This window comes from Dipodomys spectabilis, unplaced genomic scaffold, assembly GCF_019054845.1.
Source record: "Dipodomys spectabilis isolate Male_0828 unplaced genomic scaffold, ASM1905484v1 ptg000029l, whole genome shotgun sequence".
Taxonomy (NCBI): Eukaryota; Metazoa; Chordata; class Mammalia; order Rodentia; family Heteromyidae; genus Dipodomys; species Dipodomys spectabilis.
Genome location: NW_024870706.1, coordinates 2,375,593 through 2,447,681, shown reverse-complemented (window position 1 = coordinate 2,447,681; position 72,089 = coordinate 2,375,593). Strand labels below are relative to the sequence as shown.

At 37.7% G+C, this 72,089-nt stretch overlaps 1 non-coding gene across 1 annotated transcript; it reads left to right on the top strand.

The window, feature by feature from the left end:
- Positions 1 to 23,713: 23,713 nt before the first annotated feature.
- Positions 23,714 to 23,820, top strand: LOC122104653. The gene has a single exon (XR_006146976.1). It is a non-coding gene; the product is annotated as a U6 spliceosomal RNA (small nuclear RNA).
- Positions 23,821 to 72,089: the final 48,269 nt, after the last annotated feature.

Sequence of the window (72,089 nt, the reverse complement as noted above, 5' to 3'; positions counted from 1 at the left end):
GACTTATGTAATTGTAACCCTTCTGTACATCATGTTTACAAATTAAAAATCGACCTCATAAATAGGCTAGAGTAGCTATACTAATATTAGATAAAATTGGCTTTAAAATATAGGTGGTATGAAAGTAAAAAGAGACAAAGAAGGACATTTAATATTGACAAAGAAAACTCTCCATCAGTGGGATATAACAATTCTAAATATCAATGTCCTGAATCCTAGAGCTCACAAATTCATCAAAGAAATGCTACTTACCCTAAAAACATGCATACATCCAAATAAATTTTTGGTTGCTTGAACAAATCATTCTTACGTCTGGACAGGCCACCCAGGTAAAAACTTAGCAAAAATCTTTAGAGCTAAATAACTGTATTGACAAGCTATACCTAACAGATATCTACAGAGTATTTCACCTACCAATGTCACAATATATATTCCACTCAACAGCACATGGAATGTTCTCCAAAGTAGAACATATCTTAGGTCACAAGGAAAATCTTTCAAAATTCAAAAATAAAAATTAAATTTCTCTTTGTATCCTGTCAGACCTTGATGAAACTAAATAAGATCTAGACATCAAAAGGCATCACATAACATTCTGAAACTCACAGAGACTGAATAACACATTGCTAAATCATCAGTGAGTCACTGAAGAGATATGCAGGGAAGTTCCAACGTTTATGGAAGTCAGTGGAAGTGAACACACAAAATAGTACCTCCTCTGGGACACAGCAGCAGCACAGACAATACTCAGAGGAATATTTATAGCTTTGAGTATGTACATCAACAAATTAGAACAATATTAAATCAGCACTAATGATGCACCACTAAGTCTTTGACAAATCAGGAAAAACAAAACCAAAAACCAGTAGACAGAAATAATACAAATTAGATTAAAGAAATAAATGAATCAGTCTCAAAAAGCATACAATCATAATTGACTTTTATGTACTAGTAGCTCAAAAATTCGCCCAATGAATGTCAATGTAGCTATTTTCAGAGATAGACTCAACCAGCTCAAACCAGTGAACAAAACAAATTTCTAGGATTCTAAGAAACAACATTTTGTTTGCCTTTTTTAACAGAAATTTACTCTGTTTTTCTTATTAAGGTCATTTACAGATGGATTACAGTTACAAGGGTCAGGTAATGAGAACATTTCCTTTTGTGAAATGTCTTCAGTTCCCTCACTTGTTCCCAGTCCCACCCTCCTGTCCCCACCCATGTGTTAAATAGTTCACTTTCATCAATGTTCAATGAACTCAAATGCTGCAATTTTTCACTCTTTTCCCTAAAGCTCTTTGCCCACCCCTCACCTTCCTGAAGACATACAATGAATATACCAGGCATAAGGTAAATAAGACAGAATTTTCACAAACTATAAACAACAACAAAAACAAAACAAAAAAGAAGCTTTCTGTTCCGTATTTCATAGTTCGTTTGAGTATATATATCTTGTTATATAAATGTAATTGTTTTTTATCATGAAGTCAATTCAGAGATTAAGGTGTGATAACATAATTTTGCTTTCTATTTAATGGTGCTTTTTATTTTAATATTAAATTTGTAAGTAACACAATTCAAGTCCTAGTGAAATTTGAAAGTTCAGATTTAAATGTTCCAAATGTCTAATAATTCCATTTTGGCAGCCAAAATGAAAAGCAGGCACGTTTTATCCTCAAGAATGTCATTATTTCATGTGTAAAAAATTAAAATAAATGTAATGTTAATTCAGTTGAGATAAGGAATCAAATACTTATGCAATGCATCAGTACCATAGATTATGGCATCTATTAACAAAATTAATAAAAATTGTTTTAAATAGATTACTTAAGACATGAAGCAAGCGATAATTTTCTAAGTGAAGTCATATAGAAATCACAGTCGAAAGATTCCAGAATTCTGTGTGCTTTATCCATGTCAATTTACACATATGCTAGGCTCATCTCAACGTTATTTGAAGATAACTGAAAACAGGATTAGAATAAAAAAAATCACGCAAATGGTTAGCTGTATTTTGTGACTAAATAGGTCTCTTTTATATCTCTTTATTTTATTTGAAAAATCTGGAAAATTTAAGTCACATCAAAAATAATGAGAAATAAACACCATTAGCTCCTTAAAAGACAATCAATAAAAAAAGAAATCAACATAGAAAAAATTGAACCTCATTTTGCACGTGGTCTTTGTATATTTTGGTGCTTTGTTATTGTGGATTATGTGACTATCCCATGAATCTGGGCTCAAATCACAAGGGCTACAGGAAGAAAATTTCAAAATCTAGAGCAGCTAATACACATATGCAGTTGTTTGTAGGTTTCACTAAAGTAGCCGCTGGACATCAACTGTACAAAGGAAATAATTCTACTGCTTTGCAGGCAAGAATGTTAAGAAAAGCATACTGTTATCTTCTTAGATGAAATAAGAAGTCCACACTTTAAAAGCTGACTAAATGATCAGCCCTTTGAATAACAGTGCCATTTTTAATGCACTCTAGATAATTCAAATCCTTCATCCCACCACAACTATTAATGACATTCACAAATCATTGCTGGGGGGAATTTCCAGTTCTATTTGATATTTCATTTGGATTAGGAGTAACATAAACAATAATTCCAGTTGTTGAGAATATTTAATTTAGAATAAGCAAACAAATCAGATTCAACTCCATAGCATAACCTTTAGGAAAAATGAATTAAGATATATGGCATGTCCTTTGTAATTTAATTATAGACATTAGGGCAACATGCCAGAAACACTCTGCAAGAAGGAAACAGAAGTCTTTGATAAAATATATTATACATTACAAGTAATTTTACCTACAATTTCCATTATATGATAGCATATTTTTTCTGCTAATCAGAGACAGAAATATTTTGATGATATGAAAATGCATCATCATGAATAAAAGAAATCAGGGAGTAGATGGCACAAGTGCTGGTTGGTTCTGTTAAATATTCTCATTATTTTGAATGATCTGGTGTTTTTGTCTGTGTGAAATTATGAATGTATTTTATGTCTGGGCAGGAAAATTTGATTATTAGATAATTGCTGACACCCAATGTCAGGAATCTAACCTGAGTCAAAGTGGTAAAATATATATGAATGCATTTGTGATTGTGTGTGTGCCTGCAAATCTGTATTTAGAAGGAAGTATCTTATTTCCCTCAGAGTATATACTTAATTCTATTAGTTATACTTCATTAATGACTACAGATAAAAGTAATTAACATTTTGAGAAGTATGTTTATGTTCCTATGTTTGCATGAACAAACTAAAAAGTTATATTTTGGGTATGAGTTTTGTCGAAGGTCAGCTGAAAGTATAAATATCTCGAGAAAGATGTCAATGGCAATCATTTCAGTGTAGATCAATTTTAGACAACACTTGGAAGGATATGTAATCATATATGAAAATGCAACATTTATTGACTTTCAAAAGCTACACTATTCGAGAAATATTTAGGAAAACAAGTTAAATTATGGAAACATAAAAGTAATGTGATTATTTATTGCATACAGTTTTATATTTTAGTTTGTCAAGTAAAAATGCTATTTATTTCTACTGTATAGGAAGGAAAACCCTAAATATTATAGTTTGTGCCATATTTCACATTGAGAAGCTTTGTCTATATCAATAAGTTTATTTCTTTTGTTTCTGCTTTCCTATTCATAATTCTGCTTCTTATAGTATTCTTCTAAGGACTTTTTCTTTCTGCCAGTTTGGGGCTTGAACATACTTTATGCTCTCAGTTTTTTTTTTTTTTGTTTTTTTTTTTTTTGCTAACAGTAGTAAGTCTACTATTTGAACCATGCCCCTGCCAGAAATTTTTGTAGTTAATTGGAGATAGAACCTCATGAACTTTCCTACCAGCCTGAAAACCATTATCCCCCAAGTCTCGTACTTCTTAATCACTAGGATTATAGAGATGAGTCTTGGATCAGAAGAGTCAATGACTTTTCGTGTCTTATAGCTTCCACATGTTTGCTAATAATTGCAATAATAAACTACCACAAATTGGGTAGCATTAACATTGTAAATACATTGTCTCTGAGTTGGTGGCATTAGAACTCCAAGATTAGAGTTGGCTTCTGATTCCTCTTTCCTTAGCATATTCAAGGCATTCTGCTTCTCTTGGAGTAGACTTCAACTTAAATGCTACCTTTGAGATTCTGTTTCCATATACAGTCACTTTGTAAGACAATGGGTTTTTTTCTTTAGTCTGATTTCAGTGGGACATAACATATTACTTAATAGATAGAAGAAAATCTCTAATATGAAATTATTTGTTTGGGGCAGGGAAGTTATGGTTATAATTTTAAAAAATAGCAAAAGAGGTAAAGGTTTTATTAGAGCTTGTAAGACAAGTATGAAATCTTGACCTTAGACATTCCACATTTAAATTCCCAGCACTACTGGAGATTGAACTCAAAACCTATACTTGTGAAAAGGCATCTCTACTACCACCATACCTGCAGATTATAATTTGATTGCTTATTTTGAGGTAGTACCACCATGCCTGGGTCTGCTTGGACTGAGCTCCTCCTAACACAAGCATAAAACATTTTGCCTGGAACTGGAACTCTCTAAGCTCTGTTTTCCAAGTAGATAATATTATAGATTTGAGCCACTTTATCCAGTAAAGGTATTCAATTTCAAAATATCTTGACATTGCCTATATTTGTGCTTAACATATATAGCTAACCTTAATTTTCTCCCTCTTTTGTTTAGTACTCTGAGTTGAAAATATAGGCTTTCTTGATATACATGGCTTTGTTTGGGATGGAATACCATCACAATCAAAAAAGTCTCACAAAAGTTTATGTCAAAAATCATGGAAAAGAAGGCTTCAGGTTAGAAAAAACACTGATCTTTAAGTTATGATTGCAGTATTATTAATAGTGTTAGTCAATGATTGCTTAAGTATCAGGAGGAAGGCAAAAATGTGAAAGATGTCAGGTCTCTGTAGAAATTTTGTAGTTGTCACTTCATGTTATCTTCCTTCCTTAAAGTTTGTTTTATTAAAACCCTCTGGGTGTATATTGATTGGACTGATTGGTAATCATCTCTGGAAATAAAGTTAATTTTAAAAGGATGATGGTGTTGTAAATAAAGGAATGAGCAGAGATATTGTCACAGATTGAGCCAACCAGGTTAACTGCTAAACAGGAAAAAAAAAAAAAAGCAAAGTTTAAAGTTTGATGATCCACATTGGAACATATACAGATAGATAGATAGATACATATAAATATACATATACATATACATACATACATGAAAAATTAAATCTCCAGTAGAATATAGAGAAACTTGGCATAACAGGTATTAAACTATATCAAACAGGTTGCAGGAAAGGTAGAGTAAAATATAGATAGTTTAGCATAGATTTTGCAAATATTTTGTAAAGAATGAAAATTCTTCCTTCATTATATACTTTACAAATATCCTTATTATGTTTTAAGATTTTTTGTGAAAATACCATACAGAGGGGTTACAAGTACAGGGACAATGTAATGAGTACATTTTTTATCAAGCATTGTTACCTCCTCCTTTCTACCCCTTTATCATCCCTTTCCATCTCCCCTTCCCGACCCTCTCGCCCATCTTGAGCCAAAGTTGTAAATTTCATTTTCCTACATAGCATCTCATTGTTGCACTGAGTCCACCTGTATCCCTACTTAAACAACTTGGTTTTTCCCTTCCCCCTCCACAAATTATACCAACAACAAATACAGTGAAAGTATGTTAAGTATTTTTATATTGTAGTAGGAGCATCTATACAATGCTGAAAATTTGAATTACACCAAATATGCAACATGAGTAGGCACTGGTGGCTCAAGGATGTAATTTTAGCTAGTTAAGAGGCTAAGATCTGAAGATCTCAGTTCAAATCCAGCCTGCATAGGAAAGTTCATTAGATTCTTATTTCCAATTAACCACCAGGGCAAATGGAGTTCTAGTTCAGATTGTATGTCGAGCATTCCAGTTCAGATTTTATGTTGAGCACTGGCATAGAACACAAAAACACCAACCAGGCCCTGAGTTTAAGCCCTGGGATCAACAGAAACAAAAATATAAAATAAAACATGGAGTTAGATATTTTATAATGAAGCATAATTTAATATACTCTACATTGTTAGAAAGACTAGACTTCCGTATTAGCTTTATAACCTACCATAATAAGTGATGTTGTCAATTTATCAAACAGAAATGCTTATTCAGTTTTACAAGTTTGAAGGTTTCAGTGTATGTTCAGTTGGTTTTATTGCTTTGGCAGCCTGTGACAAGACAATGGCAAGGTGGGGAGTATGTCAAAGAGAAAAGTTTTTGACCTAGACTGATTAAAATATAAAATAAGAAAGTAGTTGAGAGTGTATGTTCTCATAGCTTTCACGCTGAAGAACTTAATCTCCGCAACTATTCAGATATTCTCCACAGTCTGGGAGGAAATAGAAAGTTATTTTTCTTTAACACATAGATCTTTCTGGGTTATTCTAAATTCAATTGGCAACACCTTCGCAAATGACAATAACTTGTTCAGGGGAAGAATCAAGTAGATATTTCTGTAAATTCTAATCAGAACTCAGTAGACTAAATATTTTATGGAATTCTTATTAAAATATTTTCTTGCAGACGGAGTGGGTCTTTACACTACAAATGTGTGTATCTGTGTGTTTGTATGTGTGTATGTGTGTGTTTGAATAAACTAATATAACAATGTAGCAGAGAGAAGTATTAGTGGGGCTGGGAAGTGGCTTAGTTGTGGAGCCCTTGAGTTGCATGCATGAGGCCCTTGGTTCAATTCCTCAGCACCACATAAGCAAAAAGAAAAAAGCAAGAAGTGGCACTGTGACTCAAGTGGTAGAGCGCTGACCTTGAGCTGAATAGCTGAGTGACAACGCCCAGGCCAGAATTCAGGTCCCCCAATTCCCCCCACCAAAAAAAAAATATTAGTATGGCCTTTCGTTTTTCTTCTTATACTATGAAAGTCTGTCACAATTCCCAATCAAACCCTATCCAAGATTCAAACATTAATGCTGTCCCAAAAGTTTTGCATGCATGAAAGGCTGGGAAGGTGGCTCATTGGTATAGCACTTACCTTACTTACCAAAAGTTTTGCATGCCAACCCAAGTACATCTACCTCATTTAAGATGGGCATGGTATATAAAATTTTAAATCCTCCAATTACGTTGTCACCAAGGAAACACCATATAATATTTCTTTAAAAATACCTAGATTGTAGAACACTTTACCCAGAAAATTGAAGGAATATATTTTATGGGATTTAATTTAAATATTTAGTCACTGAAATTGATGTTTTATATCCACAACTCAGAGCCCTATTAAACTACATAATTGAAAAATTCATCTATTACCATCTTCCATGAACACAGTCCTTCCTGAAAACAAACCAGATGTGGTAAACAAATTAACATGTACGCCATTGTCAAATGCAGCTGTTCTAAAGCATGGAACTGATAGAGCAATTAATGCCTGTAAACAGCTAGTTCTAAGGAGTAAGGAAAGCGATTGTTCCACTATAAGTGGAAAAGTCCACAGATGTTTCAGATTGTGTTTCATTGTTGGCATTTGTGAGATATATTTTGGAAAGCACAATGAATGAAAGCATGCTGTTTTGTAAAAGTTTGCTGGCTGACACACCAGGGAAGGAAAACTTTTGAAATGTTTCAAAAGAAAAGACAGACAATAGGGTGGGTGAGTTGTGGTATGCAGTTTAAATAGAGACTGAAGCAAACCAAAGAATGGGAAAAATTCTTTTTCCTTAAGAAATGCTTTCTGGGTATATTGTGCTATAAACTATAATGATGAAATGATCATTTCTTTGGAAAAGTAAGGAAAAAACACTCACCCATTGAACTTCTTTTTAAAGTGAATCTTAAATGACAAGGATGAAGAAATTTAAATGTGTTCATGTTATCCAAGATTGTTTTAATTTTTGTTTAAAAGTTAAAACAAACTGACAGGCTATTAGTCCATGAAGATTTACAGAGTAAGTCTCTGGCATATATTTTATCTTGTTCCTCTTTTTTGGGGGGTAATATAAATATTTTATTTCAAAAAAGCAACTTGGTTTTAACCATTACCCACAAAATTTACGCAGTCATAGAATAAGAAAAATTTTTTTGATAAATTTAATACAGTAGTAGGCTCATTTTATGCCAACTGAAAATATAAAAACCAATGACATCTTCACTGAACAACCACTCATAAAAATCATGAAATAATATAGTAAAACTCCATGTCATTTTTTTTTTTGTTGGTTGTGGGCCTTGATCTCTGGGCCTGGGCAATGTCCCTTAGCTCTTCAGCTCAAGGCTACCACTGTACCACTTGTGGCACAGTGCCATTTCTGGTTCATTGGAGATAAGAGTCTCAAAGACTTTCTGCCTAGGCTGGATTTCAACCACTATCCTCAGATCTCAGACTCCTGAGTAGCGAGGTTTCCAGGCATGAGTCACCAAAGTCCAGATCCAAGTCAATTTTTAAAAAGCAAGCTTATTGAAACTTCTAGCTTTTTCCAGTAAACAATCTTATTTTTTCAGAATTAACTTATAACTGAGTAATTTTTAGATGTAACCGTCAATTTTTTATAGAATCAAATATAATTCTATTACTCAGTATTTCACAAAAATCCACTGTAATTGACTTTCCCCCAAATCAATTATTACATACTACCGGACACACTATAATCATTACATTCCAAATAGTTTGGACCATTTCATATAAATTCTAGGTGCTATTTTACATTATAAATTCACATCTGTGGTTTTAAACTAAGGAGAAAAGATTTTAGAGGTAAAATCACATATGAATATGTAGTGTAGCTCAATTGAACCAAAAACTGTGAATTCATACAGACAAAATTATTTTCTTTCCACTAAATACGTTGAAGTAATACCATTGGAAATATTGAGGCAGGAAGTGGCAGAATTCAAATCTCATCAAACAATGTCTCTCTTATTCTGCTAACCCCTGCACTAAGAAGATGTCCCTTTTCCCAGTTGTCACAAAACTTGCAGTGTCTCTCTGAGAATTCTATTTGGAAAAGTTCTAAATCACTGATTCTTTTTTTTGTATTTTCTGTTATATATAACAAAATATAGGCACAAAACAATTGAAATAAAATGCACACATATGTTGAAGTCATCACATCTGGAAAAACAACCAACAAATTGGAACTTCCCCAGAACAAAAACATGTTGTGCCCAGTTTATTTTTTAAATTACAAAACCTTCAAGCATACGTTAATTTAAGTAGAGCTATAACAGTCTCTCAGAAATAAGGTTGTGTTAATTTGTAATTAAATTCATCTGGATCAACCTAATATAGAAAATCCCTTGAATGGATCAAATTGTTTAAAACTAATGTAACTGTATGTAAAGTAAGATCTGCACATATTTAAAAGAAAAAATGCTACAGTATTAAATCACAAAAATCATAACATTCTTAAAAATTCCGAAATGCAATTAGTAATTCCAAAATATCCGTAATGAGAACTAAATACTACTAACTTAACAAGAACAAAAAGTGCAAATAATAGAATCTGAGCAGTGTACATGAGTGTACATAATTTAATAATACTCCAAATTATACTGTTTTTAGAACACTGAATTTGGATTATCTAAAGGAAAACATCAGCACATTATATAAATGAAATTAAAAATCTCATGAAAAGAGAGAAGAGTAGTAGTTTCTGGATAATAATATTTTAATAAATGGTGGTCAAAATCTATTCCTGACTAAATTGTGTACCTCATTAGTTAGATCTAAAGAAGACCGAAGTTACTCGAGCTGATTTGAAACTTTGGCAAATTAGTAGAATACAACTGTAACATTATTATGGATGTTGACTCTGGCATGGAATTCATTTCCTCTTTGATCTGACAAATGAATATATGAAAGAACATAACTTCTCCAACTAAATATCAAGACCTAACTAAACATATAACTAGAAAATTCATCATGTAATCCGCATTGCAACTGGGATAAAAAGAAAAATCTGTCATACTGATTCTGTATTTATTTTAAATGTTAGCTTTTTTCAAAATTATTTCCTTTGTCTTGCATGTTTAAAACATTGTGTTAAATGATTTATATCTTGGTAACTAATTTTGGATGCCTCCTTAAATTTTGTTCTGAGTATAATATCTCACTTCAGTTCCTAACCCATGAAATGATGTTGTTTACAAAACAAATGCTAATAACCAGTGTTTATAATACACAAAATCTCATAAGAATGATTTCAGGAAGCATAGGTTAACATTTTGATATCGTGGTCTCATGACTGATGAGGCCTATCTGCATGAGTAGTTGTACCTAGATTCCTCAGCCTAAATTTAGCTACTGTTAAAAAATATTTATACCTTTATCTGTCACCCATCAGAGGTTAAACCTGAGTATAAAGTCTAAGGAAAATCATAAGGCAAGAATTTAGCTCTTCTGGATATAAAGTAAACCAAAATGCAGCATACAGTAACTCATTGGACTAAAGTCAACATATTTCTCTAAAACATGTTAAGTATTCCCTTACAATATGTATTATTCTCAAGAAGGGAATGAAGAATGTGAGAAGAGGATTAAGCAAGTATTGTCTTCAAATATACATAATTTGGATTCAGGTCTTTATTTCGTTATAGGAATTTTTGATAAAAATTGTTTGAATAATTGATTTCCTGGTCAGGTATAATATATCCTAGTTACATATACCAAACCGCATTCAGAAAATGGTATATAGTAATTGAGTAGAAAAATATTCTATAAATAACAAAAAGTATATACCTATAGGATAATATTTTGAAGAGTCAATTGGAAATATTCTAATATAATAATTTGAACAATTTCACATTGACAGTAATTATCTAGAATACTTTAATGCTAATTGGATAAGATTGTCCTTCTAAATGAGCAAAACCTATTTCTCCTTTTACTTTATCAGGGAAATATCTAAGCTAAAAATGGAAATTAACATATGAATCTATAACAACTGGAATGAATTTTACTTTTTATTAGCAAATATTAATTTCACAAAAGTATTTTATTGTATTATACACATATGTCCACGTAATGTAGCTTGTTACATTTTATTCATTTTATTAATTTCCTTATCTAATTTTTATACTTATATTTTATTATGTCATCATACTAACTTTTGAAATATTTGAACATATTTACTCCACAATATTTCTCTTCATCTCCTCTCTTACTTTTTTCCAAGCTTAATCAGTTCCATCTTTTACACCTGGGTCATTCATTTTATTTTCTGGGTCTAGAGTCTGCATATGAGAAATCTAATATTTGTTTTACACAGTATCGCTAACTGCTTTTATATGAAGGTTTCCAATTCTATTTTCTTGAAGATGATATGTTTTCATAATTATGTGTGGCTAAATAGTATATCATTGTGTGTGTATATATATATATATATATATATATATATATATTACAGTTTCTCTCTTCAATGAGTGATTAAGGAACATGTAGTTAATTCTGTACTTATTTATGCTTTTTTATGTGGGAGAAGGAAGGATGGAAATAATGATGTTTGGAATAAGAAACATGCTCTTTAGACAGGCACTCTTCTATTTGAAACATCTCTCAGCTGCTCTTTCATCAGTATTTCAATAATGCATTGTATTTAAAAATAAAATTTGATTACATTTGCAAAGGTGTTCTTTTTCAGCATATATATTATTTTTTATTTTAATGTCACATTTAGTATGTCATATGAGTAGGGGGATGTATGTGAGCATGAAAATCTAGGCATGTTTGTACATGTAGCTGATTCAAAGGAAACTGAATATATGTGAGATACAGGATTCAAATAAAAGTTTGAGACCTGTAAGTTGCTAAATTGATGTATATGTCCAGTTTGTGGAGTGTGATTTCAAGATCACATTTGGGTAGGTTTTATACCAAGTAAGTAGATGTTCCTAATCCAAAATGGTAACGAAGAAAACAGCAACTCTGTTTCATAATCATTCAGTCTTATTACTCCATACATTGTAATAAGTGGAAAAAATGATTGAAAGTATGGTGGGTTAGTAGTAAGCCTTTAGACACTCTACATTTTCCCCAAAATATTCAGATGTACTCTTTGGATATAAATTACAAGCATATTTATAAACATACAGATATAATATGATCTTATATATGTAAATATATGTATATATTATAAATACATCATATGTTTACTTGTATTATAAATGTGTATCAAATATTGATTTATATTTAAATGTAATTCTTCTCATCATAGATACATAGACAGACAGACATATAGATAGATAGATAGATAGATAGATAGATAGATAGATAGATAGATAGATAGATAGATAGATAGATGGATGGATAGATAGATAGGTAGATAGATAGAAAGATAGATAGATACTTTTTTTTGGTCAGTCCTGGGGCTTGAATTCTGGGCTTAGGTGCTGTCCAAGTGCTCTTCAGCTCAAGGCAAGAGCTCTACCGCTTGAGACATAGCGCCACTTCCAGTTTTCTGGTAGTTTATTGGAGATAAGAATCTCATGGAATTTCCTGCCTGAGCTGGCATTGAACTGTGATCCTCAGATCTCAGCTTCCTGAGTAGCTAGGATTATAGGCATGAGCCACGGGCACTGGACTATACTTATATCTGAGATTTGTTAGTGGAACAAAGGGTACAGAAACTATTATTCTTATCATGAAAGGACTTCACACTGACAGGTATAATTACAAGAAGAAAAACAATAATTATTTACAGTGGCACAAAAATCCCTTAGGTGCCTAGCAAGACAGCACGTGTTTCCAGACACTGCATGTGGTGTGAGCAGTTTGCAACCCAAGCGACTGAGGAAGATATTGGACCCTAAACAAACCTGACAATTGCATAAACACCACCCTCTATGACAGATGTAGCAAGGCCTATCTTAGAGATTCTTGTTAGGGATATGATGAAGAAATTTATATTTTAGTTGTGATTACAGAACTCTTTTACACATAACACTCAGCCATTAACTATATTTAACATAGTTCCTATTGCTCTAACTTATGTTTTCTTGGCTCAGTAAACTGTTTTTTGTTTGTGACAAATTAGCTGTTCCAAACATAGACATGGGTTTTTAATATTTTTGAAATTACTGTCTGCAGAGTGTTGCATGAGTTGAGCTTCTTTCTCTTTACCATATCATAGGAAAAATCTTAATCTGATTCAAACTTGGAAAAAGGTAGCTTGTTCTCTCTCCTAGAAAACCATCTATATGGACTTCTTCACATGAAACAGACCCTCATTTACTTGCAAAAGTCTGTCAGTGAGCCAAACCTAACTCACCCATATGAGGTGAATTCTTCTCCCATGAATCCTTTACATTAAAAATTGTAAGAACTGTTCAGTAATGTGCATACTTTTTAATATGAAGTGTGACTCCTATTTTCCATAATATGAATCAAGCAGAGGAATCAGTTTAACATGTGAAAGAGCCTTAAAAAGAGTCTTAGACCTTGAAAATTGTCCTAGGTATGAATTTTTGGAGAAATATCCCATTTCAAAGACAAAGGACTCATTTTTTTTAATCTTGTGCTGGTACTGGGGTTTGAACTCCTGGCCTTGAGCTCTATCTGGGCTTTAATTCTCAATGCTTGCTCTATACCAGCTGAGCCACACATTCACGTCTTCCTTTTACCACAAGTGCAGAAAAGAATCTCTTAGGTTTATCCACTTGTAATAGCTTCTAATTGCAATTGTCAAATTTGAACCTACCGACTATATAGGTGCAAGCCACTGGTGCTGTGCTAGAACTTACTTCTTAAGAATAAAAAATCACAAAAAGAGGAAAAAAAAACTATTCATTTATTTATGTATTGTCTGATAAACCAAAGCACTTGCTACTGGAAGAGAAAAAGAGAGAAGATAGAGATGAATATGCAGGAGAGAGACACAAAGAAAGAAGAAATGAAGGGAGGTTAAATGAGAGGAGGGGAGTGGAAGGCAGGATATGAGAGGAGGGGTTAGCTGAGTAGAATTGTCTACTCCTCACTAAGGTTTTGTTGGACAATCAGTACCTTTGCTTTTATGTAGCCAAAGCTTTTTATTTTTGGTAGTATTAAGCTGAGATATAAAATACCAATTTACGGGTAATAACCTGTTAGTGTGCTTCCTTCTGCACCAAGGAAGCCACAGTTAGGTTACTGTCAGAGAGATGGCAAGAGTAAGCAATTTCAGTGATTCTGAGAAACAATAATTGACATGCCAGGAATGCCCCCTTGTATGGTGAAGTCAAGCATCACTCTTGTTCCCTGCTCCAGTCTTCTTCTTAACAAGAACAGCAGAAACAGAAGAGGAAGGAGATATCTGAGTAATGATCATCTCTCTGTTTACCCTCATTCCTTGGTCTCTCAAAAAATAAAGCGAAAGGAGACTTAACCTGAACTAGTGGGGAACATGGGAGGAAAAAGTTCAGTCTAACTTATTGTGAAACTTTTAAAATAATTGGAGCAGCATTTCAAATACTGAAATAAAACTTTTTAAATTATTAACAAAAGGTAACTCGAAATTTATCGAAAGTTTAGAAGACTACAGGGCTCACTATATAGTGGAATCTGAAAATTAAAACTGATTCCTGCTTCTATCATAAGAAATTAAAGATCATCCCTAAACTTCCAATATTAGGTAAATTGCCCTTGATATTCATTTATACTGTGTGAATATAATGCAGAAGATATGACTTTAAATTTAGACTGCTGTAGTGATAAGTGATGGGAATTCATGATGGATAACATAATGCTGAGAGCATGGAAATTATTTCTCTTCCATCTTCAATATGTAGAGAGTAAAAATGCTCTATTGGATGTCCCTGAAAGTCCAATTCTAAATTTAGGACAGAAGGTGAATAGTAAAGGAGATCTATCTTAGCCATTCAGAGATTAGAAATGTGGAGAAATATACTCATTTATGTAGGTCAAACATGGAAGAGAAGATGTGGCAAACCCATCGCCAAATGCCAAAGTAGAGATATTTAACAAAATAACATGAAGTTGAAACAACTATTAAAAGAGGATCTGGGCAAAAAAAGAGTAGGGTAGAAGAATGAAGAGGGAAATGCTGGACTAATACAGTCATAATATTCAATGTACATATGTGAGAATGTAAGTAGGAAACATGAAGGGGTAGGTGGGGTTGGGGTAAGGGAAGGAAGAAAAATGTGAAGTTTGACAATGATCCAGATGCACTGTATATTGAAATGCACATACATTCTATTCAACACTGACTTGAAGAAGCAAAACCTCTTTGCACAACTAGCTAAACATAAATTTTTTGAAGTTTTAATATTCAGAGACCAGAAGCATAAACCTTTAGAGATAAATAAGAAGAGAGAATTGACATATTGTTGAGGCTTGTTTCCCTTTCGATATACAAAATTTAATATGTCAAGTCTGCTGAAAATGTAACTTTAATTTTGCCTATTCTTTTAAGCAAATCGCTTAAAATATAGAGAATCAAATTCCAATATCCCTTCATTTCCAATAAAAAAAATCTTATGCACCTTTAAGTTTCTCAGTTATTTCTAAATACCTTAATGCAATGCATTATTGGAACTAATTTCATTCCATATTTAAATTTATTTTTCTTTTTTGTTGTGGAAATACTGTACAAAGGGGTTTCAATTACAAGGGCAAGATAATAACTACAGTTCTTATCAAGCATTGTAGCCTCCTCCTTTGTTTCACCTTCCCATAACTTCCCGTCCTCTCCCCGCACCCCACCCAATCCTCACCCCCCACCACAAAATTTTAAAGTTTGTTTTTGGCATAATGACTTAGACATCTCATTGTTGTAATGGGTCCAACTGTATCCCTATTATTTAAACCATTTGTTTTTTCCCTTCCCCTCCACAAATTATACCAACATCAAGTACAATGATAGCATGGAAGGTACAGTAGGGGAGGGACATACAAAGCAAAAAAGAAATAATCTTATAAATGTGTTAGAAACAATAGCATGAAAGGAAAAAAAAGACATTTGAATATATATCTTAGGGTTCATTTCCCTTACATCAACTTGTCTGAGAGTTTCTGTTTGTCTCAGACATATACTAGTTATTGAAAATAAGGGAAACCATGGCACTTATGTTTCTTTGGGCCTGGCTTACATCACTTAATACATTTTTTTCCAAGTCTTTCCATTTCCTAACAAATGGGTCAATGTCATTCTTTCTGATGGAGGCATAAAATTCCAGTGTGTATATATACCACATTTTCTTGATCTACTCATCTACTAAGGTGCATCTGGGTTGGTTCCATATATTAGCTATGGTAAATAATGATGCAATAAACATAGTTGTCCTGGAAGCTCTACTGTGGTCTTGTATGTGAACATTTGGTTAAATACCCAAAGTGGGATTGCTGGGTCATAGGGGAGCTCTATGTGGAGTCTTTTGATGAACCTCAATACTGATCTCCAAACTGGTTGAACAAGTTTACACTCCCATCAACAATAAAGTAGTGTTCCTTTCTGTTCACATCCCCGCCAGCATCTGTTGTTATTAGAGTTCTTGATTATAGCCATTCTAACTGGGGTGAGGTAGTATCTCAATATTATTTTGATTCACATTTCTTTTATGACTAGGGAGGTTGAGCATTTCTTCATGTGTGTATTGGCCATCCTTCTTTCCTCTTCAGATAATTTTCTCTTTAAGTCTTTAGCCCACTTATTTATTGGGCAGTTGTTTCTTTGAAGATTTGTTGGGGGATTTAAATTTTTGAGTTAAAGGTATATTTTCGATCTGAGACCCTTGTCCATTTTATGGCTAATGAAGATCTTCTCCCAATCCGTAGACTTTCTATTAATCTTGCTAGCTATGTCCTTTGCCATGCAGAAGCTCTGCAATTTTATGCAATCCCAATTGTCCAACCTTTCTTTGATTTGTTGTTTCCAGGTCTCTATTAAGAAAATTTTGGCCTGTGCCAACAAGGCCTAGGGTTTCTCCAATTCCATCCTGTAATGTTTTCAGAGTGTCTGCTTTGACTGCGAGGTCTTTGATCCATTTGTAGTTGATTCTGGTACAGGGTGATATATAAGGATCTAGCTTTAGTGTTCTACAAGTTGTTAACCAATTTTGCCAGCACCATTTACTGAAGAGGCTGTCTTTCTTTCATTCTATTTTTTAGCTCCCTTACCGAAGATTAGATGGCTATAGGTCTGTTGGTTCATTTCTGGGTTTTCAATTCTATTCCATTGGTCCTGAGGTCTGTTCTTGTGCCAGTACCAAGCTCTTTTGATTACTATGGCTTTGTAGTAGAATTTGAACTTGGTATTGATATTCTTCCAGCACTGTTCATTCTGTTAAGGATCATTTTTGCTATTCAGGGTCTTTTATTGTTCCATATGAATTTTTTGATTGCCTCTTCTATTTCCTTGAAGAATGAGGTTGGAATACTGATAGGTATCACATTTAATTTGTAGATAGCCTTGGGAAGTATTGCCATTTTCACGATGTTGATCTTTCCCAGTCCAGGAGCCTGGGAGTTTTGCCACTTTATAAGTTCAGTTTTGATTTCCTTTTTCAGTTTTTTAAAGTTTTCATCATAGAGGTCCTTCACTACTTTGGTTAAGTTAATTGCTAGGTATTTTATTTTTTGTGGGGCTATTACGAATGGAGTTGCTTTCCTAATTTCAGCCACACTTTTCTTATTGTTGGCATACAGAAAAGCCATTGATTTTTGAGGGTTAATTTAAACCCTGCTACTTTGCCAGAGTTTTGAATCAGCTTTAGTAATTTTGGAATGGACTCTGTGCGATTCTTTAAATAAAAGATCTTGTGATCTGCAAAGAGGGAGCATTTTACTTCTTCTTTCCCTATTTGGATCCCTCTTACATTTGCATCTTATCTTATTGCTGTAGTTAGGGATTCCAATACTAGATTGAAGAGAAGTGGAGAGAGTGGGCATCCTTGTTTCATTCCTGAGTTAAGAGGAAGTAGCTTTATTTTTTCACCGTTAACTATAATGCTGGCTATTGCTTTGTCATATACAGCCTTTATTGTATTGAGAAATGTACCATGGATTCCTCATTTTTCCAGAACCATCATAATAAAGGGGTGTTGGATCTTGTTGAATGCTTTATCTGCATCTATTGAGATAACCACGTGGTTCTTATCCTTGCTGCTGTTGATGTGCTGAAGTATATTAATTGATTTGCATATATTAAACCAGCTTTGCATCCCTGAAATGAATCCTGTTTGATCAGGGTGTATGATTTTTTGGATGAATTGTTGAAGTTGATTGACCAAAATTTTGTTGAAAACCTTTGCATCAATCTTAATCAAAGAAATTGGTTTATAGTTCTCTTTCCTTGATGAGTCCCTTCCTGGTTTTGGGATGTGTGTTATGATGGCCTCATAGAATGAGTTCAGTAGTGAACTTTCTTTTTCAGTTTCATTGAAGATTTGGAGGAGTATTGGTGTGATGTCTGCTTTGAAGGCCTTGTAGAATTCCTCTGTAAAACCATTTGGTCCTGGGCTTTTCTTAGATGGGAGGTCTCTTACTGTTGTTTCTATTTGAATGCTTGATATAGGCCTTTTAAGATAGTTTGACTCATCTTGGCTTTGTTTCCTCATGTCAGTATTTGCTAGGATAAGGTCCTTTTCTTTCAAGTTCTCAAAATTATTAGTATGAAAGTTTTAGAAGCATTCCCTTGTAATGTTCTGAATCTTAATTGATTCTGTGATGATGTTTCCATTCTCATCTGTGAGTTTATTTGGGTACGTTCTCTTCTTTTTCTGATAAGATTTGCTAAGGGTCTCTCAATTTTGTTAATTTTTTCGAAGAATCAACTCTGTGGATTCTTGAATCTTTCTATTATTTTTTTACATTTCAATTCATTTAATTCTGATTAAATTTTAATTATTTATTTCCATTTTCTGGATTGTGTTTATCTTGCTGCTCTTTTTCAAGGAGGCTCATTAAATTGGTTTCAGATCTCTCCAATTTGTTGATGTAGGAACTCAGAGCTATAAACTTGCCTCTGAATACTGCGTTTGTTGTGTCCCAGAGGAGCTAGTAATTGGTGTGTTCAATTTTGTTGAATATCATGAACATTTGAATTTCCTTTCTAATCTCTTCCATGACCCACTCATGATTCAGCAGTGTGTTGTTCAGGATCCATGTGTTACATGACTTTCTTTGGTGGCTTTTGGTGTTGAATTATAATTTTATTCCCTTGTGGTCTGATAGAATGCAAGGTATAACTTCAATGTTTCTGAATTTGGACAAGTTTGCTTTGTGGCCAGAAATGTGGTCTATTTTGGAAAATGTTCCATGTGTCTTCTGAGAAAAACGTGTATTCTGATGCTGCTGGGTGAAATATTTGATAGATGTCTGTTAAATCTAGTTGATCTATGCAGTTGTTTATATCTGCGGTTTCTCTGTTGAGTTCTTGCGAAGTTCATCTATGTAGTGGGGAAAGTTGTGTGTTAAAGCCCCCAACGATTAATGTCTTTGGATCTATGTGGGATTTGAGGGAAATTAGTGTTTCTTGGATAAATTTGGGTGCTCCGTTGTTTGGCAAATAGATATTCAGAATGGTAATATCCTCCTGAAAGAGTGATCCCTTAATTAGTATGCACCATCCTTTTCACTAATTTTAATTAAAAGTCTATTTTATCTGATATTAGGATTGCAACTCCTTCCTGTTTATGGGGGCCGTTTGCTTGGTAGATTTTGTTCCAGTCTTTAAAATTGAAAATGTGTTTGTTTTTGTGGGCAAGATGTGACTCCTGAAGGCAGCAGATAGAAGGATCTTGCTTTTTAATCCAAGTAGACAGACTTTGTTGCTTAATTGGAGAGTTAAATCCGTTAATGTTGAGAGATAGAACTGAGAAGTATTTGAGAGTTCCTGCCATTTTATCCAACTTCTTCGGGCTGCGGCAACTGTGTTCTTCCTATGGTTCTTGGATTCTCAGTTTGGGTGCTGTTTCTTGGCCTTTATTGTGGTCTTGTTGGTTTTCTCTGTGGAGGATATCTTTAAGATTCTTTTGTAGGGTTGGTGTGGTGGAGATATATAGTTTCAATTTTTCTTTGCCATGGAAGTGTTTTATTTGACCTCGAATTATTAAGGAGAGTATAGCTGGGTAAAGTATTCCTGGTTGTTGTTTGTCTTTAGGGCATTGCTTACATCATTCTAGTCTCTTCTTGCTTTGATTGTCTCTGCTGAGAAATCTGAGGTGATTCTAATTGGTTTCCCTTTATAGGTGATTGATCTTTTCTTCATGACATCTTTAAGGATCTTTTCCTTGGTCTGAATTGATCCTGTGCATATAATGTGACAATGGGAAATCCTGTTCTGGTCTGGTCTATTGGGAGTTCTAAAAGCTTCTTGTATCTGAATAGGCCTATCTTTTTGCATGTTTGGGAAGTTCTCTGCTAGGATCCTGTTAAACAAATTTCCTAGACCATGGACTTCTGGTTCTACGTGCTCCTCTACAACAATTATCCTCAGATTAGACCTTCTAATGGTGTCTTCCAAGGGTTGAATGTTGAATAAATCTATCATATTTCTTAGATTTGTCTAGGATGGTTTTATGTCCTTTATAATATCTAGGATGTCTTCTATCCTCAGAATTCAATCTTCTTCATGGTCTATTCAACTATCCAGATTTTCTACTTTTTCCTTTCTTTTCCTTCTAGTTGGTCGGCTTTTATGACTTCAAATTCTTTGTTGGATCTTTGTTTTAGATCTTGTATGAAATTCTTTACATCCTTAATTTGGTGTTCAATGTTTATTCTCAATTCACTTAGTTGATTGTTATGATTTCCTTGGAATTCCATTCCTTCTGTTGGGATCCATTCAGCATTCCCTTTGTGGACTCCCTGACTTCTTTCAGCTCTCTGTTTATGGATTCCATGAATGCCTCTATTGATCTTTGTCTATGCTCATCCTGCTCTTGCAATTCCTGTATTACTCTTTGATTAGCTTCCTCACGTTCATGCAATTACTCTAGTTCTCTTTGACTGATCACAGCCTGCTCACACAATTCTTTTATTTCTCTTTGAGTGTTCTCAAGCTGCTCATGCAATTCCTTTATCTATCTTTGAGTAGCTTCCTCACACCCATGAGCTTCCTGTTTTGATCTTCGGTTTGCTTCCTCTCTCTCCCTATCATGCTCAAACAGAGTCCTTTGCAGGTTTTCAATCTTTTTATTTATCATGTTTACCATTATTGTTTGTAGAGCTTTTTGGGAGTTCTCCTCTGGATTATTCATTATCTGTTCTGTCCACTGATTATCATGAGTGGGAGTTGAGATACCCGGACGTGACATTTTTCTTGTGTTTTTCCGGGTTATTTTGCCCATTTGGGATGAGAGTAACAGCAGTTTCTGCTAGAAAACTATCTTAAGGCAAGCATCAGCCAAGTCTGTAGTTGCACAGTCAAAAGCATGCAGATATAATCTAGTTCAACAGATATATTTTTCAACATCAAACAACTATGCATTAATAGGCTACGAACAGCAAAGAAGAATTTGGCAAACCAGAAGTTATTCGTTTTAGCGAGAGATGTGGGTATAAATAGGAATAGAGGGATGTGGAAAGGTAGAGGGAGAGCTAACAGTCCTAATCTAAAAGCAGGGAATAGGTTGGATAGAATGATAGTAGAGCCCAGGGAAAAAAGAAAGAGAAAAAAAAGACAAGGAAAAATAGTAAAACAAAAATTAAAAACTTAAAAATGAAACACAAAATTATGCAAAATAAAAACATAATATTCAGAGAAGTCCGGGAATAGGATAAGAGAAAGGGAGGGATAGAAAGGAGACGTGAAAAATTAAAAAATAAAAATGCTTAAATTTTATACTGGTATATAGATGTAGTACTGCTATTTAGGAATTTAATTCTAAGAGGTTTTGAATTCAGTAATGAATTTCTGGATTAAATGTGTATACAATGGGGGATAAATTTTCCTTGTACGTTTTTAATATATATTTTTATTATAAATACTGTACAGAGGGGTTACAGTTACATAAGTAAGGTAATGAGTACATTTCTTATTGAGCATTGTTACCTCCTCCTTTTTTTTAACCCTACCATCCCTTCCCTTCACACTAGCCCACCTCCCCCCTTCACCCATCCTCTGGTAGAGTGTCTTGTATATTTCATTGTTACAATGGGTCAACCAGTATCCTTTCCTTATATCTTAAATGAAGAAATGCTAGCTTGATTTATGCTGATTCTACTTTTGTAGACACATCTAAAATCACTGGCCAAGTCCAAGAGCACATAAATGAAATGCCATCATTTTTTTTTTTTATCAGTTGGTATAATTGTGTTATACACATTTATTGACAGGTTAAAAATTATTCTCAAACTTTAAAACATTAAAAATACTTTCTTTTTTTTCTTATTTTCTTGGCCAGGAAATCAGCAAGAACTCAGTCAGCATTTCTCATATAGGAATTTTCACATGGGTTAGTAAAATGTATATGTAGAGTCCAGTTTTCGGAGGACTCACACATCTGCCTAGGAATTCATGCTGGTTGTTGGGAAAAGAGCTCAAGTAAGGATGCCATTTAAAGCCTTATAACTTTACTCTTTACCAGGGTATTTTCCTGCTACTTCGGTGGTTGAGAGTGTCTACAAGAGTAAGCATTCCGTGAGGAGCAGGGAGACACCGTATCACTTATACTTACTGAGGTTTCCAAGTGACTTGCTATCACTTGTACTGCATTTTGTAAATCCAATCTCTCTAAAACTACCAGTTTTAAGAGATAAGAGGATTGGTAAATGAACTATTAGAGACAAATACATCTTCAACATATATTGTTCCAAGTATTCCGTTTAAGGCATATTCAACAACTGGGGGAAATTGTGTTGGCTGTAATTATATGTCTTTCTCCATGTGTGCATGAATACATGTGTATATGTATGTGTGTGACTAGTAACATACATGTGTACATTATGGCTTATATCATCAAATAAAGTAAGGAATCTCTAAATTTTTAACAAAAACTGTATAGTTAAAGTCTTAACTCTTCACTCTGCTTCTTTACACAAAGACTTTGCAACTTCTCATTAATAAAGTTTCCATATACTCTAAAATGTACATACTTAGTACTTAATGTCTACTACCATAAATCTTAAATACTTTATCAAAAAGTTTTATACCTGCCAAACAGTCCTATTTTTGGCATATATAAGCAAAATCTCAAAATTAAGCATATTTAAAACATTAAAACTGTTTTTTGGGGGGGAGGGTCCGGTTGTGGGGCATGAACTCTGGGCCTGGGCACTGTCCCTCAGCTCTTCAGCTCAAGGCTAGCACTCTACCACTTGAGCCACAGCGTCACTTACCGCTTTTTTCTTTTTGCTTATGTGGTGCTGAGGAATAGATCCCAGGGCCTCATGCATGCAAGGCAAGCACTCTATCACTGAGCCACCTTCCCAGCCCTAAAACATTAAAACTTTAACAAACCCAAACACTTGCTGCAATGTTTATTTTGACAGGTGCCTTGTATAGAATAATTGAATCCTTCCTCCTACACATCTCTTGAACTACAAATATATGGAATTATTTTGTTTTTGGCATGTCTCTCTTGATTTTATTCTTAAATGTGTGCTTATGTAAGAAGTACATGATTCTAAAATTTCACAATTCTTTTGAACTTATTTTTGTTGAATTGTCTAGTTTCATAAAATCAATACAAATTATACTTTATATATAAAAAATGTTCTTTGCTCAATTTAGCATCACATGCACTAACATTGGAACGATACAGAGAAGATTAGCATGCCCCCTGCGCAAGGATGACATGAAAATTCATGGAGCATTCCATATTTTTACAACAACAGATGCTGAAAGGTATGTGGCCACAAGGGAACCGTACTGCATTCTTGGTGGGAGTGTAAACTTGTTCAACTACTTTGGAAAGCAGTATGTAGGTTCCTCAAAAGACTCCACATAAAACTCCTCTATGACACATTAATCCCACTTTTGGCGATCTACCCAATGATCATAAACAAGACCATACTAAAACTACCAGCACAACTATGGTTATTGCAACATTATTTACGATAGCTAGTATATGGAACCAACCCAGATGCCCTCACAAGATGAATGGATCAAGAAAATGTGGTATATATACACAATGGAATTCTATGCCTCCATCAGAAAGAATGACATTGCCCCATTTGTTAGGAAATGGAAAGTCTTGGAAAAAATTTTATTGAGTGAAGTAACCCAAGTCCAAAGAATCATAGGTCCCATGATTTCCCTTATTTTCAATAACAAATGTATGTCTGGGATAAGCAGAAAAGTTGAGAAGCTATGTACATAGAACCAGATAAGATGATGTTAAAGAAATTGAACCCCAAGATAGTGACACAAGTGGTTTTTTCTTTCTTGCTATTGTTTCTAACGTACTTATAATGAGCGATGGCATTTTTTTTTGTTTCTTTGTATGTTTCTCCCCACGCTATAACCCCTGTTTTCTCTGTATTTGAAGTTGGTGCACATACATCTTGAATGTATGCTTCTCTAATTTGGGGAGGGGAAGGGAAAAATTGCTCAAATAAGGATACAGGTTGACCCATTGTAACAATGAGATGCACAAGACACTATGTTGAAAAATGAGCTTTACAATTTAGGTGGAGGAAGGAAGGGGGAGGGGAGTGTACTTGTGGAGGTGGAAGGGAAGGGATGGTAGGGGAAATATAAAGGAGGAGGTAAGAATTCTTGTTAGGAAATGTACTAGTTTCCTTGTTCATGTAAATGTGACTCCTCTGCACAGTATTATTACAAAAAAAACATACAAAAATGTTCTGAGATGGAAGAGTTTATTTCCTCTATTTTACCCATATAATATCGCTAACAAAGAAATTAATGCAGAACACTGATATGAAGGTAATTTGAATAAATGTATGTGAGTGTGAGTGCCGCAGCGTTCAAGCAAACACACATGTACCTGCTAACACATGTCATACATGTATATCATCATGCTCAGAGATAAAAATCAGGGCTTCAAGGTCTTGCTAGGCCTTTCCTATCTAGATTGGTGATCTACTATGTAAGCTACATCTCAATTCCTGGCACTTTGCTAGTTCATTAAACATTTTGAAAAATAATTTCATGAAGTTTTTTTTTTTTTGGCCCTGATTGGCTCCCAAGTGTAATCCACAGATCTCAGTCTCCTGAGCAAATATTCAGAGTAGATAGGATTATAAGTGTGACCAGCCAGCACAATGTTTATAGAATAATTTTAAAAATAAAAGAAAATTTACTTTATGGGTGCCTGTTGTATCATCTCCTTATTTGAAAGCCTTTTGGAGTGATTATATGTCAATTTAATTCGTTTGGGGATTGTGAAAAGATAGTAAGTGATGATATTTAAAAGTTCTGGTACGTTTTAAAAAAGAAACTGGAACTGTGGGACAGAAGAAATTTGGCTGTCTTCGGACCTCAATTTGTAAGCTCAGCTCTGTGCATGATACCCCAATGTCACCACCACAGTCTGTGTTGAAGACAAAATGTGATAGAAAACAATCACCATTTGTAATATTTGCTACGCTATTATTTCTTGGGCAATATGAATATTGAATTGAGAGTGTAAGAGAATGGAGAGATTTTATCCACCTTTTTGGTATTGCTGAAAGACTTTTGGAAACTTTGACTCATTTTCTTCCTCACTGTGTGTGTCTTTGGGCCATGCACTTACTGTCTTTAACTATAATTTTTCCCAACACTACAATGGTAATAACATTAGCATTATAACGAATGTTATCTTAAGAATTAAGAGCATAAAACTTGTGAAACCCTTAACGTAAACCTATGAATGAGCTTTGAGTTTAGCCAGCGTTCTTTTTTAAATACCAAATAGAATGTGATAAGTAGTACAGAAACCATTACATGTAGTGTGAGCAACCAGAAGTAATATCTATTGACCATGCTTTGCTTCCAAGGAAGCCAGTGGATAACTTATGCTGTAAATCAAACTGGTTATCTTATGTTGTGATAATATAAAAATAACAGGGACAGAACGATGAAGGAATGTTGTAGACTGAGGTGAAATCCATATGAAAATGTGCAAAACTGATAAAACATAAAAGTATCTGAGCAGTATATTGTGTTTTGTATCATTTAAGTTACATCGCAAAGATAAGGAAGACCTAGAAGAATAAATTGTCTTTTTAATATTCTATTGTTGGTCCTTAGAAGGATGAACACTTTCCTCATTTTTGTAGAGGCATCATCAGATGAGGGGAACTATATTTTTTGTTTGCTTCCTTCCATTTATTCTTCAGTTTGAAATCTGAATTACATGAGACTGAAAGAAACCAAGTTAAATTATTCATGCAGGAAAGAACATAGTAAAATAAATAAAATATATATAGCCTTGTAAAAGGTCTAACTAAATTGAGTTATAGAGTCTCAAGCGTCAACAGAAAAAATGATTTAAGCAATATCATGTTATTAAAAATTTAAAAATGTTAGGAGCTGCTTATTTTTTTCCTTTCTACTACCTTGAATTAATTATTGATTTTCTATAGAGAGATTAAAGATGAGATTAACAAGAAACTTGATTAAAAATGGACAAAAGTTCTGAATAGACATGTTTTCCAAAAAGCCCTGAAAATCACCTGTGGATTTACAAATTTGTATTTAATACAACGTCTATGTTGGCTTAATGCTTTGTGAGCAGAAGTCATTAGAGAAATGCAATTCAAAATTACTATGAGACTACTTCTTAACTATTATAACTCATAAAAATAGCCAAAGAACCAGGTGTGGTGGTAAAGGCTGGTAATTCCAAGTGATTGGAGGTTGGAGTAAAAGGATTTGAGTCTAAGGCCAGTCTTGGGTACTGCACACAGTAAAAACATGTCCTTTAAAAAAACTAAAAAGGTAAAAATGTTGGCTGGTGACACTGTGGAGAAAAAGAAATTTTCTACACTCTTGGTCAAAATACAGGTTAGTGTTCTCGTTGTAGAAAATTGTATGAAGTTTCCTAAAGAAATCCAAAGTTGAAATATTGTCTGACCCACCAATCGTGTGATTATTTGTCTGTGGGTAACTCATAAATGTATCTGTAGTTCATTGTTACATTACTCACCACAACAGCCAAGATATAAATCGAAGTCCAGTGTTCAACTACAAACTAGTAAAGCAACTGTGGTACATGCACACATATCCTTTTCTGGTGATCCCAAAGTAAATTTTTTATTATTTTCCTGTTTCCATGTGATTAAGCTCCAAATCAGAAATCCAGATATATGATTTAATTTAACCAAAACTATTTATTGAGTATAAGGACCTTCTACTCTCTACATTCTTCACAATAAGATCACCCAATATGATGAGTCTGAAATAATTAGTTTCTTTTTGACCTATGTTAATATTCTTTACAATGTGAGTGAAATGTTAAAAAGTAGTATTTGTTTTAGCTTAATTGCTCTGAAGAGACAATAAATGATATTATCAAAGCTTAAAAATGATTTGATTTAAAATTTAGAATTCAAGAAATTGTTTTAACCAGTCTGGTTACTGGAGCCTTCACTACAAACTCATGAGAAAATTTATATTGATAAAGGAAAAATCTGGGGTTAGATATTTATGAATAAAAAATCATCTCATTCTGACTATGTAGAGCTGCATATAAAACATAGAAAATTTAGCTTTTAAATACCTGAATATGCTAGTACATTTAATTGCAGGGTAAGTACTTGTTCTGAAAGGAGATAAAATTGCACTTATTTTGAAATGTAAACCTAAGTATTTATTTGAATAAAAGACAATGTTTAAAATATCACTCATTCAAGAAACAAGATATACAGTTAGTTGTTTCTCATGTCAATTATGTTCTCTAAACTTACTACAAAGACTAGATTAGTAAACCTAATTCATTGCTTTGTAGGGAAATATCAATTCCGTTTCTTAAAACTCATAAGAATAACTTTTTCTCAAACAATTGCTAAGTCACTGTTTTATATTTTTTGTCAAAGAATCTTATTCGATAAATTTTTATTCATCAAGTTAAATAATTGGCAAACAATATAAATTATGCATGGACAAATTTTATCTAGCACGAGTTTTTTTTCAAAAGTCAGATCATGGCTCTCTTAAAGAACACTAGAAGGCAGTGTGTTCTTTATTAATTTTTAGTTATTTTGTTAATGGATAGTAATTGTCGGAAGTGACAATTCCATAATATATTTAACGTATTGGATTTTACTCCCTCTATTTCCTTCTCATTACTCCTTCCCCCAAAGATCTTCTGTTTTTCACATAAAATTACATCTTTATAGATGCGCATATAAACTAATTTGGAAGATTGAAGCTAAACTGCAAGATAATTCAAGATGTACAGAGAATTAATAGGATGAATAAAAACCTGAATATTTTTTGTTAACTTTTGAATTGAGTTATCATTATTATTATGGTTAGGATCCCAGGATTAGAGAAATAGAAAATTTAGGTTCATCAGAGGATGACCCATTGCAACAATGATACTCACAAGACACTATGTTGAAAATAAAGATTACACCATTGGGAAGGAGGGGTAAGTGAAGTGGGGAGGGATCTGATAGTGGGAGAACAAGAAAGAAGTGGGTAACAATGCTCAACAAGAAACGTACTCCTTACCTTACACGTGTAACTAATCCTTCTTTAAAGCACCTTTTCAACAAAATAAAAATTTTTAAAAATAATGAACAATAAAACCTGACTGGAAATAGAAAAACACTTAAAAATATATTCAAAATGCAAGTAAAATTTAGACCTACAGGCTGAGCAAGAGTTAGGATAAATATGAAAAAGTGGCTTGCTATTAACATGATGATTCGGTTACATCTAGGCTTAGGATTAGGAAATGTGTGCCAGTTAGAGCTGGGTTAGGATGAGAAAAACATGTAAGACATTGTGTAAAACTGCCACATATTTTAAGAAGAATGAATGGCAACAATGAATGAAAACCAGTCTGTGTTACTTTAAACATTCAGATAAAATTTGGTTTAAAGTGAGAGATACTTTTTTGTTCCCATTAGGGTTAGGGAAGGATAAGCTTTATGGTAAATTTTAGTTTTCCAATAAGAAATAGAAGCCAAAAAAAATGTGCGATTGAATAGAATCTAGACAATTGTCCTTACATTAGCCATTTGGTGTTAAATCAGAATGTGATTTGGATTAGGTTTCTGGTTAACAGGGGTTGAGGATAGAGCAAAGAAATGGGTTAAACTAGTGGCTCACGCCTATTATCCTAGTTACTCAGGAAGCTGTTTTTGAGGATCACAGTTCAAAGGTAGCCCAGGCAGGAAAGTCCATGAGATTTGGTTATCTCAATAGATGCAGAAAAAGCATTCGACAAGATCCAACACCCTTTCATGATGAAGGTTTTGGAAAAATTAGGAATCCATGGAACATTCCTCAATAAAATAAAGGCTGTATATGACAAACCTACAGCCAGCATTATACTCAATGGTGAAAAACTAAAGCCATTTCCTCTTAACTCAGGAACAAGACAAGGATGCCCACTCTCTCCACTTCTCTTCAATCTAGTATTAGAATGCCTAGCTACAGCAATAAGACAAGATGCAGACATAAAGGGGATCCAAATAGGGAAAGAAGAAATAAAACTCTCCCTCTTTGCAGATGACATGATCTTGTATTTAAAGAATCCCATAGACTCCACTCCCAAATTACTCAAGCTGATTCAAAACTTTGGCAAAGTAGCAGGTTATAAAATTAACCCCCAAAAATCAATGGCTTTTCTGTATGCCAACAATGAGAAAAGTGTGGCTGAAATTAGGAAAGCAACTCCATTTGTAATAGCCCCACAAAAAATAAAATGCCTAGGAATTAACTTAACTAAAGAAGAGAAGGACCTCTATGATGAAAACTTTAAAATCTTGAAAAAGGAAATCAACACAGAACTTAAAAAATGCCAAAACCGTCCATGAGATTTTTATCTCAAATTAACCACCATAAAACACAAAAGCGGTGCTATGAGGTAAAGAACTCAGGGATCATGCCCTGGCCCAGAGTGCAAGCCCCACGACCGACAAAAAGAAAAAAAAAAAAGAAATGTTAAATACTAAGTAAAGCTGAAACTTTTTAGGTTCTAGGAATTTAGGAAAAGCTGGGATAATGGAAGTACAATGCATTTCACAATATCAGGGCTTGAGATCAATGGGTATAATGATTCCTATTATGGAACAAAATACATTCAGAGTTAAGAGTGAAAAAATTTGTAGGGTTTACAGAAAACCTGCAATTTATTTCAAGAATTACCAGTGGAATTTCAGTTAGGCTTGCACAAAACGAGCATTTTTCATACATTTTAGAATTGGGATACGAGTACTGTCAAGGTTATGGTTAGGATTCCAGCCATGGTTAGGCATAGAGTAAAGGAGAAAAAAAATGAGAGTCAAATTGAAAGTAAATTTTAATATATGCCTGGTAAGAATTAGAATGAATGTATACTAGAGTATTGATATTAATATATGAATCTTCTTACAATTAGGCTGATGGTTCTTCTCAATGTTCCAGTTAAGAAAGATTAAGTTTAGTGTTAGAAAATGACTAAGATATTGGAAAAAATTGAAACTTATGTTTGGAAGGGTGAGTGAAAACTAGTGTACTTGTGTTAGTGTTAGCATTGCCATATAATTTGGATTAAGATTAGGATCAGTATTTTCTTCTGATTTATTTACTGTTACAAATAAGAAAGCTTTTAGTATAAAATTGTGTTCACTAACAAGTAGAAGCAAATATGTGAGGCTGAATAGTAACTAAGACATTATCATTATATGTATTTCTCAGTGATCATTCTTGTAGTGATTAATGAGAGTTTTCCAGCCAGGTTTAGGTTGAGAGTTAGCGGTAAGTAATGGACCAGATGGTAAGTAAATCTGAAACTTTTCAGATACAGTGGTTCAGGTAAAGGTAGAATCAATGGAAACTACAGTATTTTTCCTGATAAGAGAACTTGAGGACAAGTAATATAATGGCTCATGTGAGGGAACAAGATAACTTTAGTGGTAGAGTCAGAAAATTTGTGGGAATTAGAGCAAACTGAAACTCATTTCCAGAGTGAAAACTGGAATATTCATTAGAATGATTAAAAACTAGAGTATCTTCCTTAAACATTAGAATTGGATTATCATTAGGGTGAAAGTTAGGTTTTAAAGAGAAGGTCACTATCTCTGATCTGTCAGTGGCCTTGAAATTAGATGTTCAAATAGGACAAACTTATTTAGGCTTTTTGGTGGAAGAAAGGAGTATTACTAGGGTTCTATCTAGGAGTTCTCTGCTTGCTAGACAGGACTTTTGTTGTATAGCACCAAGCAGCTCAACCAATGTTGCCATACTTCTAGTCCATATAATTTGCTTGAGGTCTTGCACTTTTTGCACAGGTGTGATCTTAGATTGACTGAGACTTTATTACCTATGCCTCCCACATAATTAGCTAGGATTTCAGATGTAAATCACGATGGCCAGCTCATTTGTTGAGATGGTAGATGGCTGTCTTGGCAGTTATAGCTAAGATATGGAACCAACCCAGGTGCCCCTCAGTAGATGAACTGATCAAGAAAATGTGGTATATATACACAATGGAATCCTATGCCTCATCAGAAAGAATGACATAGCTCCATTTGTTATGAAATGGAAAGACTTGGAAAAATTATATTAAGTGAAATAAACCAGGCCCCAAGAAACTAATGTCCCAGGGTTTCTCTTATTTGCAATAACTAGTATATGTCTGAGACAAGTAGAAAAGGTCAGATAAGTTGATGTGAGGCAAAATGAACCCCAAGATAAGGCTTCAAACTTTTTTTTTCTTTCTTTTGCTTGTTTCTAACATATTTATAAGATGATTTTTTTGTTGCTTTCTATGGCCCTCCCCCACAGTATAACCCCTGTTTTCACTGTATTTTATGGTGGTATAATTTGTGGAGGGGAAGGGAAAACCAAATTGTTTAAATAGGGATATAGGTGGACCCATTGCAACAATGAGATGTTCAAGATATTATGTTGAAAAACTAACATTACTACTGTGGCTTGGGGTGGGGGGACGAGGGGTGGGGGGGAATGCAAAGTGATGGGAAGGGGAAACAAAGGAGAAGGCAACAATTCTTGATAAGAAATGTACTCATTACATAGCCCATGTAATTGCAAACCCTCTGTATGGTATTTGCCCAATAAAAAAGAGAAAATGTGATATATATATATATATATATATGCATATATGTATATTTATATATGTGTATATGTATATGTATATATATGCGTGTGTGGAATTCTATGCCTCTATCAGAAAAATGACATCTCCCATTTGTAAGGAAATGGAAAGATATAAAAAAAATTATATTAAGTGAAATATTCCAGGCCCAAATAAACATAGGTCCCATAGTTTCCTTTACTTGTAATAACTAGTACATGGTACCATATGACCATTAAAGATGATGTCAATTGAAATGAACCCCAAGATAGGGACACAGCTGAATTTTTATTCCATGAGATTCTTATCTCTATATAATCCCCAAAATAAAGTTGGAAGGGGAGCTGCGGTTCATGTATATAGCACCACCCACTAGGGAAAAAGCTTAAGTGAGAAGTTAAGATCCTTAGTTTAAACCACAATATCAGTACTCAAAATAGTTGATTTCTTTTCCTTGAGGTTTTTATTAAATTGCTCAGAAAATAATCAATATTGAATTTATGTTTAACCTTACTATTAAAATCTAGTTATATTTATTGATGTTATTCTTTGTTTTCCTAAATTTTACTCACACATTAATATCCAGTAATGGAAAGGGGTGATTATTGTTTCACAAGTTTTTATGGCAGTTGAATATGTGTATGATAGATGCATACAAGGAATTTGGACTGAAAATAGATATGTGCAAGCTCTTCACATAAATGATAGTTGAAGAAGCTGTGGGCCTGTATGAAATAAATGAAAGAAACAGCAAGGGAAGATAAGGTATGATTCTGGAAAACACAATTTTGAAAGAAAAAAAGCAAGTAAAATATGTAGCTTTTAGTAAGAACTTTTTAACAAACAGACACATTTTATTCCTTATTTCTACTGTAAGGCTTTTCAGTAAAGTTTATTTTACAAAGTTAAACATGATTGACAATTAATACTAACTGGCTTCCGTCTCAGGTAAGCAATTATTTTAGCCAGTTGCCAGGGGTGCATGCTTATAATCCTAGCTACTCAGAGGGTTGAGATTACAGGGGTGAGCCACTGGCCCCCGGCAGTATAATTATTTTGAAAAAGAAAAAACCCACGATTGTATCCTTAAAAATTACAATCTAGAAAGTGTATCTGTAATGTTAGTTGTGTCAAGTCACCATAGGCAGCTATCATTTTTAGATCTCACTATGTCCTGTCTAATGCCAGATAATATTTCATTAATTTATTTTACTTTTTCTAACAAAGTTCATTATGAATGGCGACAGCACAATTTTCTAGTGAGCATCAACAATTCTTCAACATATTTATTTCAACAAACAGCACTTTGCATTTGGTTGTTGCTGTTGTTGCTAAATTTTGCCAGACTGGGGCTTGAAATCAGGGCCTGGGCCCTATCCCTGAGCTTCTTTGATCCAGACTAGCACTCTACCAATTGAGCCACATTACCAATTCCAATTTTTCTGCTTATATCATACTGAGGAATCAAATCAAGTGCTTCATGCATGCGAGGCCAGCACTCTACAACTAATCATATTCCCAGTTATTGGGACTGTTGTTGTTGTTGTTTTTAATTTAATTTTAATTTATTTGAGAACATACTGTACAGAGGGGTTACAATTACATGGGCAGGATAATGCATACATTTCTTACCAAGCATTGCAGCCTCCTCCTTTGTTTACCCTTCACCTCCCTTCCCAACCTCCCCCCTCCCCCCCACCCAATTATACCCCCCCTCCCAAGTCGTTTAAGGATTCAGGTGGACCTGTTGCAACAATGAGAAGTACAAAATGTCATGTCAAAACCAGCTTTACAATGTTGTTGTTGTTTTAAGATAGCATTTTACTATGTGTCCTTCTGTTGGCCTAAAACATAGGCTGGTCTCAACTTCTAAATCATCCTCTCAAGTTCAGAGATTACACACATTGACCACCATATTCGGCTCAGGATTCTTTGTGAGAGAATACTCTTTCAGATATAGAAAGAGTTATTCTGTCTTCTTTGGAGTCTATGGTTTTTGCATTCAGCACTTCTAATCACATTCTTGTCCTGCTGTGTTTCCACTTCTAGATCAATAGAAATATTTCAGGTTCTGAACTTGAAGCTGATCCCTGCCATCTAACAACATCACATTCTTGTGAATAGCACTAGCTGGCCTCATGAGCATAGAAGCCAGCTGGAGCTTAGCTATCTGATGGCCTTGGGCTCCAACAATGCAATCATTTCTGTGCACAGACTGAAAACTGTCATGGGTAATTTTGATTTATTCCATATTATTCTCAGCTAAATTCTATTTTCAGGTTTGTTTGCTTTATGATCTCTTAAATATTAATTACTATTGTCCTACATTCTCAATTCTCAAAAGTAACATATATGTCTTACTCTAAAATTCATTCAAACATGCAAAAATATTAATGTAGTTGCTGTCCACCTATGGCTCATATTTTAAAACCTGGCTACTTTAGAGGTAAAAATCGGAGGATCCTGGTTTAAAACAGCCTATGCAGAAGAATCTGAGATATTTCTCCAATTGAGAAACCAAAATCCAGAAGTGGAGATGTGGCTCTCATGGTAGAGTGTCAGCTTTGAGCAAAAAGACTAAACAGGAATATTAGGTCACTTCTGACTCCATTATTTACTCATGGAACACACACACACACACACACACACACACACACACACACACACACATAATCTACATTCTCTTTGAGTCCCCTTCTTGAGCAGTATTCAATGCCATTAGCTTAATGCATGTTTTCTCCAAATTATCATGGTAGGGAATAAACTACATTTGCATTTATGATAATGCACTTTTTTGTACTTTTTGTTATGCAGTTTTTTTGTACTTATGTGAGAGAACAGTATTTTGTGAAGACTAAACAGAAATCAATGTGTGAGTAAATAGGTAGGTGACAGACTGAAAAATGCAGATAATACCACTTGAAATTTTATTTCTTCAAATTTAAATATATATACATATGTATGTATTTAAAATTTCTGCCAAGATTTTATTTCCATTAACAATAATCTATATGTTCCATTATATTAATTTAACATATTGTATGTCTCAGAGTAGATTTACATTTATAGAATTTCTTTCCTTGGAGATAAGGTTCTGCAGTGTAAATCTGGCTTTCCTCAACTCCTAATTCTGTCTGCATTACCATGTGTTAGTATAGTACCATGTCCAGCTATATTATTTATATTTGTATAGTAGAATATTAATATGAACAGCTTTAAGCCACATATCTTCATGAGTATGAATGAATTTCTTGCAAAAAATGTTATAGATAGAGTTACTGAGTGAAGCCAATTATGGTACACATGCCTGTAATCACAGCACCCAGAAGGATTGTAAGCTTAAGAGCAGCCTGAGCTACACAGCAAGTCCCTTTTAAAACAAAACAAAACAACAACAACTGGTGAGCTTGGAAATGGGAAAGTATTGTTAAGTGGGGTGATAGGAACATACAAAATTGTGTGTGTGTTTGTGTATGTATGTTTGTGGTGTGTGTGTGTGTGTGTGTGTGTGCGCGTGTGCACACACACGCGCGGGCGCTTCTGCTGGTCCTAGGGCTTGAACTCAGGGCCTGGGCACTGTTCCTGAGATTTTTGCTCAAGTCTAGCACTCTACAACTTGAACCAATCTCCACCTCAAGCTCTTTTAGAGGTCAATGGAGATGAGTCTGACCCATTTTCCTGTTCTGCCTTAGAACCTTGATCCTCTTTTCTCAGCCTCTTTGTAAGATAACAGGCAGGAGTCGGTATAGTTGCTGTATTACTGTTAAGTAATTTAGTAAACATCATGCCAGTTTATACTTCTTCCAGCAGTGTTTGAGTGTTTCACACACACATAAGATAAAACCCACTCCAGATTTGATAACATCCAGATCTCATAATGTGAGATATGTATTGTTATGCTCATTTTAACTATTAAGACTTTGAGCTACAGAGATTTTAGTTAATTATGAGTCCCTATCTCATATACAGTGGAGCCTGTATTCAAGTTCAACTAGGTCTCTTTATTTCAGAAAACATGGAGTCATCATCTGTTCTAGTCAACACGTGTTCTAGCAAGTACTGCTCCTTAAAAGCACAGTTCTGTGCCTGACAGCTTATTTTTCTCTCTCTTTAACTGTTTGCACCCCTTCTCATAAGCTAGGAAAAGCACACATGATGAGAAGAGCCATTTTTGAAGGGGAAATTGATAATGGGTTTTGAACTTGGTATCACATACATATTAGTCAGATCTTCAATTTGAGTTAGCCTCCAGCACTATATTTCTGTTTTTTCTTTGTATTATTATTACAAATATGAGCTACACAGAGTTTATAGTCATATAAATCAGGTATGGATATATTTCTTTTTTGAAATATCACCCCTTCCCTTGCTCTCTCAATTTTTCTCTCTCACTGGTTTGGTTTTATTAACTTCCTCCTCCTCCTCCTCCTCCTCCTCCTCCTCCTCCTCCTCCTCCTCCTCCTCCCCCTCGTCCTCCCCCTCCTCCTCCCCCTCGTCCTCCCCCTCCTCCTCCCCCTCCTCCTCCCCCTCCTCCTCCTCCTCCTCCTCCTCCTCCTCCTCCTCCTCCCCCTCCTCCTCCCCCTCCTCCTCCCCCTCCTCCTCCCCCTCCTCCTCCTCCTCCTCCTCCTCCTCCTCCTCCTCCTCCTCCTCCTCCTCCTCCTCCTCCTCCTCCTCCTCCTCCTCCTTCTTCTTCTTCTTCTTCTTCTTCTTCTTCTTCTTCTTCTTCATCATTATTTTGCTGTAGAAGGGATAGTTACATACGAGTGGTAATGACTACATTTCTTTTGTATTTGTTTTTGTTTCAGTCAGTAATCAGGCTTGAATCAAGGGCCTGAGCACTGTCTCTGAGATCTATTGCTAAAGAATGACACTACTTCCCTGAGTGCATTTCTTTTTGGATAATATTAACCTTTCCCTTCATCTCTTCATTTTCCCATCTTTCCCTCACAAACAAGTTGCATAGGTCATTTTCAATATAGTACCAATTGAATATCACTGTTGAACATGTTCATCATTTGTCTCACTTTTAATATGACCCCTTTCACTTCTCAAAGAGAGATAAATGAAGAAACATGACAAAAATGAAAGAAAACAAAGAAAAATATCATCTTGTTTCTGTTTCCTGGTCACTGGCTATTTTTGAGATAAAATAGGGGTGTGTGTGTGTGTGTGTGTGTGTGTGTGTGTGTGTGTGTGTGTGTATAATGGAGCTTGAACTCATGGAGCTGACTTTTAGTTTTTTTAACTCAAGGTTAGCCATCTATGACTTGAACCAACCTTCACTTCTTGATTTTGAATGGTTAATTGGAGATCAAAATTTCACAGATTTTTCTAACCTGGTCTAGCTATAATCCACTTTCCTCAGATCTCATCTTCACAAATAGCTAGAGTTACAAGTGTGAGCCACTGGCCATGATTGGCCTACCTTCTTTTTGTTAAGTAGTTGAAATGTAAAAGACAGTTTCAACCATAGTAAAAAAGAAATCCATTTAACTTTCCCAGCTTCATTAACTTTTAATACTTTGTCACAGAAAAACAGTTTTGGTTTTTGTCTGGGTTTTTTCCTCACGATGAACTTGATTTTATATAGCTTTTAACCTAGTAAATATTAATGAGAAATTGTCAGAGGGCATTAATGACCTTTTTTTGTCTTTCATAAGTTAATGGTGCAAACTAACACTTGTGATAAATTTGTGTGCAGGACCCTGATAATATATCCACGTTCTTAGCCAGAAGACAGTAGTGACTGTTACTAATCATCTAGATCTGACAAAACCTTGACTCAGACCTTATTACCACATTCCTGTATGTCCTGTTAGAGTGTAATCCTGACTCTCCAGTGAACATTACAGAGCCTTGCTGGACCTTCTCAGGACACAGCTAAGGTCACCAGTCAGGCATGGCACCTACAGTGTGATGGGAGACTGGTGACAGCTTCCTAAGATGGAACAACACAGGAAATGATACCTCCTTAAGCTGTCATCAGTCCATAGGGTTCCTTATTGAACCTTCGACCCTAAAATTTAAGGAGAAATCAAACTCTCACTTCCTTGTGCCACTTGTGGACCTGTATATCTTCTGCTGCTGTCATCTTCTGTGGAAGGAAATGATCTGAGCTCTATAAGCCATTTTGCTTCTTCTAGGACCTTAGTGTAAGTCTGGCTTCTATACTTAGACAAAAAGAAATGCAGTGATATAAAATAGCAAACTTAACCTTTTTCTAGTCTATTTATTACCCAAATATGTTTTCAGTTTCTACCAATAATTCTTATTACTTAGAGGCACTTAATTAGCAGTCATTTTCTCAAACTCCTAAGTTCCTCAGTAAGCTGTGCGAGAGAAACCACAGCAAGTGTGAAGGCTCTTCCAGTCTAACTTCTTGACCAGGGAAGAGTGCCTCCAAATTGAACAAGGAACTTCTTTTTTTTGTGTGTGTGTGTCCGGTCGTGGGGCCTGAACTCTGGGCCTGGACACTGTCCCTCAGCTCTTCAGCTCAAGGATAGCATTCTACCACTAAAGCCACAGCACCACTTCCAGCTTTTTTCTTTTTGCTTATGTGGTGCTGAGGAATCGAACCCAGGGCCTCAGGCATGCAAGGCAAGCGCTCTACCACTGAGCCACCTTCCCAGCCCAACAAAGAACGTCTTATATCTCAGATTACATGTCCAAGTTATATATACCAAAGAAAGTTAAGGACAAGAGATTAGTCTGACTTGGGAACAATGCAGATAACAAACACATATTCGATGTTAACAGAAACAAAAACAAATTTTCCTTTATTCATCTAACAAAATAAAAAGCACTACTTTTCTCATTATCTCTTAATTGTGGTTATATGTATTTAGGACTAGCTTGTTGAAAGTCCTGAAAATCTCTTTGACACGAACTCAGAAGTTCTGTTGGTATCAGCTTGAGATTTTATGAAAAAAATAATTTTTATATTTTTAAAAATCTATTTTATTATAAAGATGCTGTATAGAGGGGTTACATTTACATGAGTAAGTTACATTTCTCATTGAACATTGTTACCCACTCCAGTGTTTATCTCCCTCTGTTCCTTCCCTCCAATCCCCCCCTGCGTTGTAAAGTTAATTCCCCCCACAATGTCCTGTGAGTATCATTGTTGTAATGCATCACCATTTATACTTATTTCAGCATTTGGTTATTTCACTTCCCTTCCCCCAATCAGATAAATGAATATACAGAAAGCAGGGTACCACAATCACAGATGGGAATTGCCATGGATAAAACCAATAGGAGAAGAAAAATAACATAAAGAAAGAAGAATGAACTATCTGTAGTACATTGGTTACATCACGCTTGACAACTAAACAAAAGAAGACCTGCCGTTTCTATATATTGGTATTCATTTCAATTAGCATCATTTTGTATGGTCATGTATGTATTCATAACTCCTGCGCTACTATGATCCACTTTCAGGAGTAATAGGCTAATGCTAATCGTTGCAAGTGAGGGAAATCATAGAGCTCATGTTTCTTTGGGCCTGGCTTGATTAATTTAGTATGATTTCTTCCAAGTCTTTTCATTTTCTTAAAAAAGGGACGATGCCACTCTTTCTGATAGAAGCATAAAATTCCATTCTGTAAATATACCATATTTTCTTGATCCATTCATCTATTGAGGGGCAACTGGGTTGGCTCCATATCTTAGCTGTGGTAAACAATACTGCAATGAACATAGTTGTTCTCTTAGCTTATTGCCCCCAAGTTTGAGATCATTTGGATAACTGTGAGGAGTGGGATTGCTGGATCTTAAGGGAGTTCTATATTTAGTCTTTTGAGGAACCTCCATACTGCCTTCCAGAGTGGTTGATCCAGCTTACATTCCTACCATCAGTGTAGGGTTCTCATTTAGGCATATCCACCCCAGCATCTGTTATTTGTTTTCTTGATAATGGACATTCTAACTGGGGTGAGTGGGAACTAAATGTGATTTTTGTTTTGATTTGCATTTCTTTTATGACCAGTGATGCTGAGCATCCCCCTTCTCTTTCCGAGAGGCCACAGTATAACAACTTTCTAGTGTGTCAACCGAGGCATAGAAACTTGTAATATTGTATGCTTTTTGTTGTACATTCATTTCACTTGGAGCTTCCAATTACTCCTATAACTTACAGTAAAGATTTATACTATTTACCTTACTGAAAAAAAAACACTAATTTTCAAAAAGCATAGAAAAATGTCTCTTTGTCAGGGGTCCCAGTGAATACTAAGGAAGTTTCTTTACTGGGAAATTTTACTTGGTTGCTTGTTCATTATGTTATTTGAACACATGTTTAATTTCTGGTTTCCCCGCCAACTCTTTAACAAACTAGCAACTATGTTGTCTCATTGGATTTTGCTTCACGAGTTACAAAATATTTTGACATATTTTTGGTTTAGTGTTTGGGGGGGAGGTTGGCGTTTGAAGTACTAGTGGGCCAATATTCAGGCTTGAACTGAGGGTCTGGAGCTCTTGCTTAGATTCCTTTCTCAATGCTGTCACTGTGCCCCTCGAACCATATCTCCACTTCTGGCTTTTTCTAGTTAATTGAAGATAAGGATTTGAGGATTTATTAGCTTGGGTTGGCATCAAACTGTGATCCTCAGATTCCATCCTTGTGAACAGCTAAGATTACAACAATGATCCAGAGGCTGAATATATTGTGCTCCCTATGAAACATAAACAAGGGCACATAATTCTGAACCATGTGTGTAAGATTATGCATTTCTCTGTACAGTATTTTCACAATAAAAAAAGAAAATTAGTTATAAAATTTAGCCCTTATAGGTGTGTATACATAATATAAATGTGCAGAGGGAAGTGAGGATGTATCCGCTGATTTTAAGGAAAGATTTCACCTATGGCTTTTCACAGACTGGGCTACGCTGTACAGAATGCTTGAGACTAAAGGTGAGGTAACTGATGTCATCATTCCATTCATCTACATGCCTTGTCAACATGTGCATATACTGTGGTGTAATCATGATTATTTTGTGTATGAGAGGCAGTACTGGAGTTGAATTCAGGACCTAGGTACTGTTGCTTAGCTTTTATATGCTCTACCATTTGAAGCACAGCTCAGCTTTCTTTATTTACTGTTTAAATGGAGGTAAGTGTCTTTTTTGCTCAGTTGGCTTTGAACTGAGTTCCTCATATCTCAGAGTTCTGAGTACCTAGTTTTACAGGCCTGAGCTTCCAATGCCTAGCTTTTGATTATTACTTTTACAAGCTATATGCTCACACACATTCCTTGCATTCAAAAATCTCACTGTTCAGGCTGACAGGATGTGAGGAAAGATGGTTGAGTGGATAAGTTACCAAATGGGCCTCTAACTCCATTCTGGCAGTAACTTACATTTCAGTCAGTGAGTACATATTTCCAATATCAATTTTTAAATGCCTTTTTGAACTGTCTTTGATACATCTTTTAAACATTATCTCCCAAGCAGGAGATATTACGTGAATATATTTGATAATATTTCAAATAGGGGTGTTATTGTGTGTCTGGGTGTCTGTTGTCAGAGGCAACCATCTGGGCTTCAGGAATAGAGCTAATATTTACTGTCTGCTGGTTGCAGACAGGGAGGATTTTACTGGCCAGGCTTTGACTTGGGATCCATTCATCATAGACTTCTAAGTAGCTAGGATAACAAGCATGAACCACCAACACCCGGCTTGTTTTAGAAGCATTGCTTTTCATTCATTGAATTTTTTTCCTGGAAGGTTGATCTAGACAGACTGCTTGTACCTCATGATAATGTGATTTGAATAATACCCTTTGCTCTGGCATTTCTGAAACTGATTTCCACAGTTCTAGAAAATGAAATTGTTCTAAAGCCAATAGCATTTTCCTTGTGAGATGTTAGGTCTCTTTTTTAAATCTCTTATCCTTTCCTTTGGCAAAACAATCAGGATGTTTCTGTAAAACCCTATTTCTTGAGATTATTAGAGATAGAAGGTATCATGTACACACTTTCAAATAATCTCTCCTTTTATAAACATATGTTACAAGATTGAGTGGAAGAATGATGACTATTGAATTAATTTGATAACCACTCTAGAATTTTTAAGCTTTAATGCTTATTAACTCAAAGGAGGATTATAAACATTTAGAATAGTGAAATGTGGCGACTACTCATTTGATGTATGTGGAAAGATGATAAGAACTCTTATGATTAATAAAGTATATCTTCAAATTTCCAATGGTTGACTGCTATGCTAACTGGGAAGAGACATTGGTGCTGCCAGGGGTTTGAAAGTTGGTAATGAAGCAAAATATCCGGGAAGAGCATTTGCTAAGGATATAATTTCTAAGACTCATACCAAATACATTGAACTAGAATGCTAAGTGATGAATGACTGAGCACCAAATTTTATTTGTTGGCTTCTTTGTTTTTGATGTCCTGGAATTTGGACCTAAGGCCTGGGTGCTGTTTCTTAGTTTTTTCCTCAAGGCTAGTGATCTTCCAGTTGAACCACAACTTCATACCATACTTTTGGTGTTTAATTGGACATGTCTTAACAAATTTCCTCTTTGGGTTTCCTTAAAACTCATCCTCAGATATCAGCCTCCTGAGTAAGTAAGATTCCAATTGTAAGCCACAAGAGCCCAGCTAGAATCACATTTTAGAAGTATTCTTCAGATGAATCAGATGTGTCTGACTGCTATTTTAGCACTTTGGTTCCAGTGGGTCATGTCAGTTTTATACTAATATCAGAACTTTTCTTCTTGTAATCCACAGTATCCTATATCTATCTAATTAATTCTTATCTTCATTTCTGACCTCTTTTTTCTTCATTGTACATTTCCATTCTTATTTCACAAGCAAGTATGTCAGTGCTGTTTTCCTTTTCTGAAGGAAGTCAGGTCCATCCCCATCAATGGGGGATGTACTTGCTGTTCTTACTGCCTGGAGTACCTGCTCCTAGATAATTGCCTGGATGATGGCTCCCATATCAACTATCTCTTGTTCAGGGTTGTCTCCTCCCATACTCACTGTGAAGTTGTTGCTACAAAATCACCAATGTCATGTCTCTGATTTATAGGAATTATAATTATGATTTCTGGTTTTCGTTTCAGCATGAAATTGGTAAGGAGAGAGCCACATTCACTTCTGTTTCTCCAATACCTATAATAGTGCTTAATCCTTAGTGTTCAGGTGTCTTACATGGAGATCCACCTTCCCCAGCTCGATTTATCCTAGCTTCTGGTCAGGACAGCTCTTCAAGCTGAAGTCTGGTGACTAGTAGTCATTCCCTCTCATTCTTTGTGCCTGTTGGTGTTGATGAGTCCACTTCAGGGCAAAACCAGTGCCTGACACCTATTTGTTGCTGTGGCAACGGTGGCTGTGACATCATAGAAGTTATAGCCATTATTTTGTGAAGCTGTGTGAGGACATTCACCCCAACATAATGTCTTCCATATATGTGTCTCCTTTGCCCAGGAGTGCATTCAACAATTCAACAACAAAACTGTCATCCAGTTCCTGATACACTCAGAGTATGTTTCCATTTCCTTTAAAAAAAAGAAAAATTCAAGACATGCTTTGGTGATTTGTCATTGAATTACTGAAACAGAGTATATAATTTTATGTATTTGTAAGTCTTTGTCCATCTCTCTTGAGCCCTTGCCATATTTCTATGTGTTTGCAGCTTGGGAAGGGAAATAAGGTTTAATTCAGTATAGTCAGTGATTATAATTCAGAAGGCTCTTTTTAGACCCTTTTGGAGGAAATGTCTACTTTCTATCTGAGGTTCTACAGATGGCCATGTTGGTACAGAAACTGAGTAGAGTGTCATAAGAGGCTTGTCCTGATTTCTACTGACTTTCCTCTGGGTTTGGGGAGTGTGATTCCACTGCATATGTGTTTCTTTGCTACACTGAAGGGTACAGGCCTCCTCTGAAAATCTAAGGCCTTGGGGGTAAACCTCAGAACACAGCTTCCCACATCACTAGGATTACAGGCCTGAGTCTCTTTTACTCAACTCATAGCTGCATTTTTATACATAGCGTAGTCAGTTTCATTATATTCACTTCATAGACAGATATATACAAATATATGTATATGTTTATTCATCTATTTATAATCAGTGTTAGCTCTAGAAACACACAAATATATATTCATATAATCATATAATTATAATCAAAGTATAGCTGTGTTTCCCCAAAAATATTTTACACTAATATTTTGTCAAATAATTACTCAAGACTAAAAATTTAAATGCTTTTGTAGTTTGAAAAATCATATTCAATTTCATATATTATACTATATATAACATCAAGAATATAACATGTATTTACATACAACTGATTTAATTGTGTTATTTTCCTGCCTGATTTTGTGTTTCTTCATCTATGTAAGCCTTCTTTCTTCTATTGATGACAATTTTTACTTTCCAGTATACATATTTCCTATATATTTTCTCAAATATCAACCATAAGTAGATTTTTATATTATTGGAGCCAAATTTTTCTTCCATATTTACACAAAGCACAGAGAAAATGTATACAGATTTGTACTCACTGTTGGATGAGTGTCCCACATACCACTATAAGTATTGTGTCATTTGTCCCAATTGACAGAATAGCTTTCTCGGACATTTTATCTGCTGTCCAAAACCTTTTCTAGACACCTTATTACCCCAGCCAGATATGGCCTGGCTTCTTTGTCGCTCCCTGTGCACTTAACAGTTCCCTTTATACACAGTAGGCTCTCTTGTACAGCTCCCTGTCACTCTGTGTTTTTCCCCCAACAGCACACGTATGCAAGATGCTTCAGATTGTAGGATTAAAAAGAAACATATTTAGGATTCATGAATCTACAATATATCAAAAATATTGACATCTTAATAAAGTTTTAATAAAGTTAGAAAAAAGATTTTTCCAGGAAGGGGGAATGGAATCTCTAAATCTAGATTGGCCTCTAAGTTGCCTTCAGGCAGAAATTCTGCTTCTGAGTCCTCAAAGGGATTTATTTCCTCATTAAAGACAGGATTTTCTTCCTGAGTCCAGGGATAGACAGATTCTAATTTCTTAATTGGAAATTGGGTCCCCTGCAGGAGGACAGATTGGTCTGGGTATTCTGTGAGGAAAGTTTCTCATTCTTCTAGATTTTGGACCTCTCTTATTGGTTTTCCTGAACATAGACTGGGGTCATTTTCCATTAGTACACATTTACCCTGCACACCAAGATGAGTCTTTTTGACTGGTTTGGCACTGATCTAGGTGGATTGTGAATATCAATGGGAGACATTCTGGATCATCTTCTTCCTTGGTTGTATGTGCAGGTGCACCTGCATCACATGTGGTGTTCAGAACCAGTGAGATGTCCACAAGACTCAAAACTTCCTTGGGCCTTTCCACAAATTCAAAAAAGTCCTCTATGTTCACATCCTTTCTGGAGATTAGTGATGGCTTCTGATCTCTATCAGTCACCATAGATGACATCACTGATGGGTTCTTTATCTGGAGTTCTGCAGGAGTTGTTCTACGGTGATACAAACCTGAACATGGAAATAGGTTCAGGAGTCTTAGAACTATAGAAGTTAAGGTGTGACTAAATTTCATGAGGATCTAATGAGGAAAGCTGTAGAACTTGAGTTTGGACTGAACACTGATGAGAAGGTAGGGTGTTTCTAATGAGTGATTACTTCCAAGTTCTTTTAAAAGGAGAACAGATATTACCTTGCAAAGAATATCAATAAAAGGACATTTTGCCATGTTGGTGCGTACTAAGGGCTCTTGGCCAATGAGGCACAGACCGAGAGACCCAGGTTCCATCTGCACTCACCAGCTCTGAGGCATCTAAACAAGGACTTCTTCCTCTTTTCCTTGGTCTCAAGGATCATGCGTTCCTCTAGCTGCTCCAGAAGAATATGTGAGAAGAAGAGCAAGTCTGAAGAAGGCATGTTGAGCTTGACATACTGTGCAAGTTCTTTCATGGTGTCATGGTACTTGTACTCAGAGAAATCATCATGGTAGAAGTCCATCCACATAGGAAAGATGGAACAAACCATGCTGTGATCAGACAAGGAAAATGAGAGCCCGCCCTCAACATCCTGAGCCTATAGCGTTTTTCTGGCAGGACATGCATGTTGGGAGGTGAGAAGAGACTCCTGCAAGCAGGATGCTCCTCACAATTTCTCAAATACAATACTCTAAATTTCTCCCTGTGATAGGCGGAGAAATTTGTTTCCCCACTGAATCTGACTTGTTATACACAGACCTCCTCGTCATCCATGAGAGTCCAAAACAACAAGCGCATCCACAATGTGTAATCTACTATCCACTGAAGTGCCAAGCCTCAACCCCCTGGTGAAAATCACAGCTGGTGTGCAAAGAAGAATGTTGACTTTGAATCAGAAACCTCAAAGATACCCAATTTGCAAGGACAGAACTTCTCTTTGTCCCAACGTCCACTTTCTTCTTCATCTTGTTCATCATCCTCCCAGTTACGGTAGAAGGATCTGTACCAGTGGGAGGAGAGAAGGAGAATAACTCTGTGCTTCTCCTTTTTCTGAACTAACAGGACACACTTGGGACTGGTTAAAATAAGTCCACAGAGTAATGTAAACATGACAGACAAAAAGTGCAGATATGTCTACACAATTTCAAGGAAATTCTGTGAGGATGCTTATATGCATCTGCCCAAATAAGTGCACAATGGCTCATGCCTCTAATCCTACTAACCAGGAGTGTGAGATCTGAGGATCACAGTTTGAACACAGTCTAATTTGTGAAATTCTAAAGATACTTCAATTAACCAGTCAAAGGCCTGACCTGGACCTGGGAATCAAATTATAGAGTGCTACGAACAGGACAGCACTCAGGCCCCGAATTCAAGTTCAAGTTGCATTCTTTCTTCTGTCTATATTCCTTCAAAGGCCTCCAAGACAATGGTTTCCTAGGTGAGGGTGGACGTTGGGTGCCACTGGCTCATTCCTTTAATTCTAGTCTCTCAGCAAGCAAACTGCTAAGGCACCATTAGCTTCTGTGGCAAATGAAATGTTCTGGCAGCCCAGTCCTAAGGAGTTAGCTGGGAAGTGAACTTCTTTGGCGCAAGACAAGCTCCTGTGATCAGACCCCAGTGAAACAGCCTCAGAGAGATACCTAGTATTCCAATAATCTGCCAAGGTGTCTCATCAGCCCTGTTTGAAAGAGGAACACTCACTTTTTAAACAATATCCAGTGACTGCTCCATTGTCTCCTACTCTATAGTGGTGAAGGATGTTTCCAACATAGAAAAGATGACCTTTCTGATAGGCAGGGACCAGGTCCATTACCAGCATTTCCAACAAGCCTGAGTACAAGCTCCCTATATTATAAGGCATATTCAGGGTTTGGGCTGACTCATTGTAGCACTGAGGTGGTAAAAAGAATGGATTTTTGAAACATGGAATTGGGAGTACACTTGGAAATGAGTAATAAAGTGGATTGAAAAGTACACAGTAAATATTTTCTCTGCATACACATATAAAAGCACACAAGAAGAAGGTTGTAATGTGGGCTAGGATGAGATTAAATAGGTTTCCTGTCATAGTTATACCTGGCCTGAGTTGCCTTGTGATTTCCTTGGTTTCTTCTTATAAAAAGGTCTGAGAATATGGATTCGTGTTTTGGCACTGATCCAATGTCTGCAGCATTGAGTGAGGCACTCACACCTCTCATGCCTGAGACCAGAGTCTCTTGAACTTTGAAAACAACACAGGAACATCTTTCTTGTTCCTGAGCTACAGGCCACTTGGCTTGAGCTAACTGTCAGTTACAGTTGCCTGGCGCTCAGAGTTCCATATTCTATTCCATTGTGAGGTAGAGAGTGTCATCTCTCAAAGCCCAATGATCTAAGCTGCTTGCTCACATAAGACCACCCCAAAGACATACTGGAGCATGAAATCTCCCCTCCCACATCACTCTATACACATGCGAACATTGCCAAATCCCAACATCCTCAGCTAGGTCTGGAAATCAGCATGCTCTCAACCTCTAGGTCAGATCCATGCCTTATTTGTCACTATTCCTCTCATCCAGCAGAAATCATTTTGCCTCTCAGGGCCCTCTCAGCCTGCCATGTACTTCTTGCATCTATTTTTGACATCTACATCCTAGGACTTTGTTATATTTTGGTTCCTAATCTTGTTTGCCCCAGGGTGCTGTCATCTGGAAAAAAGGTAAGTACTTAGTGGTGGGAAAATCATACAAGTATTGAAAAATAAACCTTACACATATTTTCAGACCTTTTTAGAGATGTACATTCTTGTAAGATAAGAGAGTATTTTTGATACTTTTGTCATATTTTATGACAGAGGGGAAGGGGAGGAGGGAAGAGGTGCTGCATTGTCTTCTCATAATTCAATGATTATTATAGAGAAATACTATAGTTGAAGAAATGTAAGCTTTAAATATAAAAACTGTGCTCCTGTTTGTTTTTAATAAAGTAGTCATTTATAAAGAATTCCTCACTAAAGTCTTGTCATCTTTGTCCCATGAACTATCCTCCTCCTTCAAAATAATCAGGAAAAAACCTTCACAAATGAGTGTGCTATTGCGCAATCTCTGGATAAGAATTTAATCTACAACTTTGCCAGAGAATCTGTGTGTGTACATGTGTGTTGGTGTGTGTGTGTATGTGTGTGAGGGTGTGTTGTGCATATCTGTGTTTTAGGTCTTGAATTCAGGGGCTATATGACAAGCCTGAGTTTCTTTCTGGTGACGGTAGTGATGTACCAATTGTGCCGAAGTTCCACTGTAAGCTTTCTGTAGTGAACTGGAGAGGAGAGACTCATAAAATTTCATGCTCAGGCTGTCTGAACTAAATCTCAGGTCTCAAACTCCTGATTAGTTAGAGTTATCAGCCTCCATAACCTGGTGATAAAACAGTGTTACTGGAGGCAGCGGGATTGTAAGTTTCAGTCTAGATTCACAACATTCTATATCATAAAACAGTAAATGTAGAACCCTATATAAAAATACAATAATAAGATGTAATTTGAATATAATTTAATGATATAGTCTGTTAGCATAAATTTCAGGAAACCATGGTCTTAATGATTTAGCATTACACATCCAAACAAAATGAGATAATTTCAGTAGACTCTACAAATTTTCAATTCCATCATATAATAATTTCAAAACATTATAATAAACAGGAAAACATTCATATTTATAATGTAAAAAGATGTAAAAAGATGAAGATGGCAGATTATGAAATGGGAAATTCTGCACTGCGGAAAATTATTGTCATGGTGAATATATGATAATATTCTTCAGAGGAGCAATAGATAAATATATATTTACCACACATAGGCTAACTTGTCTCTTTCTCTATCAGCTTCCAATATTCTGCACATTGTCAGTGTATTCGTGTTTATGGTATATTACAAAATAGCTAGCAGAGTCAGGAGATTACCAAAATAAATTAGCTTGAATGTTTAGGGAGATAAACCTTCTGATTATATTGGCTATTTTATATATTTAACATGTAGTGTGTTATCATTGTACTCTCTAAGTATATACATAAGCTATTCAAAGTGAAATGGAATATAACATGGTTTTGCCTGTAAAGCTAGGTATTTGGGACATCAGTTCCAGACCAGTGTAAAGTTACCTGCAATGCTCCCCAACCCCTGGCTATGCGTGATGGAATATTTCTATCATCCCAGGCCCATGGGGAGTTGAGAGCAGGAGGATTTCATTTCTATGCCATTCTAGGAAAGATCGTCCACATGGCTCCATCTCAACCAAAGAAAGTTCAACACTGGCTAGCACTTATCACCCTCACCTAAGTGAAAATAAAAATAAGAGCATTGTAGCATAAGAAACAAACAATATTAAAGCATGGCAATACAAACCATCATGAACAACACTTAACTAGTGTTTGTTTCTCATAACTGTAATCCTAACTATAGCTAGGATTATATATGTGAGCCAGATGCACCTAGTAGTTCATTTTAATAATGACTATTTGAAGTCAGGTGCCAGTCCCTCATGCCTGTAATTCCAGCTAGTTATGAGTCTGAGATCTGAGGATCACAGTTCAAAGCCAGCCCAGGAAGAAAAGTCCCCATAAGACTCTTATCTCCAATTAACAACTGATAAAACAGAAGTGACTCTGTGGCACAATGGGTAGAATGGTAACAACCTTGAGCACAGAATCTCAGGGACAGTGCCCAGGCCCTGAGTCCAAAGCCCACAACTGTCAAAAAAAATAAATAAACATTTTAAAGTCGGAATTTCTTGTAAATTAAAATGACAACTGTGGTATACAACTCCACAGACTACTACAGATTTCATTATATTTGTAGTTAGATAAAGTAGCAGCACTTGAATAATGGACATTTTTTCATAAATTAGGGCAGATTGGTCTCTAATTTGAGGAAATTGCTGGACTCATACATAATATTTTTGGTGGCTTTTTGTTTTGTTTTAGAACAGGATGAGAAAACTTATTTCTGCAAATTGCCATTTGGATGTGTCTAACATCATTCACAGGCATTGCAAAATTAGAAATAAAGACAAGACACAGTCAACTGGCAATAAATTTACTTGTCTTTTTGCCATGTTCCAAATGATTTCTTTAGCTTATATGTCCCTATGGCCTATAGTTTCCTAATCCTGCCTTCCTCAAAATACAAGCATGTTTCACCAATTCAGATTTGAGCCAGGAAATATGTAGTATTAGTGTCAAGAGTCAAGGAAAATTGTAACACAACCAGGGAAGCATGAAACCAACACGTTAGTAGCTGGACACTGTGGACTCAGGCCTATAATCCTAGCTATTCAGGAGGCTGATGATCACAGTTCAAAGACAGCAGGAGTGAGAATATCTGTGACTCTTCTCTCCAATTAACAACCAAAAAGCCATAAAGGGAGCTGGGACTCCAGAGGTAGAGTAACCTTGATTACAAAAACTCAGGTGCAGCAACCAATCCTGAGTTGAACCTGATGGTTAGGTACAAAAACAAAAACAAACAACAAAAACAAAACAAACAAAAACTGGGAGAAAGCTCAGGAAAGGATGGCATTGTCTACAAGGCAAATGTACACATTCATGAATTGTGATATGGTAAATTCACTCTACACACAGTAGTAACAATTACATTTAAAAAAGAATCTGAGAAATCCCAAAGCCATGGACCTTATGATGTGCATCTGCTTTCTAGTATTTCATCTGACCGGGTATCACAAATGTTGTAGCCCAGGGTGATTAGAAAATATGAAGGCAGAGATCTTTTCAGATTGTCCCAACAAATCTTTGATTACTTTAAGCTAAAAACAAAACAAAGCAAAGCAAACAGAATAGACTTTAAGGTTAATTAGGCTGCTATTAAAAATTCAGATGTTGGTAGTCTTTGTGGAGAGGAAGGGAAAAAACAAATTATGTAAATAGGGATACAGGTGGATCCATAGCAACAATGAGATGTACAACACATTATGTCAAAAAAGGAACTTTACAACTTTGGAGGAGGAAGTGGGAGATGGTAAGGGATGAAAAGGGGAAACAAAGGAGGAGGCACCAATGCTTAATAAGACATGCACTCATTATCTTGCAAATGTAATTGCAACTTCTCTGTACATTATTTTCAAAATTAAAAAATTGAAAAAAAAAAGATTCCAGGCAGAATTATACTGTTAAATGATGAGTTAGTACATATGTTTTGTAAATACTGATCTCACATATGTCAGAAAAATATCCATGAATTCATAACTAGAAACTCTGAAGTGTAAGGTATATTAATTAGGTAACTTTCATTAGGTAGCCAATGAAGAGAACACCACATGGTATTCAGTCATGTAAAGTAGTTTATTTACTGAACTGCTGCAAATGCCATATATGGTGGAGAGGCATGTGAAAAAAAGGGGGTTGACACAACCTTGGACCAGGACATAGCTAGGCCAAGTACCGGATGAGATATGGCCTGGTGGGGGATTCTGGCCACACTGAATGTGACCTCAGGGCCTGGGAATCTCCTCTGGTCAAATGGAAAGTGTGACCAGAGACTGACCAGGTTGTGATTTAGCAGGAGGGGGAGGTGTCTGCCTCCAGGCATGCCAGATACCTAGGTAACACATAAAGTAGGGAAACTTAGCCAAGAAGAGGGGAAGTGTCTGCAAAGGGTCTGCATGGCTTGGGCAGACCTAATACCAAATACAGGTAGCACCTCTGCCATGTAACTCCTGACTCCAAACCATTCATTCTCAATTATTATCTTTCTTTTCTTTTTCTTTTTTCTTTCTTTTCTTTCTTTCTTTCTTTCTTTCTTTCTTTCTTTCTTTCTTTCTTTCTTTCTTTCTTTCTTTCTTTCTTTCTTTCTTTCTTTCTTTCTTGCTTTCTTGCTTTCTTGCTTTCTTGCTTTCTTTCTTTCTTTCTTTCTTTCTTTCTATCTTTCTTTCTTTCCTTCCATCCTTCTTTCGGTCTTCCATCCTTCTTTCTGTCTTCCTTCCTTTCTTCCTTCTTTTCTTCCTTCCTTCCTTCCTTCCTTCCTTCCTTCCTTCCTTCCTTCCTTCCTTCCTTCCTTCCTGCCTTCCTGCCTTCCTGCCTTTCCTGCCTTCCTTTCTTTCTGTTCTCTCTCCTCTCTTTTTTTCTATATATCTCTCCTCTCTTTCACTCACCCTCCCTCTCTCTCCTACCTCAGTATTCTCAAAACTCAAAAAATGGACACTTTGTGAGTTGAACTCGCAGGCTGTGAAGAACAGCTCAATTGGAAATTGTGAAATTTAATTTACTGTTACCTTACACCTCTACCACAGGTCACTGGAATCAAATAATGAGCACTCAGCAGGATGGCATCTCAAGCCATTTGGAGGAGGAAAGCAAGCACATTCACTGCATTCTGGAGGTCCACCCAGGGACGGTGGGGGAGACTCCTCCCTCCTCTTGAATCAGGAGAGGTGACTGCCTCCAAGTGAGCCAGTTACCTAAGTGACAGAGATATTGGGCAGAGACTTAGCCTCTTGTGGTGTTCAGATTAATGACATGCTTCAACATCATCCACTAGTTTGTTGAGATTGAGACTGCCTATATTTTTGGTTAGGCTATGTTCAAATTGTGATTTATTTACTTCTGATTGCTAACTATGATTATAGATGTGAACCAGCATATTAGACCATTCAAAGATCTTTACCACGCATGGAAGACATTAAGTTTATTTTCCCAGATAACATACAAGTTGACAGACAGCAAAATAAGTCCTGAATTCTGGTCGAGATGGTTTTTAATGTGAAGCAAAATTTACTTAGCAAAATATCTGACTACTGTGATAATACTTTAAAAATGAACGTTTCCTTTCTCCACACTCATGCTAATCCCTCAACTAAATCGTAGAACTTAAAATAAGTAAAATTTACCTGGGAGCCAGTGGTTCATGCCGGTAATCCTAGCTATGCAAGAGCTGAGATCTGCAGATGGTAGTTCAAAGCTAGCCCTTGCAGGAAATCTGTGATATTCTTGCCTCCAATTAAACACCAAAAAACTGGAAGTGGCATTTGGCTCAAGTGTAAAGTGCTAGCCTTGATCTAAAGAACTTAGGGGCAGCACCCAAGCCTGGAGTTCAAGCCCCATGACCTACAAAAATAAAAAAGGAAAAAAAAGTGAGGGAAAGCAACATTTTAAAATTAATGTGCACATATACACAAAAATTGTATAGAAATAAAATTATAACAGTCCCTGAACTGCGAAAAAAGAGATTAAAGTGAAATTACCTTCAATCATTCATTTAGATAATCTATACTGAGGACCATCTATTGGAGCTCACATCACTAACTAAAGGGGGAGAATTTGAGAGGATCACACCTCAGAACCAGTGTGCCAGGAAAGTAATATGATTCTCATATTATCCTAAAGTCTAGCAAGTTGGAATACATTTGTGATCCCAGTTACTTGGCAGACATAAGTAAGGAACTTAGCCTCTGTTCAGCCCTCAGCAAAATTGATAATCTATGAGCAAAGTAACTAAATTAAAAAAGGATTGTTCTAATGGTATAATACTGCTCAGAAAACAAAATATCTAAATTCATACTCATTTCATAAAAGAGGAAAGAAAAGGGAAGAAAGAAAGAGAAAGAAAAGAAAGCACAGAAGGAGAAGGAGAGAAGTGAAGGAAGGAAGGAAGGAACAAAAGAAGGAAAGAAAGAAGGAAGGAAGGAAAGAGGGAAGGAGAGAGGGAAGGAAGGAAGGAAGGAAGGAAGGAAGGAAGGAAGGAAGGAAGGAAGGAAGGAAGGAAGGAAGGAAGGAAAGAAAGAAATAAGGAAGGACAGAAGGAAGGAAGGAAGGGAACGAAAGAACCAAAGAAAGAAGGAAAGAAAGAAACAAAGAAAGATAGAAAGAAAGAAAAAGAGAAAGAAAGGAACTAAAAGAAAGTAAGAAAGAAAGAAAGAAAGGAAGGAAGGAAGGAAGGAAGGAAGGAAGGAAGGAAGGAAGGAAGGAAGGAAGGAAGGAAGAAAGGAAGGAAGGAAGGAAGGAAGGAAAGAAGGAAGGAAGGAAGGAAGGAAAAGAAAAAAAGAAAGAAAGGGAGGAAGAAAGAAAGGGTGAAAGAGGGGTATAAATAAAAACCTCAGCATGTGATAGATGTTAATAATTACCCTAAATCATTTAAACTATAAATGCCTTCATTCAAATCTCTGGGCAGAGACATTTTATATCAAGCCCTCTTGTACGGACTTGGGATCCCCAAAAGACCATCAGAGAACTACGACCAATGGGAACAGCAAAAGAGTCATTTATTTGCAAGCTCAAGCTTGGTCCTCCACGCACTGGTAACCGATGACAGTAAGAGTCCCCAAGCACAAAATCAGCACAGTTTTTATAGTATTGAACAAACAAGTTTAGGGAATTTCCACACAAGCAGTTACATGATTGGTTTGAGTCCACACTAAACATACTGCCCTTTTTCTGAACTGTTGGTATGTTCTGTTCCTCAAATACTTGGCCAACTGTTCTGCTTTCTTAAGGGTGGGCACGGTTGGTGGCAACCTGTGTTTGTTTTCTCTCTCTTGGGGTTACTCTGGGGGCAGCCTAGCACAAGATGGTGGGGTTAATCTCAAGTTGGAGTTACTTTGGCTCTTCATTCCCTCCTCTTGTAAAGCATCATGTTCCAATCATGTTCCCCTAATTGGCACAGTCTTCTATATTTACAGTTTGGTATTTGGATCTCAGAACTATTAGATGGACTGTGCTGATCCTCTCTTTCACAAAGGACACCAGTCTACAAGGTCCGATTGTGAGTAACAAAATTAACAGTACCAAAGGCCCTGACATTTTCTTCTAGCAATCTTGACTCTGTATATAACAGCTAACTTAATTTTATACCAGCTGTACTCGTAAGCTCCAATTTTAAGACATACTCATACCATTTGTTACATACTTAAACTTTCTGAGGTTTGTCTTCTTTACAAACATTTTAAGACAATCCTTACTTTTTAAATCCTTTCTTATCCAGAGGATACCAGTTTTCCCCCAGTTCCTTTCCTAAGGCTTTCTGTACTACCCTCATCTTCTTTACAATTCCTTGAGCTTCTTTGTGGTGAGAGTTTAAAACTGCCCATTTTTCCTTTGACTTGTGGAACCAAGTTATCTCAGAAAGCCTCAAGGCACCATTGGGATGAAAAGCATGCTAGATTTTTGGGGGAGTGTCCGGTTGTGGGGCCTCAACTCTGGGCCTGGGCACTGTCCCTCAGCTCTTTAGCTCAAGGCTAGTGCTCTACCACTTGAGTCACAGCGACAGTTCCAGCTTTTTTTCTTTTTGCTTATGTGGTGCTGAGGAATCGAACCAAGGGCCTGAGGCATGCAAGGCAAGCGTTCTACCACTGAGCCACCTTCCCAGCCTAAGCTTGCTAGATTTTAAGGCTAAGATTAGGGCTGGGTCTCATTCTTCATACTAACTCCATTGATTAAAAAAAATCTCTCCTTTATCTTTAAAACACACCCAGAAGGAAGCAGGTTATTACCATACCAGAACCAGACTAGGCTGTGACCCTGAAGTGCCTAAGGCAAGCCAGTGATATCCTCGTTCCCAATATCTACTGTGGGAGTATAGAGGGTTACTGCATATTACCAAGAGAATGTCCCACAAGATCTTAGTTGTAGCAACCGGGAAGCATTTTCAGGTGATGGAATCAGGCAGGAGTGTATTCTACTTTTACCAAGGTGGAGGTGGTCTGGGTGATGATGTAGATTTCCTCGAGGTAACTGTCAGGCTGTTGTTGAAGTTTACCCATTAGTATGTGCAACAGCAGCAACAGGGTCTCTCAGTGGTTCCAAGGGACTGTCACACCTCGTGCTGTACTGTAAATTCCTACATAGACTGGTAAGGATACATTGTATACACTTGGCAGGCTGTGACCCCACTAGTTTTTAAGACAATTTATACAATAGCCCAGGACAATTTACCAAGATGACAACTTTTTAAACTAATAGTTCTTTTAATAAGGCTAAGATTTTCTAAGCAGATATATATACAGGGCTCAGGCCTGTACTATTATTACCCATGCCTTTTCCTTCTGTCTATTTTTGCCACATTTTAAAAAAAGTGAATATTTTCCCTTGTTCTTAAAAGGGGATGATGGGCAAAGATTCATCTTCTGTCACTTCTTCAAGCTGACTCAGGAGTGTTGATCCTACCTTGCCAGGAACCTATAAACTTAGCCTATTTTACAAAGAGGTTACGAGGGTTAGATATCATTAAGAACAATATTTTAACTTTTGACAAATGCACAGACCATTTTTCTGGCTACAGCAGTGGAGCTTATTTAGCCTTCTGGTTTGCAAAAGGATCTTTATGGATGGCTTAGGAACATGATCTCTAGTAATCCTAACAATGTCTGAGATACCTATGTAGGCCTTCAGACAGATATCAATAGAAACACACTCTCAGGTTTACAAACTTTCCTGAGCAGATTAATTTCATGTAGCTGGTGTCAGCTCAAAAGTTACTGCCAATTAGAGCTTTTGGCACATACAGGGGTTGGGATTTAAACTATCCTCCACATTTTGCAACCTTAGCTTTTTACTACTATCAAAGATGACTGACAAGTTCCTGTCCCTTACAGTCATAGACATTAGGCATGCTTACAAACTATCTTCCCATGACCTCCTGGCTCTGACTAATTTTTGAAGGGACATGCACAAATGACTCAAGGACCTTACATTATTTCTGCCATCTAAGCATTGGCTTACGGTCTCTGGATGCTCCTCCATTACTTTCGTCCAAGGAGTGTCTTCTCCACTCTGGGAACAATGCCTCATTGGCAATTCCCTTAGTTGGTTGCTGGACTTGAACTTGGGGCCTGAGTGCTGTCCCTCAGCTCTACAGCCCAAGGCTAGCACTCTGCCACACTGAATCCAAAAGCAGGTCTGCTTGCTCTTTCTGACTTCTGCTGGCTGAGTAGAGGTGACATTCTCACAGAGACCTTTATCTGCACAGGCTGGATTCGAACCAATTATCAGATCAATGAGTCTCATAAAAGGCCATTTTACTCCAATTAAAAGCAACAAGGCAGTCAACATAGAAGTAGGTTTTAAGCATATTCTTACCTGAAACTTATTAAGAGCCAAAGTTACATCTGACAAACTTACAAGAATCCTCACTCATTATTGTGGATCTGCTGGGAACTGTTACAAAAAATAAAACCTCTGAGACTAAACTGAAATAGGAATTAAGCAATAACTTTGGTAATTCTAATTTTTCCTTTTTGTACTTTGACACAAATGTTTAGAACAATTTTACTTTTAAACTTTATATACAGAAATCCATTCCTAATTTGTAAGCCTTCTATTTAACTCTGTTTTAATATTCTATACTTTAGTTTTTAGTTGCATTTTGAAAAACCCCTTAAACTCTCGAGGCTAGGTGTCGCTCATTTCCTTTTGGCTGCTTGTTTTAAAACAGATACACATGAAATTTTTAAGCTCAAATAACATTTTTTTCTTAATACAAAAATTAAAATCACCATCACTGTACCAAGAAGCTAGACTTAACACTTTTTGCATTAAAAATAACATATCCAATGACAGAATATCATTGAGAGCAAACCACATTATACAAATAAACTTTTTAACCCTCTTTTTAAGGCCTTCTTAATTTTAATTTTAACAGATCCAAGAGGTAATTTTAGCAATGTTATTCAGATCTTCACATCACTCATTTTTACCATCATGTTTCCAGTGTTTATCTGCAGGGTAATGGGGCAGAATAAATATGGGCCACTTGTCCCTTCCTGTGGAATGGGCACACACCAATCCGACTCTTTAGGGTTAGTTGAACTGCATTTTTGCCAGCTTGCCCTCTTTCACCATGTGTGGACTCTTCCCAGGGCCTGTTCCACCATGCATCACCTGCTGAACTGCACTTCTGCCTGTTCACCCTTCACTCCTAAATTTCTCCTTTTTGTTAAGCCATAAATCTTGATTACAGTGTAAACAACCTTATGCATTCTAAAACACCAGATTTTCTATTTTTTAAGTTAAAGAATCCATAAAAAACCATTTCAAACAATGTGAAAATGCTTTAAAAATTTTTTAGTAATGATCAAATCTCATAACCTTTGTAACTTCAAACTTAAACTCAGCCAATTATTACAGCATGCTGACAATTTCTATCATGAAAATGTTCACAAAACATACAAAACACACTGAAATTTTTAAGCACACAAAAATTCAAAATCAGTTATATGTACATTTTAAAATTTTGAACGAAAAATTTAATACAGTATTTATTTTAATCTAAGTAACTTTGTTGAGCTTCATTTTCTCAGGGCTTGCTTATTTAGCAAGGCATTTCAAAAATTGGTCTTTTGAATCCCTTCTGTTTGAGGAAGGCTGGGGGCGGTATTCACCTGAAATTAAACTGGCCAGATTTTTATTCAGTTTTACACAAGAGCACTTTACATTGTCAGGACTAGCTGAAAAGTCAAAGACAGGCACAAATCCTTCTCTGTGATTGAGCCCAGCTGGAGGCTGGAACTTTTATCTCCCCAGATATGTTCAAAATCACATTTGTAATAAAAGTTACTAGATGAGACCTTCATGGAAGAGGTGGTATGGGGTTTCTGGTGGAGCTCTGTCTGGTTTAAGGGAGGAGTTGGTATTGGCACAGCCTGTAAGGTGGAACAGGACAGGGCATTGAGGGTGAAGACCAGTCTGTGTAGGGCTTTGAGACATCAGGAAGGGAACAGGAAGGACTAGATTTGTTAGGGGAGGGGTTTCTTACGGAGAAGGCGGGATTTAGGATGGAGTCTGGCAGGTGGACAGGTTTTCATTGAAAGAAGGTGGGGTCACGGGAGAGGAGGCTGTTTGGGGCAGGGCTTTGAAAAGGAAGAACAAGGCTACAAAGGAAGAGATTACTTAGAGGAGGGGATCTGGTGGAACACTGTGAGCCCTTGTGGGATATGTAGGGTGAGGTTTCTGATAAATCAGGTCAGGGAAGGGAGGCCAGAGGTTGACAGAAGGTGGGGATTCTGGAGCAGGAATGAGAAGCTATGAGGGAGTGGCTTTTCAGGGTGTGGCTTTGAGAGGGCAAGGTGGTACTAGGAAGATATAGGCTAGTAAGGGGCGTGGTTTCTCACGGAGAATGGCAGGCCTTCGGGAAGTGTATTAGGGTGGAGGTGGGGTTTCCAGCAGAGCAGGATGTAGTCACAATGTATGGAGGCGTTTATCAGGACCAGGGCTTTGTGAGAGCAGTGATAAGATCCAGTGCACTAAACTAGCTAGGATGGGGTTTCTGTTGTAGCCAGTCACCACTTTGAAAAGAGGAGTAAGGTTGGATGGGTATTTCAGTGTTGTAAGGCAGGACATGGACTATGGACAGGATTTCCAGCAGGGCAAAACAACCTTCCAAAAGGGACTATGGAGGGACTGGGATTTACAGTTGAGTCTAGTGAGGCTTCCAGAGGGAGGCCAACTGGTTCAGTGGTTTCCAGTGAAGCAATGTGGGTGTCCAGAGATGGGAGAGTGTGGTGGGGGTTTTCTAGGCTTCCAGAAGGAGCCCAACTGGAACAGTGGTTTCCAGTGGAGCAATGTGGGTGTCCAGAAATGGCATAGAGTGGTGGGAGTTTTCTAGTGGGGTTTTTCAGGAGCAGGGCAGGGTTTAGAGCCATGGGGCTAGATGGAGGAGGTGCTTTGAGAAGGAGTGGAAGAGCTAAAAATGGGTAGGATAATTGTGGGCAGGGTATCTGGTGGAGTAGGATTTGGAACTGAGGGAGGAGCCAATAGGGGGCAGGTTTATCTGGAGAGCAAGGCAGGCCATTGAGCACATAGATGTGGGAAATAGAGAGGCTTGTGGTGGAGCAGGGCTGTCTTTCCAGGCAGGAGATGGGCTGTGTAAGAAGCTTCTGGTCAAGAATGCAGGGCTTCAAGGGCAGTTATAGGAAGGTGAAGGGTTTTTGGTATAGCATGATGGGCTTTGTGGGAAGAGGTAGGTTAAGGGCTGTGTTTGAGAGGTTAGGCCTCTTACAAGTAGGCTAGTTATAGGCAGAGTTTCTGATGAAACCGGGGGGGGGGGCACTGGAGTGAGAAGTCTAGTTGGGGGTGGGGTATAAAAGGGAAGGGAGGAGTTTGGAAGTACTAGGATATGGGAGCAATTCGACTATGAGGGACTAGATTAGTTAGGGGCAGACTTCATCTGGTGGATGAGGTGGGGATTTGAGGGAGGAGCCTGGTGTAGGCGGGGTTCTATTGCAGCAAGGTGGGAAATAGAAGGAGATACTGATGTGACCTGGTTTCTGATGGTGCAGTACAGGGATTCCAGGAAGGTGTGGAGTAGAAGAGGGATTTCCCTAAAGCAGAGGAGGGCTATCAGGAAGGAGACTGGTTGCAGTCAGGCCTTTGAAAGTTTTTAGCAGGGCTACCAGGGGGTAGGGTAGTTAAGGTTGAGCTTTTTAAGGAGGAGGCTGACTAGAAGTGGGTTTCCAGTTGATCTAGGCAAGTTTTATGGAAAGGACAGATAGCAAATGGGCAAGACTTAGTGAAGAGTGGGGCTACAATAAATAAGAAGTTACTACTAATAAATACAGTATAAGAACACCATTTTCTGTCAGTGTAGAATTATATTACTATTATGTGTGTGAGAGATACAGGAGAAAGTAACCAAGTGCTAATTCCTTCCTCGGGAAATTTTTATTTATTCCAGTTGATTGAAAATAAAACAATAGGTTACATCATGGTCAGAGGCACACAGTAGACTAAGACACATGAAGCAAAGAACTTGATTCCCCAGCACCACCATTAAGGACCAAAAATAAACTGTTTACAATATCTCACTTGGTCATAATGGACAATATTGTCTTAAAATTGTGAATGAATAGAACTTTTACTCTAACCATTTTAGACATCCTAAAACTAAGTAAGTAGTAATGTTTTAACTTTATACAATATTGGAAAGTATACTAAAAAATTAGGAAAATATAGAATTGTACACAGAATGTTCATTCTCCAGCATCAATTCTAATCTAAAAGAATTTAAAACCAGAAAATTGCGATATAGTGAGATTGCAGCATGGTTTCTTTTCAATCAACAAAATGGTGACTTAAGCAATGTGTCTTTATCATCGGATGCATCGATATTAAAAACATATCTAAGAATGTGAAGCATTACTATACAGACCCTGAAGAAACTCAGAAAGATCTGTGAAATGATGTTGGAATAAAATTAATGACTAAGTACAGCAAGGGTTGATCTTCACTAGGCCCAATAAATACTTTCCAGAAGAAAAGGCTACATTGAAAAATAAACAGTGAAAAGGAAGCAGGCAGATAGACCTTGAAGTAAACATTATCCAATTAACAACATCTATGGAGGCATGATTGCAATCTTCTTTTACCTAAGTTATAGTTACTGACCTATGTTCTTCCCTAATGCCAAATAGCAAAGCCATGAAAATGCAGTAATCATTTTCAAGACATTAGACTTTACAGAAAGAATTCAATGAATGTATTGTTAGAAAGTAAAGATAGATGTCTGAGCTAAAGAGTGAAGAAAATATCCCCAACCTCTGACCCTCCGCGGTGAGAGGGGTACAAGACAAAGCACAAGGAGAATGGACAGAATTACAGTAATGCATACCAGTATTTGCCAAGATGCAATGATGAATGTAACAGGGGAGAAAATCAACATGATCATCACAGGACTTAGCGTGGGAGAGTAGAGAGAAGAACAGTGAAAATGCAAGGAGAATTACAAAGGATGTCCTTGCATATTTGGCAGAAGAGTACATGGCATTGACGTCTAAACTATGTGGAGGTATTATAAGCAAATACCTGTGCTCATATGGTGCCAGAAGAAGTGATGAACTTATGATTTACAGGAGTTGGTCAGAGCCACTGGCAACCACCCTTCCCTCACTCCACTGCCAGCCTGCTGGGAGGGACATTCAGCCAAAGGCCCAGCTAAGGAAAAGGACAAGACATCACATGACTGAACCCCACCCTTCCAGAGGTAAGGGAGAACCTACACCAGTCAGCCCTGCTGACTCAGAATCCCCTGGAGGTGGCCAAAGATATGGACAGCCGGACTTGGGCCCCAATGAAAAGCTGGACTATGCAGGTTTCTGGCAATTTAGGACTCATTGTAGACCCTGAAAGGGGGCTAAAGGCAAGGTTGTAATGGAAGAGGGGCATCATCCGAGGTCAGAAAGAGGAAGACAGGCACCCAGGAATGGGACAGAGAAAGATGAGGGAAACACAAACACACACACACACACACACACACACACACACACACACACACACACACACACACACAGGGGTAGCCCAAGGCCTTATCAATCCCTGAGCACCAGAACATCCCAAAACCCAAGATGATGGCACTACCATCTTCGCACCAACTGTAGACAAATCTCAGCCTCTCACACGTTTGGAATGGCTCATAACACATCATGGCATTTCCTACTGTACACAGCTCTATGCAGAAAACTCATCCACCTTATTTTTGGTTGTCGGTCATGGGGTTTGAACTATGGGCCTGCACGCAGTCCCTCAGATCTTCAGCTGAAAGTGTGCGCTCTACCACTGGAGCCACAGCACCACCTCCGGTTTTCTGGTGGTTCATTGGAGATAAAATCTCACAGACTTTCTTACCCAAGCTGGCTTTGAACTGCAAGCCTCAGATCTCAGCCTCCTGAGTTGCTAGGATGACAGCTGTGAGCCACTGGCAGCACCCGGCTTCAGTTACCTTCTTATAGCCAGGTGAAACCCAACTTGTCAGGCTACAAACCTCATGCAACCCTTCACTTCAGACTTTGACACCAGCATCCAAAACTATATTTCCATGGATGGAGAGAATATAATTGACAATACCCACCCATCCCTGCTCCCATTAGCCCACTCCATGCCTAAGACAGGCCAGGAGCTCTGGAGTAGTTGGTAAGGCAACGCCCACGCTGCTGTGACTTCACACTGGGGCAAACCTGGAGAGTTTTTAGAAATTTCTGTACACTTAGGCTAGCATCTGGTCTCCTAACCACAGTACCCCGATTGCTTCACCTTCACTTGCAGGCAAGGGGTGTCTTTCTGGGGTTTTTTGGTTGTTGTTTTTGTTGAGGGGCTTGAACTCAGGGCTTGGGAACTCTCCCTGATGATGATTTTTGCTCAAGGCCAGTTCTGTACCTTTTGAGCCATGGCGCCATTTCTGTTTGGAGATTGGGGATGACATTCTCATAGGAATTTCCTGCCTGGGCTGGGAAACGAGATCCTCTGGATCTCAGCCACCCGAGTAGCCAGGATGACAGGCGTGAGCCACCAGCACATGGCTTACAGTGATTCGTTCTTTAGAATTTCCATTTAGTCCTCTTCTGTACACTACCACCTAGACACTCCTCTATCTCCCTCACAGAAAGCAAAGAGAAGTTTGGTTTCTGGTTGGGGCCATGGGCATTAAAGAGCTCCCTCCACATCTCTACCCCTCTCTAAGCTCCCATCCACCTCCTCTGGATGGACTGGTCCTCTGGAGGAGGTCAGACCCACTAGGACTTCTGGGGGCTGCCCTGTATCCCCCCGCCCCATCCAAACTGTACCTGTGGATTTCTGGGCTCAGCTACTCCATGTCCTGGTGGAAGATGTTGGGAGGGTTGTTGATAACCACCTCCAGGGGTGTCCAGGGCAGAAGGAATGTCCAGCACCCCTCTGTCAAAGAAGGAGACACTAAGCATGGATGGATCTACTAAGATCTACAGGGCATAGCCAACCACCTGTCACCAATGTCCATCGGAGTGCTATTTTATTTTCACAGTCCTGGAGCTTGACCTCAAGGCCTGGGTGCTGTCTAGGAGCTTCTTCTGCCCAAGGCAAAGCGTTCTTCCACCTGAGCTATGGTGCCACTTCTGGCTTTTTCTGTGTATGATGGGACCGAGGAATCGAACCCACGGTTTCCTGTGTGGTAGGCAAGCCCACTACTGCAAAGACACAATCCCAACCCTGGATAGCTGTTCTTCTATGAACCCTCAGGCCTGTCTCGGGATAGTCTTGCACAGCAGTATTGAGTTTCTCACCAGCTGCCCTGGCTGGAAATAAACATGCTCAACTATGTTGTAATTTATCTACAGGATCTTTGCTCTCTGTGCTTCCTGTCAGATCCTCTTGCTAAGCAAGACCCCCTTTCAAGTGCTGCCTCTAAAAAGCCCACTCCAATCGCCCTGGCAGAGCAAAATCTTGTCCGCTCTGCAGGCTGCCTGCTTTGTCACACTCTGCATTCCGGCTGGTGTGGGTTAAGAGCACATGAATGAGTAGGCCTGGCTTCCAACACCCAATTTCTGAAGGTTCTGATACACTACCCACGACCAGTGCTGTATTACACTCTGTGAGAGTGCACTCAAGGTTCAGGCAGTCTGAGGGCGACAAGATGGGACCATTTTTGTGTGTGGGCTTGAACTCATGTTCTGGGAGTGGTCTCTCTGAGTTTTCATGCTCAAGGCTGGTGCTCTATCACACAGCTCCACTTCTAACTTTTTGGTGGTTCTATGGAGAGTGGATTCTAACCGGCTTTCCAGCTTATGTCTGGCTTTGATCTTTGATGCTCAGATCTTTCCCTCCTAAGTAGGTGTGTCAGACGTGAACCTGAGCCAGAGGTGATGGGTACCAGACCCTTTCTTTATTTATCTCGTGCCAACAAGCAAGCCCTAGTTAAAATAGTGAATTTACAAGGGATCAATTTTCTCTGCTAGGTCAGTTAATACAAGGAGATAAGGTGCCTTTGGAGAAGGCTAGTCTGAGTTGGCCTAGGTCAGTGTGTGTGTGTGTGTGTGTGTGTGTGAGTTTCGGGGATACCTACCCCCATCTCTGCAGTGCCTCATCCTCCCAGTGGTGACTATATCCAGGATCCTCACCCCAAGGAAGTTGGTGAGGGAAGGCTACATAAGGTAACATTGAGTGGAATGATCTGAATTCTATCCTGAAACTGAAGCCTGTTGAGCTAATGCAGAGAAGGAAGGTTTAGAGGAGCATCAAAGGAAGCCCTTTACTTTTGGCTACAAGTACCAGAGAGAAGACTGAATCAATTCGTTTTGGTAGTAAGGTAACAGGTGCCCGCTATTCATTTATTTTATTATTTTTTTGTGAGTCCCAGGGCTTGGATTTAGGGCTTCGGTGTCATCCCTGAGCTTGTTTCATTCAAGGCTGAGGCACTACCACTTGAGCCACAGCACCATATCTAGATTTTTTCTGGTGGGGGGAGGTGGTTTTTGGGAGATAAGAATATCACAGACTTTGCTGCCTGTGCTGGCCCTTAGTCATGACCATCAGACCTCAACCTCCCGAATAGCCAGGATGATGGGTGGGAGACCCAGTACCTGATGGCCATCATCCATTTATATTCCTCTAGGGCCAGTGCCAGCCACCTGCACTACACCCCTCTTGTTGTGAGTGGGAAGTAATCATGGGTGGGTTTGATACTTCAACAGCCTGCCTACTTACCTTTGAGCATTGTTCCTGATCAGTTTGATGGCAGCTACTTCCTTATCCACAAAAATGACTTGGCTCTGTCACAAGAACAAAGGTCAGGTCTGGAGTCTTTCCTCTGCACACCACCCACCCTCCCTGAAATGACACACCCCAGCAAAGCAAAGTAGACATAGAGTGAATTCATTTTCTTATAACCAGGGTCTGGCCAGATAGATGGTGGTGAGGATCAGAGGCCCAGGATGGTGCTGGGCAGTTGGACAACACGATGCCTCCTCATCCACTTTCCTTTAACTGTCTTAGCAGAAGGTAGTGGGGAAGTACTCAGAGGATGGATGGACAATGAATAACCTTCATGTTCTAGCCGGGCACAGAGGGACTTATATCATGGAGCTATTTCAACAGGCTGAGCAAGACAGCACCTGACCCACAGCCCACCTCAAGAATAAGAGGGTTACCGTGGGTCCCAGCCACATGGAGACGCTGAGCCACCTCCTCCAGGACCCATTCAAACAGTTCCTGAAATAGAGAGAGAGAGAGAGAGAGAGAGAGAGAGAGAGAGAGAGAGAGAGAGAGAGAGAGAGAGGAAGACAGAAAGAAAGAAAGAAAGAAAGAAAGAAAGAAAGAAAGAAAGAAAGAAAGAAAGAAAGAAAGAAAGAAAGAAAGAAAGAAAGAAAGAAAGAAAGGAAGGAAGGAAGGAAGGAAGGAAGGAAGGAAGGAAGGAAGGAAGGAAGGAAGGAAGGAAGGAAGGAAGAAAGGAAGGAAGGAAGGAAGGAAGGAAGGAAGGAAGGAAGGGAGAAAGAAAGAAAGAGAGAGAGAGAGAGAGAGAGAGAGTCAGAATTGGACTTAGGCCTGATGCCAGTGGAACAGGCATAATGCTATAGAGGAAGCTGAGATATGAGGATCATGGTTTTTAGCCAGCGCAGGCAGGAATGGTCTGTGAGACTCTTATCTCCAAAGAACCATCAGAAATCCAGAAGTGGTGCTGGGGGCTCAAGTGGTAGAGCGCCTGCCTTGAACTGAAGAGCTTGAAGACAGCACCCAGGACTAGAATTCAAGCCCCTGAACTGACAAGAAGTGGACTTTCCACCACAACAAGTGGAATAGCAGCTATTGTCATGGGGAGCATGGCAGAGAACTCAGGCTGAGCTTCCTGTAAGCTGGGGGTCATAAATAGGTCACCCAGCTTCTTCGTGCCTCATTTTATCCAGCTGCAAAACTGAACAGTGAAGGATCCCCTTCCACATGCAGATAGGGTAAGGATGAAGAGAGCCATGTTTTGTTTCATAATCCCATACCTTTTGCGTGATAAATAACAGGCCCCATCTGAGCCCTTGCAGGGTATCTTCCTGTCATATGCTCACAGAATTTCCAAGAACCATATCTGGCAACCACTCCTTCTATGCCTGTCCCTGCCCCAGAGATCTCCCTATATTGATCCCTTGTTTCCTCGCAACTGTCCCAGGAGGATCCTTAGGTCCGACGGTCAAGGTACAGTGCTTCACCTGTGGTCAAGAATCAGCTGCTGTGTACTAAGAGTTTGGGACAATCCATCTAAACCTATGACTAAACGTGGCACTACCTGTCTAGCATCCCAATACAGAGAACCAGTCATGGTGGCCCACACTTGTCACAGGAGGATCTTGATCCAGCCCAGCCTGATCATATATTGACTCTCTATCTCGGAAATGCCCAAGGCAGAAAGGCTTGGCTTTCATGGTAGAGTACCTGACTGGCAAGCCTAAGGCCTTGAGTTGAAACCCTACTATACCAAAATGAATAAGAGGCCCGTTGCCAGAGGCTCATGCCTATAATCCTAGATACTCAGTAGGCTGAGATCTGAAGATCATAGGTCAAGATTTAAAATAGAGTTGGCCTCACCCATGAGACCCATGATGAGAAGACCCAGAATCTGATCCATCCAGTGCACTCCATGCAAACAGAGCTGGTATCCTTACTAAGTGCTGGCCATGCTCTCTGTCCCCCTGGGGAGCCACCCCCTGCGGGCCGCACCCCCAGGTCCTCCCAAGCTCCCTCTGCCACCAACCAGGGACAAGGGAGTAGACAGCTCCAGGGAACACCGATCCCTTGGTCTTATAATTTATGCCTTTCACCCATCCAAACCCCAAAACCTAAGACACAACATCCATGCATCCCTCCCCCAAAGATAGCAGTTAGATGTTACCCGAAGGGTCCAGAGCTCCTTGTTACAACCCACTTCTACACACACACACACACACACACACACACACAAACACATACACACACACACAAATCTGGCACAGGTGGTTCATGTCTGTCATCCTAGCTACTCAGGAGGTTGTGGATGATTACAGTTCAATGCCAGCCCATGCAGGAAAGGCTCTGAGGCTCTTACCTCAGTGAACTACCAAATAGATAGAGATGGACCTGTGGCTCAAGTGTCAGAGCACTAGCTTTGAGTTCAGAAGGTCAGGAAGAACACCTATGCCCTGAGTTCAAGGCCCAGTTCTTCTAACTACAAACAGACAGACACAGACACACGACAAACACATACACACACACACACACACACACACACACACACACACACACACATGGACAGCCCAAGGCTTCAGCAGTCCCTGAGGACAGAACCATGAACTCATTTCATTAGGATCACATCCAATCCCAAAGAAGGTGGCACTATTGACCTCAGACCCACTGTAGACAAAACATTGAGCCTCTCACATATCTGGAACGTCTCATAGACCAGCATGGCATTTCATACCGTACACACTGCTATGCAGAAAACTTAGCCACCTCTTTTTTTGTTGTTGCTCATGGGGTTTGAACTATGGGCCAGGTCACTGTCCCTCAGATTTTCAGCTGAAGGTGAGCACTCTCTCACTTAAGCCACAGCACCACTTCCTGTTCTCTGGTGGTCCATTGGACATCAAGTCTCACAAACTTTTCTGCCCAAGCTGGCTCTGAACTATGGTCTTCACATCTCAGCCTTCTGAGTAGCTAGGATGACAGTTGTGAGCCACTGGCGACTTCCGGTTTCAGCCACCTTTACATACCCAGAGGAAAACCATCTCATAAGGCCACAAACTCCTAGCAACACTTCACTTCAGAATTTGTCACCAAGCATCCAAATCCATCCTTTATTGGAGAGAATACAGACACAGCTATCTCACCCCTGCACCCATTCGCCCACTCCCTACCTGCCACAAGCCACGTCCTCTAGAAGCTGTCCTTCAAGCTGGGATAAACTTGGGGAGTTCTTAGAAATGTCTGTACAGTGGGGCGAACACCTGGTCTCCCAACCACAGCACCCCCTTCTTCGTCCCTCCCACACCTGGACCATTCTTTGCAGGCAAATGTGTTTTACTTTCTTTCATTTTTCAGTTGTGGGGCTTGAACCCTAGGCCTGGGTGCTGTCCCTGAGCATTTCAGCGCAAGGTGAGCACTCTACTACTTAAGTCACAACACAACACCACTTGTGCTTTTCTGGTGGTTCGTTGGAGATAAGAGCTTCAGGGATTTTTCTCCCAGGCTGGCTTTGACCCCTGATCCTCACATCTCACCTCCTGATTACCTAGGAAGACAGTCATGAGCTAGTACCACCCGGCCAATGATACTTTTCCTTGCCTGTCATCCTATCCTCTCAGGAGACTGAGATCTGAAGACTGCAGTTGGATGCCACCCTTGGCAACAAAGTCCATGAGAACTCTTTATCTCCAATTATAAACACCCAAACAAGTTGGAAGTGGAGCTGTGGCTCAAATAGTAGACTGCTAGCTTTGAGTATAAATGACAAGGGATAGGACCCAGTCCCTAGTTTTAAGCTTTTTCTAGCAAAGATGCACCCAAGAAAGGGAAACGGGTGGGCATACAGGAGCTGAAAGCTCACACATAATACTCAAGACTCCCAGAACAGACCCCATCCTGCTCTGATTCTCTTGATTCTATGTCCTACATCATGGTAATCCTAGATGGAACTTCCCATGCAGCAAGTTAGGATGTTCAAGTACAATCGCATATTCAGGATCCCCTGACCTTATCAAAGACTCAAGATCTCTCACTGTCCTGCCTCTACACTAGTAAGGAAGTAAGGTGTAGTTATCCAACCACAGGATGTGGGAATGAAAGGATTTCTCGGACATGGGACGCAGACACTAGGGCTCCAGGTCCCTCTCTCTCACGAAGCAGAAAAGGGCTGATCTATAGCCAGGAATTTTCCTGGGTTCTGAGTATCCTCAAAGAAATAACCCTGCTCACAGACCAGTGCCTCTGGTTTTCCCACCAGCCTCTATACAAATCTTCCCCACCTTCAGTTTGCCCTCTCTGAATCCCAGATCTGCCATCTAGGCTAAAGGCTGAGCCAGCAAAGAGACCCATCTCTGCCTCTGAGAATGGCATTCACGGGGCCATTGCGCCCCCTAGAGGAAGTCTGGGGCAACAAGGGTCCTTACTCCCACCCTCATTCCCTGGCTGCCCTGTGCTAGTGAAGAGCTTACTTCTGTCTCTGGTGGAGGAAAGAACGGGGTAGGGGGTGTCAACTTCAGACCCAACTAGTTTTTTAAGACTATTTACACAGTAGCCCAGGACAATTAACCAAGATGACAATTTTTTAAACTAGATCATACATTTAATAAGATTAGGATTTTCTAAGCAGATATAGAGGGCTCAGGCCTGTACTATTATTTCCCATGCCTTTTCCTTCTCTCTATTCTGTCTATTTTGTCACATTTTTAAAAAAGATACTCTGGTCCCTTGTTCTTAAATGGCGATAATGGGCGAAGATTCATCTTCTGTCACTTCTTCAAACTGACTCAGGGGTGTTGATCCTACCTAACCAGGAACATATAATCTTAGCCTACTTTACAAAGAGGTTACCAGGGTTAGATGACATTAAGAACAACATTTTAACTTTTGACAAATGCACAGACCTTTTTTCTGGCTACAGCAGTGCTGCTTATTTAGCCTTCTGCATTGAAAAAGGATCTTCCAGGATGGCTTACGAATGTGATCTCTTGTAATCCTAACAATGTCTGAGTTTCCTATGCAGGCCTTCAGACAGATATCAATAGAAAAAAAAAATTAAGGTATAAAACTTTGCTGACAGATGAATTTCATGTAGCTGGTGTCAGCTCAAAAGTTACTGCCAATTAGAGCTTTTGGCACATACAGGGGTTGGGATCTAAACTATCCTCCACATTTTACAAACTTACTTTTTAGTACTATCACAGATGTCTGACAAGTTCCTGTCCCTTACAAGGTATATAGTCATAGACATTAGGCATGCTTACAAACTATCTTTCCATGACCTCCTGGCTTTGACCAATTTTTGAAGGGCCACACACAAATGACTCTAGGATCTGACATTATTTCTTCAATCCAAGAATTGGCTTATGGTCTCTGGATGCACGTCCATTGCTTTCATACAAGGAGTGTATTTTTCCCACATGGGAAAAAATGCCTCATTGGCATTTCCCTTAGTTGGTTGCTGGACTTGAACTTGGGGCCTGACTGCTGTCCCTCAGCTCTACAGCTCAAGGCTAACACTCTGTCACATTGAATCCTAAAGCAGGTCGGCTTGCTCTTTCAGCCTTCTGGTGACTGAGTAGGAGTTACAGGCTCACACGGACTTTTTCTGCCCGGGCTGGATTCAAACCAGTTATAGATCAATGAGTCTCATAAAAGGCCACTTTACTGCAATTAAAAGCAACAAGGTGTTCAACATAGAAGTAGTTTTAAGCATATTCTTACATGAAACATATTAAGAGCAAAAGTTACATCTGACAAACTGACAAGAATCCTTACTCCTTTTTGTGGGCCTGATGAGAACTGTTACAAAAAAAATATGAGAGCAAACTGAAATAGGAATTAAGCAATTATTTTGGTAATCCTAATTTTTCCTTTTTGTATTTTGAGGCAAATGTTTAGAACAATTATACTTTTGAACTTTATATACAGAAACCCATTCTAATTTATAAGCCTCCTATTAATTTCTGTTTTAATATTTTATACTTTAGTTTTTAGTTGCATTTTGAA